The 70,507-nt window shown below is 33.6% G+C and overlaps 3 protein-coding genes and 1 long non-coding RNA gene across 4 annotated transcripts; 1 reads left to right on the top strand and 3 right to left on the bottom strand.

Annotated features, from left to right (window-relative positions):
- LOC109363055 (cytochrome P450 71A1-like) lies at window positions 4,334-6,755 on the top strand. The gene is made up of 2 exons (XM_019609226.1): window positions 4,334-5,262; window positions 6,152-6,755. The coding sequence occupies exons 1-2, from the start codon at window positions 4,378-4,380 to the stop codon at window positions 6,749-6,751; spliced, it is 1,485 nt and encodes a 494-aa protein (XP_019464771.1). The 5' UTR covers window positions 4,334-4,377; the 3' UTR covers window positions 6,752-6,755.
- On the bottom strand, window positions 21,563-22,256 carry LOC109361818. The gene is made up of 2 exons (XM_019607355.1): window positions 22,137-22,256; window positions 21,563-21,841 (listed from the first exon to the last, which is right to left on the bottom strand). Exons 1-2 carry the CDS (start codon window positions 22,254-22,256, stop codon window positions 21,563-21,565), a joined length of 399 nt encoding a protein of 132 aa, XP_019462900.1.
- Window positions 30,327-49,950, bottom strand: LOC109361621. Its single transcript, XR_002109310.1, has 3 exons — window positions 49,750-49,950; window positions 34,918-34,925; window positions 30,327-30,337 (listed from the first exon to the last, which is right to left on the bottom strand). It is a non-coding gene; the product is annotated as an uncharacterized LOC109361621 (long non-coding RNA).
- On the bottom strand, window positions 53,917-60,098 carry LOC109362669 (uncharacterized aarF domain-containing protein kinase At1g79600, chloroplastic-like). The gene is made up of 8 exons (XM_019608630.1): window positions 59,683-60,098; window positions 59,350-59,577; window positions 58,765-59,100; window positions 57,912-58,467; window positions 57,515-57,701; window positions 57,039-57,405; window positions 54,113-54,263; window positions 53,917-53,962 (listed from the first exon to the last, which is right to left on the bottom strand). Exons 1-7 carry the CDS (start codon window positions 60,040-60,042, stop codon window positions 54,144-54,146), a joined length of 2,154 nt encoding a protein of 717 aa, XP_019464175.1. The 5' UTR covers window positions 60,043-60,098; the 3' UTR covers window positions 53,917-53,962; window positions 54,113-54,143.

The following is a 70,507-nucleotide window of genomic DNA, read 5'->3' on the forward strand; positions in this document are numbered from 1 at the left end:
TACTTGAATATTATTTAGATTAAATCCTTCCATATTAGTTGAGTCGTGCTGCTACAATTAGAACTTATTAAGGTATATTCACTGTGGTGTTCATAGGGTTATCACCATTGGTGTGGCGTCATACCTTAGTTCTCATCAAGCATCCTTGTTTATGACGAACAACCTTGCTTTATCAAATACTTGTCTTTGTGGCGCCTTCATCTTGTCAATCTTTACCATCTTCTCTTTTCCTAATCAAAATACAAATCCATTTACTCAAACACAACACATTCATACACATTCTCTCTCAAACCAAAATACACTCATCACCTAATTAAGTTCATACAAATTTTAATCATTAACAATTTAAAAATACAAATAAACCTTCAATCAAGAATGATCGATAAACAATCACAACCCCTTCAAGTAGGTTCATATCACAATGGAAATGGTAAAAAGATCATTTGGGTTGTCAAGTCTTATAAAGATATCAGAGAACATTGTAAAGCAATTCATCATTACTAAGAACATTACCTAGGATAGTAATAAGATTAAAAATATGGGAGAATTGTTTTTGAATATCACTAATTTTTCATTTGGTAATATGCCAAACAATTCATATTCATGCATTAATGCTTGTATCCTTGTGTGTATCTTGAAAAGTGGCCAGCATATCCTTAACACTAACACAATTACAAACTCTAAAAAATTCATCATAAGATAATGTAGAATTAAAAATTGTTCTTAGCCTCAATATTGTTTTGCACTTTCTTTTTCACATCACTAATCCATTGAGATATAGATTAACACATAGTGACACTATCAAACAAATGTTCTAGCGCAAGAGGTCCATTCTTTGTAGATTCCCATATATAAACATCTACAACTTCATTGAAAATTTTTGTTCATGTTTTCCAATAGGCTTAACCTTCACCATTGAAGATTGATAGTCTATTAATTGAAGCACATTTGCCATTAGAGCTCACGCCTTTGGATCTTTGTTATGAATTGTGTTAATTTCTTAAGTTTAGTTGTGATGTCACTCATTAGGTAAACAAAGGTTCAACACACACATAGAATGAGGTTTTTTGTACTACCAAGGGTATGAATTAATCCCTTTCGATGTGTGTGGTTGTCCCTTCCAACAAGTGTTGCTCCAAGGATAAAAACAATCACTTTAATGCAACTTAAATGATTGATTATTGAGCAATTAACAATAGTAGTGTTCTTTTATGTTAATCAGATGAGGCCGAAATCGAGTGTCCGGTTGAGTAACAGAAGTTTGGAGCTCTGATCGAAATGTTGTTTGGATCTGTCAGGGGAAGTACCTGAAAATGTTCTCCGACAATCAACTCAATATATGGTTTTAGAGAGAGATTGAGAGTAAATAAGATAGAAGTGAGGGCAGAGTAATGAATATAAGTAATAAATAAGGAATGATATATTAATGCTACTTCATGTATAAGAGTCTCCTATTTCTAGAGTTTGGAATGGCTGACGTAGTGTCTAGCCATTGGCTATTGTAGGGGTAGGTCGGGTTGTCCTTAACCACCCTGCAGGTTTGCTACTGTCGATCTGTTGGGGCAAGTAGAACTTGCAGGTGGTGTTACAAGTGGAATGTCAGCGACATATTAATGGCGAACCAGATGAGCATTAATGGTGAGTCAGAGATGCATTAATGATGTATCAAAGATATTAATAACGCTTGTAGTAAGCTTGGCCCATCCTTGGTGAGTAAATGACGAGTATTTAATATGGTTGTGCACCCAGAACAAACCCGGATTTATCCAGGGTGGAACAAGTACCATAAAATCAATTTGATTAAGAATAATGCTTTAAACTAAAAAAGAATCTAATAATGATGATAACACTTGATAAATAGAAAGTAATCAACAATTATCCAATTTATCAAAATAAATGAGATAGTGGTTGAGAAAATTTGACACACAGATTTATCTTGGATCAAGCTAACCCACCGACATTACATAACCTTATTGTGATTTGTGAATTGTCACTCTACAAAAGCTCCATTTTTTGTATACAAGAAAACTTCAAAGATTGAATCCTAATCTTGATGCTATTAATAGCAAAATGGGATGGTCCAACCTCTTTAGATCGAGTTAGGATCCTCTCCGTTAATGGAGAGATAAATACTTCAAAAAATAAAAAAAATACAATTTTTAATGACATATTTATCATTTTAATTATAACAAATTACAATTTTGTTACTACAAACAATTGCAAAAATATGCACTTGCCTCTCCGTTAATGGAGAGGATCATCATTCCTTTATATCACGCCTCCAAGATGTCCACAAACAAAAGCAAATGCAAGCATGCACATTTACTACTTTTGACAAATTTACATACCCTTGCATCCATTTCAAAACGGTCTAATAGGTTGCCCGTTTGGATAAATAAATAATAAAAGGGTAAAAAAAAATCATAAAACTAGATAAAAACAAAAGTGAACAAAGAAAATTATTTAATTTATTTCATTACTTTGATAACACGGTATTTTATAATTTATTTTATACGCTATAATTAATTGTACGATTGTTTTTAATATAGTTTGTTTGATTTTAATATAAATTAAATTTACTCAAGAAGATATTATTTTAGTTGGTAAGTATTATTACATGTTATTCAATCACTAATTATTATTAAGCAATGTTTTGTTTTAAAATGTAAGAATAATTACCAATTTTGATCTCTTATCTTTTTTAACCTTACAAACTTAGTTCCTAATAATTTTAAATTATAAATTTAGTTATTACTAATTCCAACGTATAATCACATTAGTTCTCGTCCACATTTGTCAGTTAAACGGTTTGATTGATATGTAACGTTAACTGTTGACATAGCCAATTCATGTTAACTAGTGTAATACATTACTGGATGACATGTAATTGTTTCTAACAATTTAGTTTTAAGTTAATTATTTTTTTTAAAACTAAACCCAGATTTGGTTTCTTCTCCACCCAAATTTTCTTCTTCCTAGGTTTGATTTTCTTCTATCAATTCCCACAAAACTCACACCCAATTTTCCTTATCTCAATTATTTTTTCGTCACACAAGAGAGAGAAAAGAGCAACCTAAATGGGGAACAAATAAGACATAATAGCCTAAGAGAGAGTTCTGTTTAAATTTCTATTGCAACTGAATTTCTCTCCTTTTTTTCTTCTTCTTGTTACTTTTTAGATTAAAATATGGAACTTAGTTTTATTATGTGAGAGCGGGAATCAGAAATCTTGGTTGATTGCTAGTGCTCACCCTCTCAAGACGGGTGGAAAAATTGGAGGGCCAAAGAAGAAAGTCAAAACAATGTCATTTATGGTTTAATTTAAAACAATAAATAAATCCGACATCATTTTGAAAAATGATTTTTGTTTGAAAAAATTAATGTTATTCAGTGACGTGTCATGGATTGGCCATGTCAATAGTTAATAGTATATATAGGACAAATTATTAACATTAACGGATAAATATAGACAGAATGATTAACATGGTTCTACGCTGAAATCATTTATCACTAAATTAGTAATTTAAAATTATTATGGATTAAGTTAATAATGTTAAAAAACATGAGGGATCAAAATTAATAATTTCTAAGTGATAATTAAGCAATATTGTTGAAGTAATATATCAAGTGCATACCTTTTATTTAGTAAGGAATTCTTGTCAATTTTCTTCCATAAATTTTAAAATGAAACTATATAACATATACATATATTTTTGAATTAATATAATATAATAATTAATATATAAATAAAAATATAACATACTATAAGTAATTTATAGAAAAAAGAGTGGATAACAAAATGAATGTAGCAAGTGATATAAAAATCTTTAAAATGAATGGCTTTAAGGCTTTAATTAAGATTTGGGGATAGTGGAACAAAAATCTTCTATATCCACTTTTATATAACCTCATTTTCTTTTCACAAACAATCACCTCAGAAAATGTATATTCAGGAATTATTCTCGCAACCTATCCTCCACGTGTTCCTCCAAGTGTTAGAAAGTTGATAGGATACGTAAGAATGAAATAGAAAGGAATCGTAGAAAGAGTTTATCTTCATATTCCGGTACAATAATATTTCATTAAATAATATAAAATATTAATTCATATTATAATTTTCCCCAATTAAATAAGACATTTTGATTAGTTTGCAACAACGCAGGAAGAACAATATGCATGATGATCACCTTTTTTAATAATGTCTTATTTTCTGTCATAATTCAATCATATATTAATATGGGATAAATAAAAAATTTAAAAGCAAAAAATAATAAAATAGAACATTCTGATTGTAAATTTATATCGGGAATGGTACATATTCATCCGATTTAAATACCCAAAGCTTCTCTTTATCATCATAGTTGGTCATTGGCAACAATGGTGTCAATAGTTCTATTCCTTCTATGTCTTACACTTCCTCTACTTATATTGTTATTCTTCCACAAACACAGATCCAATAAGAACCCACCTCCTCCACCAGGTCCTAAAGGATTTCCAATTATTGGAAACCTTCTTCAGCTGAATGACCCTTCCAACCTTCATCTTCAACTATGGAAACTCTCAAAAATATATGGTCCCTTCTTTTCTCTTCAACTAGGTTTAAGACCAGCTATTGTTGTTTCCTCACCTAAACTAGCCAAAGAGATAATGAAAACCCATGACCTTGTTTTTTGTGGAAGACCTTCTTTTCTTGGCCAGAAGAAATTGTCATATAATAGAATAGAGGTTATTTTTTCACCATACAATGATTGTTGGAGAGAGATAAGAAAAATTTGTATCGTCCATATCTTTAACTCCAAGCGTGTCTCATGTTTCTCTTCTATAAGACATTATGAGGTGAAGCAAATGATAAAGAAGATATCTAGGCATGTTTCAAATTCAACAGTCACAAACTTGAGTGAGTTATTGATTTCTCTCTCAAGCACTATAATATGCAGGATTGCTTTTGGTAGAAGTTATGAAGATGAAGAAACAGAAAAGAGTAAGTTCCATGGGATGTTCAATGAAGTTCAAGAAATGTTCGCAGTTTTCTTTGTTTCAGATTATATTCCATTCATGGGTTGGATTGATAAACTTACGGGAATGCATGCACGCCTCAATCGAATTTTCAAAGAGATGGATAAGTTCTACCAAGAAGTAATTGATGAACGCCTAAAGAAGGAGAATGATGATGAGGTTATTGTTGATGTCTTACTTCAACTAAAGAAGGAGCGTTCTTTTTCAATTGATCTCACTTATGATCACATTAAAGCAATCCTCATGGTATGGTCTCTTAAAACATTCCTCATTTATCATTTAATATGTATAAGAAAATGTTTATTCTTCTTATCTATTAAGCAAGCACTGATATTTTATTAATCTTCACCTATCCATATCGGATATGTATCTAATATCAATACTCACATCCATATCCGTATTTCACAGCTCCTAATGTTTACAAAATTTTACATGTCATTTAACTTTTAATTTTGACTATAGGTAACATGATTTAGCCTTTTTTTGGTTGGACATGAATTCTCTGTCCCAGAATTTTCAATCCTCATGTTCTTATGCAATCAAACTTCATAAAATAATATTAAATTATTAATTTCTGTTTTTATTAATTTTATTTTTCATTGAATGAAACTTTTTAATTGACTTGGGACACAAAATAAGACATGAATGATAACATTTAATCCCCATTCTTTATTGCTACCCTATTTTATTGACCTTAAACCATGTTTAGTGTTAGTCATAGGATGATTGGTCCGAAATAAAATGACTTAGCCTTCTTTGATTTTCTCTTTCACTCAAATAATTATATAGATGTCAATGGAGTTATTAAAAAACTACAGACATCATTCATTTTAAAACTTTAGATAGGTAACTAGAAGTGGAGCAATATCTATATTTCAGATTCCTGTAATGTCTGACATATGAAACCAACAAAGATATATATTGGTATGCACAAGGATACTTTATATAAATGGACACACAAATACTTGATTTTACTTGTATTTTTAATGACAAAAGTATTATTCTATCATATATATAAAAGGATAAAAATGTCTTTAACATATTATATTTTCCGTTGTTTTTTATAGTACTTGTCTCTCCATGAAGGGAAAGAATTGGTATGAGTATATTTGGCATATTTCAAATATCTTGGCAGGACATTCTTGTAGCAGCAACAGACACCACTGCAGCCACATCAGTGTGGGCTATGACAGCACTAATAAAAAACCCAAGAGTGATGAAGAAAGTTCAAGAAGAAATTAGGAAATTAGGAGACAAGAAAGATTTTATAGGTGAAGATGATATTACAAAACTTCCTTATTTGAAGGCAGTGATAAAAGAGACATTGAGATTGCACCTACCAGCACCACTACTTGTGCCAAGAGAAGCAAATGAAGATTGCATTATAGATGGATACCAAATTAAAGCCAAGACAATAGTGTATGTGAATGCTTGGGCTATTCAGAGAGATCCTGGAGTTTGGAAAGACCCTGAAGAATTTTATCCCGAAAGATTCTTAGAAAGTTCTATAGATTTTAAGGGACAAGATTTCGAACTAATTCCTTTCGGATCAGGTCGCAGAATTTGCCCAGGTTTATCCATGGCAATTCCCACATTGGAACTTATTATTGCTAATCTTCTTTATTCCTTTGATTGGGAATTGCCACAAGGTGAAGATATTGATACTGAAGTGTTGCCTGGAATTACCCAACACAAGAAGAATCATCTTTGTCTTTTTGCCAAAAATCATTTCTGAATGTCAGAATAATCAAAAATGGAGAATTGAAGTATTAAGAAAACAAAAGATAATTCTATTTCATGTATGGAGCTTTCACCACTACCACATTACCATTACTATTCCCTGCCACTACTAATAAAATTATAATTAGTATTTCAATTTAAGTTTATTATAGTTTATTTAGATTGATCTGGTTTGAAATGATATGTTCATCAAGTAATGATTTATCATCTTGTACACTACATTTTGTCATATTCTTCTTAAGGTTTTATTTAGCTTGTTGAATGAAGAAAATCAATGGGTTAAGTTGTTGAAAGATTAGCAATGACATTACATTTTATCTTATCCTTCTCAAGGTTTTATTTGGCTTGTTGGATGAGAAAATCAAATAAGATCTCTTGCTTAAATATAAAAAATGACATACATTTGACTGAACCCTTGTAGAGGTTTTTTTGGCTCATTGGATGAAGGAATCCAATGAGTTCTGAAAGATCATAAATTACATGAAATTTGACTAGATCAATTCTTCTTAGTATTTTATTTATTTCGTTGGATAAAGAATTTTGATGACATTTGTTTTTATTGATGACAATATTGTCTATGATACTTTCCCTCAATTATAATTTGTATTGACCTCTGCATTACTGGAGAGGAGTTAGACTTGGAATATAGAACCTATGATTTTCACGACTGAATGAGCTTTGAGTATGATTGTATTCGAAGATATGAAAAAAATGAGTTCTTTCAAACACTCAATTACACCATTTCCTTTATACATGTAGGCTTCGATTTGAAGTTGGCACAGACAAATGGAAAAGGAGGCTGGAATTGTGTTTAAGCTTTTCTAAATTATTCCTTTTAATAAAAACTTTTTCCTAAGCAATGATACATTGAAGTTTTTTTTTTCTGACCATCATTTTGTGTGTATGATTCCATCTCTTTTGTCTACAAATAGGTTAGAGCATAAGGTTTGCATTCACAATATCCATAACGAATTTAGTTAACACCAAACACTTATCAATAAATGTATGCCAATACAATTTGAACATAAACATTGTTTAATTTCTAATAAGCATGAAATAATGCAACTGTATAAACAAGGTAAAAATATTTGTGACATAACAATATATAATAATAGCTATGTAAATTAATTCGCATGTAAAATATCACTGAATTAAACTTTGCATGTGCAGTATCTATGGATTCTAAGGTCGTTGATTTGTATTTATACAAATCAAGTGTTTATGTAAAGATTTCAAACTTATGTGAAGTAGCTTTTTCATCTTTATATTGCATTTGTACAACCAAAATAGGAAAAGGAATCGTATTGATTAATTAAGTTGGCACAAACACCAAAAGCATGTGCCAAAGAAGACATATATGATATCAATCATTGAAATTGATATTTGGACCTATATAGCCATAACTATCATTTTTCTCAATTTAGAAAAACCAACCCCCTCCGTCTTAGAATCAACTTTTATTTAAAGGGAAAATGATGTAAACGTATTGGAACATAAGCTTCAATGCATTAGCAATTGAAAAAAAGTGGAAAATAGAAAATGATAAAATGTTTCAAGTCCTACAATATGATGAAGTAGTCAAACCCAATATGTTGATTTTATTCTATGTATGTTGTATTTTGTAAATAGAATAAAGCAAGATAGTAAGGCTAATACATGGCATTTTAATTTTACAAAAAAGGTGGAACTAAAGTGAACAAAACATTGATTTTTATACCAAAAAATTTATTCATTTGACCACCGCTCTAACCCTTACAAAAATATAGTAGTTTTATTTATCTTTTTAGAAGAGGGGATGAAGTGGAGATGAGTTATGAGTAAGGGTGATAGGACCCAAATGGAGCACACTATTAGGCCTAAACGAGTTACAGCTAAACATATCTGACATAAAGATTACAAATTCTAGTAAATAATTATGGTTAAAAACATGTCAAATATATAGGATATCACCAATTGTATGGTGAAGATTCAATATACTTTAGATATTTTCATCCATATTCTCTATTTGAAGGATATATTGAGTCCTAGAATGGGCAATCAATGAGTGAATTCTCTTCAACATAATTTCGTAATCCTCTTACAATTAATTTAGCCTTAGATTCTTCTAAATATTTGTGAGCCTAACATTTGGTGCTTTCATTTCTTCTTCAATGCCTCCCAAAGCCTCTCAAAAGGATTCTGATGATTCCCTTTCCCAGCTTCTTATAGACAAACTCAAAAAAAACCAAGAACAATAGGATGCTAGACATGTTGCCATCACCACTGTCCTCCATAACATCATAGATAAGCTTATTGGTATTCACATTCTGCCCTCTATTTCCCGAGATCCTCACATATCACCCATTCACCCCTCTTCTTCCCATGTCACTCATTCTACCACACACCCTTATGTTTCTTCTACTCAACCACAACCCCCACCAACATCCCTTCCCAACACATCCATGCCAACATTCCAAACCCCACCCTCACACTCCCTACCGCCACTTTCCACCTTCCCGCAACTACCGTTTTCCCCATCCCAACCACACCCATCCAAATTACAACTCATTTTGTTTGATGGATCTGAGCCCCTTGATTGAAGTTTTCAAGTTGAACAGATTTTCAGCTTTATATGGTACCACGAGATCAACGCCTTGGCATGATTTTATTCTATATGCACAAAGAGGCCCTTAGCTAGTTCAAATGTATGTTCCATAATTGTTAGTTGACAAATTGACATTCTTTCACTATGGACATGCAGACTCGTTTTGGTCCATCTTCCTTCACTAATAACCAGGCATAGCTTTTTAAACTCAAACAACATAGTACAATTGCTGATTACCAACAACAGTTCAAGAAACTATATAATCGAATTTGGAGGCTCTATCTAGAAGTCATCCTCAACTGTTTTATCTCTAGTTTGTTACCAGAAATCCGGCAGGAGTTGGCTATTTAAGGCCCAAATCCATTTCTGAAGCATTGTGCTTAGCTAAATTAGTGGATGCTAAGGTAAAAGGCTTTAACCGTGTCCAGGCCAAAACCTCATGTTTTGGTCCCTAAAATCATTAACCCGTATTTCCCAAAACTACAACTCCAAATTTCCCTAGCCCATAACCTCCCATTCATATCCCTTCTATACCAATACGTCGCTTATTCACTGCACAACTACATGAACGATGAACCTAGGGACTTTGTTGCAACTATGATGAGAAATTTATTCATGGTCACTACTGCCAACCAAAGAAGTTTTTATTTATGCTGGATGATGAAAATACATATTCAGACACTCTCTTACATTCCCTTGAAGCTATTTCTGAGTATGTTTCTGACCCCATTATGGACCTGCATTTAGATGAACTCATTCATTTTCACATATATGACCAAGCATTGGACGGTCATTTCTCACAAATGATACTCAAGTTTTATGGCTCCATTTATGGACATCCTGTGATTGTTCTTGTTGACATAGGCAGTTCCCACAACATATTGCAACCAGGCATTGCAACTCACTTGAAACTACCAATGACACCGACCTCCCAATTTCCAGTAATGGTGGGGAATGGAGCCCATATCTATTGCAGCAGGTTTTGTGATCATACACCCATTACCCTCCAAAATCAGGAGTATTTGGTCCCTTTTTACTTATTTCCTATTAAAAGGGCAGATGTTGTCCTAGGTATTGAATGGATTCGAACCCTAAGACCGGTCACATCCAAATTTTCACTTCCATCAATCAAGTTCACAATTGGCCAGACTCTAATCACTCTCACTATGGAATTTGGTTCCACACCTCAACCCACCACCCTGCATCAATTTAACCGACTACTCCATACAAATAGTATCTATACCTTTCATTCAATTACTATATTACCATCTCACCTAATAGAACCCTCACACCACAAGTCGAACCCTCATAACCCTCACCCACAAATCCAAACAATTCTACAAACCCACGACTCAGTTTTTCGCACCCCCACTAATCTACCACCACCAAGATCCCATGACCATTTTACTACCCTCTTGCCTAACTTTGCCCTAGTGAATAGCAAGCCTTATCTTTACCCACATTCCAAGAAAGAAGTTATGAGTTCTATGTTGAATCAGATGTTGCACACTAGTATTATGATACCTAGTACCAACCCATTTTATTCGCAAGTACTCTTGGTGCGAAAAAAAGATGGAACATGGAGGTTTTGTATGGATTATCGGGCTTTAAATTCAATTACTGTTCAGGACTGGTTTCCGATACCGACAATTGACGAGCTCCTGGATGAGCTCGAAGGTGCTATGATTTTTCCAAGATTGATTTGCGATCTGGCTACCATCAGATCATGTGAATCCAGTGGATACTCACAAGACATCATTTCACACTTTTGATGGGCATTATGAATTCTTGGTCATGCCCTTTAGACTTACCAATGCACCTTCCACTTTTCAGGCGGCCATGAAAGATTTTCTTAGGTCTCATTTACAATGGTTTGTTATGGCATTCTTTGATAATATTATGGTTTATATTGACAATTTAAATGATCATTTGTTGCATCTCTTTACTATTTTGGCCCTATTATAGTTTAATAAATTGCATGCAAAGTTTTCTAAATGCACTTTGGGGTAGATTTAGTTGATTATTTGGGGCATATAGTTTCATCGGATGGCGTGAAGCCAGATCCTGATAAGATCAAGGCAAAGGTAGATTGGCCACCGTCTCAATCACTTACAACATTATGTGATTTTCTAGGACTTACCAGATTTTATCGTAAGTTCGTTAAGCACTGCGCCCCTCTCTCCCTTCTGCTCACTAATTTATTAAAACTTCATAATTTTACATGGACATCGGAGGCTCAACTGACCTTTACAATATTAAAGAATGCAATGACTAAGACATCAGTACTAAGACTACCAGATTTCTTAAAGGATTTTGATGTTGAGACAAACGCTTCCTCTGTAGAAATCAAGGTAGTGCTCTCTTAGGAAGGCAATCATCTCGCCTTCTTCAACTGAAAGATGTCCAACCACTTTCAACATGTTTCTGGCTATGTCTAGGAGATGTATGTTGTAACAAAGGCATTAAAAAATGGCATCAATACTTGATAGGTTGTTCATTCAAAATATTAACTTATCAACAAAACTTTAAACATTTGATGACACATGGCTTACAAACACTAGAACAACAAAATTGGGCTACCAATTTGATTGGGTTTTAATTTGAGATTAAATATAGAACCGGTACCTCGAATAGAATGGTCGATACCTTGTCTCATCTTCACTCTGAAGAGCACCCAATCTATGCTTCATTGTCTTCACCAGTTCAAGCCATATTGGACCAGCTGCTTGCATTTTACCTCACACCAGAAGGTAAGAGTTTCATAAAAAACAGAAACAAATCTTAACATGAAAAATAATTTCACTTCTCAAATGGCTTAGTATTCTATGATCACCGGATATACATACCATATCTAGGACAACTTCAGAAGTCTTTGAATTCCATGACTCACCCACATCTGACCATTATGGACCTAAGCCCACATTAGCTTGTTTGGAAGCCTCCTATTATTGACCTGATATCTACAAACAGCCAAAACAATACATATGTTAGTGTTCAGTTTTCTAGTATAACAAATATCTTCTGACTAAAACTAGTGGTTTACTACAACCACTTCGTATCCCAAAAAAGTATGGACATACATATCTATGGATTTTATCATAAACTTACCCATGTCCCATGGTCATTCTGTCATCTGGGTAGTGGTGGACTGTCTTTCTAAGTATGCCCACTTCATGGGGTTCCCCGCTCTATTGTCTAGGACCGTGATAAATTGTTCCTTAGTTCCTTTTGGAAGGATATTTTTTGCATCCAGGGAATAACCCTATGTTTTAGTACCGCATATCACCCATAGTCCAATGGATAGTCTGAGGTGGTCAATAGGAGTTTACAAACATACTTAAGATGCTTTGCTAACGCTCAACCACACAAATGGTAGCTTAAAGCCAAACAGAGTATGATAGCTCAATCACAATCAAGGAGGGCATATATTACATTTGAGATTAATGATTGGGTCCTTTCGAAGTTTTAGCCATATCGACAAGTTACTATGACACGATGACATCTCATAAGCTGGGACCTTTATTTTGTCCTTGTCGTGTGGTGCGTCGTATATGACTAGTGGCATACGATCTTGCACTACCACCATCAGCTAGGGTTCACACGATCTTCCACGTCTCGCTTTTCTGGAGATTCTTTGGTGACCTTGTCAGCCATTATGTTCCCTTACCATCGAGCTAGAAGGAAGACATATCAGGAGAAGAAGAGAACCCACACAACAACGAACCATCTTTTTTTAGAAGGGGAGAGATTTTGGAACATGAGATAGACATGCAGAGATTTTCTACCCCGGATAATCCGGGTGTTCTTCAACCCGCCTCGGGTAAGGGGGCGGTCCAAACCCACCGAAAGTGCCATAAATGCTTCTGACACCCCATTAATGTCTCTAGCACCCTATTATGTCTTTGGCACCTCATTAATGACTTTGGCACCCCATTAATGTCTCTAACTCCATCATCAATGCGCCGCACGCCCTAAGTACTGACCAACATTCCACCTGCTATGCAACCTGCACACCCACCTGCCCCCGACAACTCGGTAAATGATAACCTGCAAGTAGAACAGAGACAATCCAGCATATCCTGTTGTATCCAGTAGAGGAGACTTTAAAATGTCCATGTTTTATCGTAAACATTACTGAAGCTGAATATATAACAGCATGTAGTTGTTGTGCCCAAGTGTTGTGGCCTAAGCAACAATTACGATATTATAGCTTAGACTTAAGTTGCACTCCTCTAAAATGTGACAATGTTAATGCTATAAACCTCACAAGGAAACTAGTTATGCATTCTAGAACCAAAAACATAGATATAAGACATCACTTCTTTAGGGATCATATCCAAAAGAAAGATGTAACTGTGGAATTCGTTGATACTCATAACCAACTAGCAGATATTTTCACTAAACCCTTGGCTAAAAAACCTTTTTTATAAAATTAGACATTATTGATGAAGCTTACCTATTTTAACATGATTATATGATTATATATATGCTTCATTATGTTTATCTCATGCCTACTTGTACTTAAAAGTGCTTATTTATGTTTAAAACTTTCAAATTTTGGGTTAAAAATCATTTTATAGCATCAGTATGCTTAACATAAAAAATTTTGGGTCAGTAACCGATTACTCTAAAGAGTGACTGATTATAAGGTTAAACAGGGTGTTTTAGTAACTGATTACGCAAATACTGTAATCGATTACTCAAAATTGTTGTTTGAAAATTTTAAATTTTCTAATTTGAGTAACCCATTACTCAAAGCGAGTAAGAGATTACTCTATGCAATTATATATGTGATTTTTCTGCATTTTTCAATTTTTTCAAACTCATCTTCTTCCTCAACTCGGGCTTAACCCTCTCAATCCCTAAACTCTTTATTTTTTATCCATTTGGTGATTTTTGTGTCTATTCATATCATATTTTCAACTCTAAACACTTCTACACCATCATTTTCATGGTTAATGGCTTAAATCAAAAAACCCCAAATCTCCAAAATCTAAAAACTCAAAAACCTCAATCCATGGTTTCCTCTTCTAGATCAAAGAAGCAATGCACAAATGTGACTCAAAGGAACCAGGGAACTTCATCTTTGGAGTCTAACCCTCTGGATTTAACAAGAATTCTTGCTAATGATGAGCAACGTAAAGTCTTTGAGGAGAACTTTCATGGTCGAGTCATCTTTACTCCGAAATACGGTAATGTGGGGAATTTTGAGTTTGAAAATTTTCTTTTTCCTTATTTTTTACGGCAAAAAAAATCTTTTTGACTTTTGCTGTGAAACTAATGTCATTTATCCTAAACTTGTTCGAGTATTTTATTGCAACATGGACTTTTGAAAATATCGTCTTACTTCCTATGTGAAAGGAAAAGACATTGTTCTGGATTTGAAAACTTTTAGTCCGTTGTTCTATAACATACCCTATCAAGGTAGCATAACAGGTTTTGGCCTCATATGTGAATGGGATAACTATGATCGAAAGGATTTCTATCATTCTCTGCGTAGAATTTCTAAAGAGGAAATAGAAATGCGTAAGTAACAGAGCTTTGGTGAGACTATTAAAAATAGAGATATCTTATCTGTTGGGCATCTCAAACTTGAAGATTGTTTGCTTCATTATTTTCTAACCTATGTCATTATACCAAAATTTTCAAACCATTCTCAAATTAGTGACATAGAACTTCAATTGATTTAGGCTATGAAGTTTAACATCAAAATCAATTAGACTCAGATGATAATGAGACAAATGTAGAATGTTTGAGGAACTCGAAGCCCCTTGCCCTATGCAATTTTCATAACCAATATTCTTGAACGTTTCGGTGTTTCTACTAATGGTGAAACCAAGGTCGCTCTAAATCTTCGTGAAAGCATGATTGATGTGGAAGTTGTCCACAAAATGGGTTTCTCCATAGATCCTCATGACCAATGCACCTATAAACATCAATCCGTGGCTTTGGTAGATTAATTTCATTCAACATAGTACGTGTTAGTTCTTCCAACGATCTATTCTTTCTCTCTACAACACCATTTTGTTTTGATGCTCTAGGAGCATAGAAATTGTGAGTGATACCATTATCATCAGAAAATTCCTCAAACGAAGCATTTTGAAATTTACTCTCATGATCACTTTGAATAGTAGATATTTTCAAGGATTTTTCATTTTGTACTCTCTTAGCATATTTGCTAAATGTATGAAATGCCTCATTCTTGTGTACTAAGAGTAGAGTCTAAGTGTATCTTGAAAAGTCGTCTACTATCACAAGAGCATAGTAGTTACCACTAAAAGTTTTGGTCCTAGTAGGGCCAAATAAGTCCATGTGTAGTAACTGCAATGGTCTATCAGAAGAAACCATATGCTTTGGTTTGAAAGATGTCTTTGTTTGTTTACCCTTTTGACAAGTACTACATAATTTGTCTTTAACAAACTTCATTTTGGGTAAACCAACAACTAAATCCTTCTTAATTAGTTTATTCAAATGATTCAGATAAATATGAGCAATCCTTCAATGTCAAAGCCCCGCATCATGATTATTATTAGCAACTAAACATTTTATTGGTAAAGAAGAATCTAAGTCAATCATAAATATATTATTTATCCTCTTACCAATTAGTTTAGAGTTTTTAGAATCCATAATTTCGATAATTCACTTATTAGGATAGAATGCCACATGAAATCCTTTGTCACATAGTTAACTTATGCTCAACAAGTTGTGCTTGAATCCTTCAACATACAATACTCCTTCTATATGTAACATAGCCTTTGTCCCTTGGAGTATTTTTCCTTCAACATAAATAGTCTTTGTCCCTTGGAGTAAGGACATAGAACTTATCTTTGTTGTATGTCATGTGATTTGATCAACCATTGTCCAAGTACCATAGATTGTAGACGGCTCTCAAATTATCCTGCAAAATAGGTTAAGTAGTATTAGGTATCCAATTTTCCTTTGGTCCTACATGGTTAGCACCTTTCTCAACCCATCTATAGTGGCCTAAAGGCACACCATATTTTACAATCATGCAAGTATTTGGTATATGCCCATGGTTCTTACACTAAGTACATATGGGATGATGCTTATGTATCCTAGTTTTGTTGTTACTACAATTAAATGCATGATACTTTGTTTCTGAAAGTTTGTTTTCGTTGAGACATTTTATTTCTTAGAAACTTGGTTGTTAGAATAGCCAAGACCTCTTTGGTCTGTAGAATGTCTATGATCTTTAATCATTTTGTCTAAATTTTTGCTACTCTTTTTTAATTTATTAAATTCAAGACTTAATGTTGAAAATTTCTTTTCAAGAGGACTGCAATTTTGACGTGAAGAAGATGATAGTTTATTTCTGAATACTTCTAACTCAATTTTTTGTTTTAAAAACAATTTAGTGAGTTTGACATATTCATCATGTGAGTCATTAATTGCAAGTTGTAATTCAGAAGAAGAAAATAGTTTAGTTTCATTTACCTTTTCATCATCACAGTGGTGAGATGCCATTAGTGAGAGATGAGTTTGTTCTTCATTTTCTGGTTCAGAGGTAGAACTGATATCATTGTCTTTCTAAGCTATGTAGGCTCTTCGTCCAGTCCCCATTTCATTTTCCCTTTGAAGGAATTATATTTCAGGTTTTGACATTCCATCTTCATGTGACTAGGCTTACCATATTCAAAACATGTGAAGTTTTGGTTTGATGTGGAGGCATCATTAATCTTGGTGAATTTCTTCATTTGTCTAGTTTTAGCGCCTTTGTTCCTTTTAAGGAACTTGGTGAACTTCTTTACCAAAAGACTTATGTCTTCCATCTCTTCCTTTTCCGATTCATCTCCTGATAAATCATATCTATTTGCCTTTGCTTTGAGAGAGATATTTTTCTTCTCCTTTTCTTGCTCTTCATGTTGGTCAAGTTGGATGAGTTTTAATTCGTGTTCCTACAATTTACCAAATAAAGCAGTCAAGGACATTTGATAAACTTTTCTTTTCAGAAATGGCTATTACATTTGGTTTCCATGTTCTGGTGAGTGATCTCAGAACTTTTAAGTTCAAGTCACTATTTGACATTATTTTTCCAAGTGCAATAAGATGATTTGTAAGGTAAGTAAATCTCTTTTGGAGATCTAGTATTTTCTCTCTGTGTTTCATACGGAACATTTCGTATTCCTGGGAGAGAGTATTGAGTCTCGAACTTTTGACTTCCTCAGTTTCTTCGTGTGTAGTCTCTAGAGTATCCCACATTTCTTTAGCAGATTTTCAGTTTGATACTCTAAAGAATTCATCAATGCCAAGTATTGAAGTGAGGATATTCTTTGCTTTGAGATTGTATTGCACCTACTTTTTGTCTTCATCATTCCATGAGGATTTTGACTTTACTTCCCTTACACCATTAACAATGGTGAAAGGTTCATAAGGTCCTTCCTCAATCGCATTCCAAATATCCAGATCTTGATATTCTATAAAGATTATCATCCTTATTTTCCAGAAGTCATAGCATTCTCCAACTAAAACTTGAAGGGCGATTGATGTTGGAACCCTCTCCTAGAAATGATCTTGAGGCCATCTTAGATACAAGATCAGATTTGAGAATAATTTACTCAAAATAAGCTTTGGTGCCAATTGTAAGACTGAGATGGCAACTAAGAGGGGGGGTGAATTAATTGTCTTAAATCTATGATAGATTTTTCTACAAATTTCAGAGTTAGTAGTAGCGAAAAATTTATGCAAATAAATATCAAGTAAATTTAAAGAGATAAGGAAAAAGAGGGTACTCAGAGAGTTTGATACTGGTTCACCTTCTTGTCCACTGAAGGTTACATCTAGAACTCTTGCGGTATAAGAGATTTCTAAACTAGATATTAAGAGTAGCAATTACAAATTCTCACCTTGAGATTTCCTTGTAGCTTACTCACTTTCTAATACATATGTCACTCTTTGGAGAGAAAAAACCTTTCCAAGTGACTCTATCCCCTTTCTTGTCACACCCTTGTGATAGAAAGTATTTCAGTAAATTGAATGAAGAAAACATTAACAATGGCAAGGATTGCCTTTACGAGATTTGAACACTATGATTTCTTGAAATCCGGTAACTCTTTATACACTTAGTTATAATGCCTAGAAGGTTTGAAAATCTTTGAAACCACACTTAAATCAACTTCAGAAAATTTAATCTGAAAGTTAAGAACAAGTTGCAGAAAGTGCAGAAAAAGTGTTTTCAGAAAAATTCAGATTATGTATGTGAGTTATGTGTTTGAATTATGAGTTTCAATACCTTTAAATAGGCTTTCCAATCAGCCATAACACCTCTATGAAAAGGTAGGAGTCGATTGAAATGAAACCATTCGTTTGGGGTGAAAGCTGTTCAGTTTGAATCTGAAAATCTGGTGTAACAACACTCATTAATTGATTACAGCATCAACGTAATCGATTACCCAAATATTTTGTCCAATTGAGTAATCGATTACCACACAATGTAATTGGTTACTCCCATATACTGTAACCGTGTAATCGGTTACTCAAAATGAGTAATCAATTACCCTATTCTGTTTTTGTTAGGTAACTTGTTTCTCACTCATTTAACATGTTACTTAGTTCTCGTAACCTGTTGCTTAGTCACATTAACCTGTTACTTAGATCCGGTAACCTGTTACATAGTACTTTGAAAATTGTTTTCATTTTTACTTGTAGTTTTTCAATTTTCTTTTAAAAATATTTTTGAGCATTGCTACTAATTGTATATTATAGAGTATAAGCATAGATGTACCTATAGACTTAGAGTCTAAATTCCTTGAAGCTTTATCTTCATTGTCTTCATAAGTATTCTTTCTTTTTTCTTTATGTGATGTTGATGTCTTCATCAAAACCGTGTTAAAGTCAGGAGCAAGATCTTCTTCCCAAATAACCCTACACACTCTACTCTTTTGATCTTCAATGTAATGCCTAAACTCATTAATGAGTAGACCAAGTCATCCTCAAACTATCGAAACAAAAAATTATGTTATTATCAAAATAGAAAGTTATTATTTTTACCAAAAGCATTAGTAATGAATGAAACAAGTAGTATATTATTATCTAAAGTGATGAATGAGGGAATAGAAATGAAAATACATAAAGGAGAGGGAGGGTGAGAGGAGAGTTATAGGACAAAGAAGCATATAAATAAATATAAATATATTATTCAATTATTAAATATAAATACATGTACGAATTTGGCCTAGGCGAGAAAAAATATATGAAACTCGGAAGCCCCATTGCGGAGTTTCTTATAAATTCCACTCTCATTGACGATTTCTTAAAAATTACACTAGTTTGATAATTAATTTAAAAGGTGCAGCAAAACTGTAATATTTTAGTGAAGGTGCACCTGTGATGTAGATTTGTCGTGAATATCTATACTATCTTTATATTTTTGGGAATTTTTCACTTGACTCCCTGATCGTTTTTTTCATGGTTTCTCTCCCCCTTACTATTGGTCCTTTTCCCTACAGATAGGAAGAAAAAGTGGAATTCAGAAATTCACATCAAGCATAGGATTCTAGAAAGCAAAGATTTATAAACAAGAATGCATGTCGAGTATTGTGGGAACTTGGAAATTCAAATGAGGCTCGGGGTCCTAGAAAGTTATAATTAAATGCACATCAGGCTCGGGTCCTGGAAAGCAAAGATTATTAAACAAGAACGTAGTGTTGAGAATAATATTATTACAAATAATTTCTTTCAAAATACAATTAATCAAATAATTATATGGGTTCCATAAAAATTGCTTAAAGGTCTTATGAACTGCAAAATCTGCATATATAATCAACATATGAATAATTATCGATGTGAAAGGAAGTCACAACTAATATAATTCACCACTATAACAAAAGAGGCACCACCAGAATGATCATCGGTGGGAACAAAAACTATTGGTATAATCACCATCGGACATCAGAATGATCGTCGATGGGAATAGAAGTCATTACTAATATAATTCTTTAATTGGAGAAAAAATGCATCACCGGAATGTACATCGGTGGGAACAAAACACAATGGTATAATCACCATTATCAGAATGATTATCAATGAGAAAAAATCACTACTAACATGATTTGTCAATGTGAGAAAATGCATCACCTAAATGATCGTCAGTGGGAAGAGAACTCAGAGGTATAATTACCATCGAAATAATCGTCGACAAAAAAGAAATCACCACTAACATAATTCGTGAGTGGGAGAAAAAAGGACCCACCAAATGATCATTGGTGGGAAGACAACTCAGTGGTATAATCACCATTGTAATGATCTTTGATAGGAAAATAAGGTAGTGCTCATATAATTTATCACTTAGAAATAAGATATCAACAAAATAATCATCAATCGGAGGAGAAACCAATAAATATAAAATGAAGAAAATGTATTTTTGTATTGGAGCATGTTGCTATTTATTTATTTGGTGTCTTTTACTTTAAATTTGGAATTATTATATTGAAGAAAAAAATGAATAAATAATAACGAGAAAGTGATGGAACAAAGGAATATGATAAATTGAAGTTCCAAAGTTCCGACATCTCGTCAATGAGATAGTGACTGGACAAATCACAGAGGATAAAAATGCTCTAATACTATATAGGAATTTAGAATTTGTGAAGATTGGTCAAACTCAAATATAAGTGGTCCAAGTAAATTATTATACAGGCAGAAGTTATTGCAAACCACAAGATGATAAACTCAAAACAATAACTAATAGGATAAACATAAACTAAAAATAAATTCAAATAAAGTAAGACTAACTAAATCTTAAATAAAATAATTCTCTATTAATCCAAATATATCTAAAATAACTGAATACTCTTCAATCAATCATTACTTCATTTAGAGAAATTATAATGAAGATATTAGCTTCAGTAAAGGAAGATCAAATAGGAAGACGAGGCATATAATTAAATAGTTATCATGATTCTTCTTACAATAATATAAATAAAATCAAGATTGACAAAGGAAGCTAAATATATATTCTTGCTGCTAAGCACAGCCGATGTACATTAAAAACACTTAAAATAACAAAGGGTGTTTTTTGTTTTGTTTTTTATAATCACTACTCGTTACAGTCTATAAGTTTCTATAGTCAAGTGCTGTGAAAACTAAACATTTCACCCTAGAATCAGAACCCTTGTCTCCATTCATGTTTTTACTTTTCAATATTCTAAACTTCACGTCTAAGCAATTTTGCATGCTATTAAAGTAGGGTTGATACATTGTTGCTTAGTTGTGATGTGGAGGATGTGTCTTCGGTGGTGCATAGTCCAAGTTAAATTGAGGATGCTCCTCAAGAGGTTTCTTGTGTTGCACATGCATAGAAACTGTGACAAGAGATTCAGTTTTTAAAGCAACTGAAGCTTCTACCGTAGATTTCACCACCTTCTGGCTTGTGTTTCCATGATCTTTTGGTTTCTCAGAATAATCAACCAACTGAGTCTCTATCTTGCTATTACTTTCATTAAGCTGCTTTGGATAGGAATCAAATACACTTTTCTCACCACTCTGCATAAAATGAAAGCTTTATGAGACACATACATAACATAAATGGGTGTGTGCAGTCATAATATAAATTATATCTACCGTCTAAAAAACATTTACAATGGATAATCCCTTTTATTTAGGTATGACTCTTGAACATGATTTAATATAGAGTCTTATGATATCATTCGATCCATGTAACCTACCTCCTCATTTAGGGGAATGAAAGTCTAGTTGTTGTTATATAACTCTAAATATAATGAATAACTAGGGATATGAATATATTTAAACAAGTTTTGATAATTGTAGTTGGACAAACCTTGAGAGAGAAGTGGTATTTCATTTCTAGCTTCTTATCTACAGTGCTGAGAGGCCTAGCATCACATGCATGCAATGAAATGCAAAGAAAAAACAGAAGAAGGGATATGATATTTGACATGATAATAGAAAGAAAGTTGAAACTTTAGTGAAGGTAGAAAAAGTATTTGTAGTAAGAAGGAAAGAAATGTGCATTTAATGCAATGACTTAAAGAAGAGTAAGATGTTCTGTTCCAGAACATGGAGTTGTAAGGAGTGAAAGAAGTAATGAGGGAAATTGAGGATATGGTAGCCTCCTCTCTTTTGTCCCTAGCTTCCTTCTGACATTTCAAGCTGTTGGGTCCCAACTGAGAAGAAAATAGAAGCAATAACACTAATCCTTCTCTCACTATATATAAAATGATTTATGAATAGAAATCAGAAAAATTAATATGATTATTGAATCTTATTGAACAAGAACAATAACAAACATATAAGCCCCAGATTTATTATACTTCCAATTTTTGTATAAGAATTGCTCTTATTTGAGTGAGCTCCTATATATGGAACGATTCATGTGAGAACAGTTAAACAGTCAAGCAATATTAAAAGATTATACATATCATTTTTAAATGATCATAGGACAAATAATTAACTTTTAATCATATTCATCTGTGATTGATGGTAATGTTCAGTTTTATTATTCTCACTTAGACCGCTTCATCTATACATATATAGTGAGGATTTACTTACTCTTCATCTTAGCCATCAATTTTATAAACATCTAATCGTTTAGATCTATTCACTAATTTAAACCATTAAATTTCCTTTGAATTGATTGTTAGGATGAAGAGTAAGTATAAAAAACTTACTTTTGAAGTAAGTGGATCCCTCCCCGTATATATTCATATAAAAAAGTACTCTACAAAATAGATATATTTTAACCATGGTATTCCTCCCCAACAGTCAAAAGATTATCAACTTCCAAAAGTGAAAATTGTGGTAGTCCAACAAAATATTTTATTTACACAATAGAAATCATGAAAAACTAGTTTAGATCCTTGTTGGTTATAGAGATTTTACTTCTGTAAAATGTCATTAAACATATCATAGCGGATACGTAAAGTGAAACATGAACCAAAAATCAAGAGTGTCCTTGCCCCCCGAATTGGTTTGTTCAAGGAACTTTTCATTCACTGTCTTTTTCTTCAGGATTCTTGATCAATATTTTAATGGCTTGTGCCCCTTGTTTCTTGCTTTTTTGCCTTTCTTTTTTTCCTCCTTTGGACTATACGATATTATACTTGTATAAAGTAGTAACACTTTTTAGATCATTAGTCATTTAAACACTTGAACAATTTCACATTGGCTTCTTAAAACATTTGTTGCCGATCATAAGAAAGAAGAACTATGATCAAAGTCAACATTATACTCTTCTATGTACTTTTAGTATAAAGTTTTATATACAGTTTATATATTTTTTATCATTTATTTATATTATTTTTATGCATTGTCAATATAATGATAAATAATATAGTGACAATGTATTACTTTTATGCATTCATTTTTTCTCTAGTACAAAAAGGTTGTGAACATATAATTGTTAGCAAGAACTAGAAATACAGTATACTTTGGTTTAGCTTGAGAATGATAACTAATTAAGATGGGGGATCAGCTATAATTTGTGTCACCCTATCATATAATATACAATATATTAGTAAACTTAACTTCCTTTTTCTTTGATTTTGGTATAAATAATTTTTGTTAAGATTGGATTATAACTGTTTAGCTTTTAGGCACTGAATCTTGTGAGCTAGACCTTTCAGGTGATGTTAACTTTGGACATTATTTGGGATGATGACAATAGGAGGAATGATATGAAACTAAATGGCAAAACTAAATAATAAGGTTCTTGAGAGTTGCTTTAAGGAAGTGAGTGGATTAACAATGGAGTGCTAGAAATCTCTAGCTTGTAATATATAATATGTTTGTGCGTTGATTTTTAAGAGCTCTCTCAAGCTTTTTCATATTTCCTAAAGTTCTCTTTTCATTATTTCCCCTCAAAAACCAACTCATAAGAGAATGAAGGAAAATAATCATGAGATAAATTTATTTTATGGCTCCACATTTTTCTTTTCTTCCATTATCTTCTAAAAACTAACTTTCAAATCAGTTATTCTCTAACTTTTTTTCCTGATTAATTTTGGGTTAAGGAATGAATAATAAGAATTCATGACTATTTTCCTTTCATTCATTACATCAAGACTTTCTCTATTTCATCATTTTTTAAACTGTTTTTATAGATCATTTTTTATTTTTTAAACATATCCTTAGTGAGGATGGTTGTTTCTAGCCTTCAGCTATTTAATTTAATTCTTTTTACTTTATAGTGGTAAAAGGTGTCGAATAGAAAATATGAATTTGGTTATAAAAAATTGGCAAGAAAACAAAAGAAAAAGTTGGCATATTATATTATAAAAATAAGAGGTTTTTCAAAATAAATACTAGTTATTCACTTTATATAATTTGTTTTTTTATTATGTTACACGATGGATTGAATATGCTAGCTATTGAGGGTGAAATATTTGGCTTATATAAATATAAAATTTTGATAAATGATTTTGTTCATAAAGTACTAAAAGAATAAAATAATATAAAAAACTATTTAATAATAGTAGACAACATCCAAGTTAGATGTTACCTAACAACAGGAATTTTCTATTTTATTGTCTAAGACAATATTAATTATTTGTTTATCAATTATACTTTTATCCTCATTATTTTGCATAGTAAAAAATAAAAGTGTGGTTAAGTGAATAAAAGAATTGAGAAAGATATAATAGAAAAGATAATAATAATCTTATTGAAAACAAAAAATTTATTGAGTTTCTTGGTTTGCATAAAAATAAATTAAGACCGGAGTAATAAAGACATTAACCACTGTTTTTTATACTACTAATAGTATCTTCTTATAAGAAACTAATTTTTTTGAAAATGTGTGATTGTCCCTCCCAAAAATCGAACTATTATTTTTTGATTATCCTAAATATATACTTGTGTAAGATCAAAATGTTGATGGTACATTAATAACTGTTTATCACTTAAGCATATCCATAAATTATTTATTTGTATAGGATCCTGGATCCCCAATTCCCCATTTATTTAAAGTTGTTGGGAGATAAATTTTGGTAAGTGCGAAACTTGGGTAAATTAAATATAAACCCTGAGGAAATTAAGTATTGAAAGTTTTGATAAACAAGACAGATTTCATGAATCCAGGAAAGAATGTTTGATGACAATAACAATATATTTTCTTTTGCCAATAAAATCGGTCTTCCTTCAGCAACTGCAGCAGCTTTCGACCTTACCATTTTCGATAGTTACGTTCCTTCACAAACACTCTAAATGCCACGAATCTAAAATAGACGTACAGCTGAATATTAAAGAAGAATGTTTAACTAATGCAATATCTTTTCCATTCATTATTCATTAAACTTCTCTAACAATATTAAGTAAAATTTTAAAATCAAATTAGATTGAGGCCCTTGATCGTACCCCTGAAGGTGAAGGATAAAATAAGACTCTTAATAATTTTTTTGTATAATATTTATGCATTATCAATCCAAATATTTATATATGGTTATCAAATTATTTATTATTCATTTGGATTATTTTTTCTAAACATCATTGGTTATTTGAAATATAATTTGATTATTTTAAGGATTGATTTAGTTGTTCAATCATACTTGAATTGAATAAGATGGGAAGGATATGACTTAAATTCATAATCCGGCCAATCTAATTATGAACCAATCAATCTGATTCAGTTTTCGAAAAAATAAATTGTTAAAGTTTGTGATAAGAAATCAAAGTTATTTCTTTGTTTGTAATAAAAAGTTTAGTAGAGATTTACGGATAACTTAATAATCAAGGTTCATTGCAAAAACTACACTCAAACCTCTTTGCCCACTATTTCATCATATGGATGAATGAGTTAAATTTTTTATACAATTAAGTATATTTTCTGGTCTCATCCTATAGGTAAGTAATAATAAATTCATTTATAATGTATACTTATATCTTGATGATTTGACTTTATACCTAATATTGCTGCTTGAAGATCCGGACCAAATTGTTATTCATAAAACTTCCCTCAACCTTAAATGGTAGCTAGGTGAATAATCATTTTATTTCAAATGCATAATGTATTAAACTTTATCTGACCCCTTCCTTTCATTGTGGAGAAAATGTAGTAGCATATAAATAAACTTATACAAATTAAAAAATTAATATTTATACATCTTCCGTAAATTATATGATCAACTTCTCATTCACCACTCATAAATTTTATTTTATTTTACAATTAATAATAATTAACACATGAAATCAATTACATTTTACACTGTTATAAAAACTTTTACATTTTTAGTATATGTTCTTTAGTGTTCATCGGTGGAAGTACCTGAAAAGGTTCTCCAACACTCAAGTCAGTATGAGTTTAAGGAAGATTGGTGGAGAATAAATGAGAATAGATAGGAGTAAATGCTAGAAATGAATGAGAGAGTTAATATGCTTATGAGTGTGAGTGGAGTATTTATGATATAGGAGAATATGAATACTTCATATAAGGGGAGACCCGTTATTTATAGTAAATGTTATGGCGACATGACATCTATCTAGTGGTTGATGGCGACTTGGCATGTATCTAGTGGTCGGGTGGGTCACATCCTCGTCGGATGAGATGTCTGATTTGACTGGGATATAATAGTTGCCCCTAGTCTGTTCGCATGCTCGGCAATCGATCGTGTTGGCATACTCTCTTTGTCTTTGGGTGACCTTGGGTGTCATAGGGTATGGTTGATTTGAAGAAAAATAATCATCGGAAGGGAAGTATTACGTTGCCCAGTCATATTAACTTGTTTCCCTACAAGTAGTCGGTTGGCTGGGATGATGACCTGGCCTCCAACCATGCAACCAGATAGACCAGCCCATCCGGGAAAAATTAGGTGGTCGGAAGGTTGATGTGGCACTTGCCTTTCGGGTGACGTGGCAGAGTATGTCAAAGGTATGTTGATGAGATTCGAATTGTGTTGGTGATTTGGTGATAGATGGCATGTGTGGGAGTTATTGCTATGTTTTACTGGTGGTTGACACGCGGAGGCCAGAGCCACCATTTGTATGAGGAATCCGAACGTCAAAGGTCATGAGTCATGATGACTTGTTTCTCCTTTGCCACCTATCTGAGTTTTATGATTCCTAGGGTTGGGCCTTACAAGGGTCCCCAGTCCCACTCCCCTTATAAATATGGGGTTCCTCCTTCATTTTCGCTTCACTTTGTTTTCTCGGAATTTTTGAAGTTCCTTGCAATTTGCTGCTACCAGGCTACCTTCTTTGTTGAATCCTAATCTTGGATCCTTTCAGTCTTACTTACTCGGTAATTCTCTCTTTCTCCCCTTTTTCCTACTACTTTTAATATTATACTTGTATGGATCCTCGTTCCGAGCATGACTCATTTCTCTTTTGTCGTTACTAGGTAACTTGAGGAGGGGAAGGGTCGAATGAATTCACACACTTTGGACTAAGCAACTTTTCTCGAGAAGTGGTGGTCGATCCTAGATGGGATATTCAGATCAAATTCTGACAATTTCTCTCGTGATAGGTTGACAATGGTGAGAAATTTCACCGACCGAGCCGATCTGTTTACAATCCCGGAGGCATTGATCTGTCCGGATTCAGAATATTGGTGGGTGGACCGTGTGGTGTTGGAATCCTCGGTTCCTACACGGGCACGACCAAGACAAACGTGGATGTCTTAGTCAAACCGGCCAACGACATTTGTTGGTATGCCCTAGGAGCTTATGATAGAGTATGCCAAGACCTCTTGGCTGAGACGGGGAATAGATGGAGCTTCTACATGTATGAGTACATTACTCGTAGGATCGGGGTGAAGATACCCCTTGACGAATAGTATGTTGTCGTCCTGATGCATCTCCACATAGCGCCATCTCAACTACATCTGAATGCTTAGGAGTATATCCAAGCTTTCAAGATCTTCTACGACGTGATGAAGTTGCCTTGCACCATCAGTCTATTCTTTTGGATGGTCCGGGTAGCGCACAACACTAACAAGGACGAGAACCAGTATAGTCGTCGGGAGTGGACGTAACTCCAATCAGGGAACAAAAACACCCTCTTTCATCCATTTTAGGGATCGGTAAAAAAAATTGGAAGGTCGGTTTTTACCAAGTAGAGGCCCGAGGGAGCTGTCACACATGGGCCTATGGGCCAGATGGGAAAATCTCATTTCCTTTCTCTAGGACGGTGGGATCCATCATAAGCTAGCTCCCAAGTTTAGTTATGCTATTGAAGACTTGGATGTCTAGGAGGCATCTGCTGCCAAGGAGATGTTGGACTAGGTGGAGACCAATAGGACCTTAGAATGTTATGCCATGGAAAAGGGGATTTTGTTTTTGAGGGGTTGGTCGGTAAGTTTCTTGTCCAGGATACCGAGTTTAACTTAGTTTTGTATTTTTATAATGTGTGCTTGACCTGCTTTTGTCGATTTCTACAGCAGCTAAGATGGGTGAAGGATTTGACTGGAGCAAGTTGTTGAAGTGTTTGGTGCTTCCAAGCGGGCACGGACAAGCTCGTCGACTCTTTCCACTGGACACCATGGGGAAGGAACCGCCTCCCGTCGAGAACTAGAGATCGTTCTTCATTCCGAGCTTTGTTCGGGGTAGAGAGTTCAAATTGACAAACTAAGTCGTCGACCTGACGTGGCGGTCAACCCCGTCGATGCTTATTTAGTTGGGTTCTTAGTTGTGTCCATGGATGAGGAGGAAGCTACCTCAGCTCGCTCTGGAGGAATCGGATGCCAACCTGATGAATCCAGACATGAGGGTGATGATGGACAACGTGCATTTGCCCAAGTTGCTGAAGCGATTAAGGTTGACCAGGATTATGGTTGCCTCGGTTTCCAGGTACTTTGAGACCGAGGGCGTGATGGATGCCCAGATGGGGGATGAGACCCTCTCCAATATTTAGGAGCAGCATTCAGCGGAGCTCCAAGAGTTGAAAGAGCAATATGTGGAAGCCATGAAGTCCCTGGAATGTTAGACTTTGACTGCTGGGGACGAGCTTTCGAAGATGAATTCTCAATTGAAAGATGTCCGGGAGGCTGCCCATGTTGCCCTTGAAAACATGAGCATGGTTGAGCAAGAATTGACCGTCTAGACTGAGTGGCTTAAGTGGTCTAAGACCGAGAAGCTACAACTTGCTGAGTTGGTGAAATTATCGATGGTGCGGGAGGAGTCTCCTTAGGCAGAGATTGACTGTGTGGGTTGAGAGGTTACTCGCCTTCTAGAGGAGCGGAAGTAGTTGGAGGTTGGAGCTAACGATGTTGCTCATGCTGGGTGGGACAATACTTGGGCTCAGGTCGGCTATTGTATCCAGACTAGGATTAGTCTTGGACACCCTTGAATGCTCGAGTGACCAGTGATGGGGAGCTGGTTGTTGAGGAGGATGAGATCCTAGTAAATCTATTGGTGTCGGGCAAAGATGGGGAGGGGGCTTGAAGGGCCTTTTGCTTGTTATTTTTTTTTATCTTGTTGTAATTACATTTCAATGTAATAGAAGTAGGAACTGTATTTGCCATATTGGCTTTTTGAATTAATGAAAATGTCCATACTTCCTTATATCTTTGTTTGTATCGAATAGACATTTTTTTCTCTTTTAATATTTGCAAGTGATTGATAATCAGGTCATACTTCGGAAGTGTTTTGATAAGGTAAATAAGGACTCTCAAGCTAACCCAGATTTGGCGATTAACGTTAATTGGGTGCCTATCACTTGTTTGACCTAAGGCGCTTGTTGTCTCATATTGCGAAATAATTGAATCCTTATTTAAGAAACCAAGTAAAATTTGTCTAGATTTAGGTGTAGAAAGCGAATATAGTAGCTAAATGCACAATCGTGAGATGAAGTAACTAAAGACCGCCATCTAGAGTAAGCCAAGGCTTGTGGGGGTCGTTGGTTGGGCATGCCTAGGGGGAGTGGTCCACTCCTGGATGTTTATGTAATAGGCCATCGTCAAAGTAGGATGAGGTTTATGCCTTTGAGGGGCTTTTATGGATACCGCCAGGGGGAACTAGGTCCTCGTCCTGGGGTGTTTTATATGTTAGGCTGCTGTCAAAGTAGAACGAGGTCCACGCCTTTGAGGGGCTTCTATGGATATCAGCCAAGGGGAACTAGGTCTTTGCCGTGGGGTGTTTATGTGTTAGGCTGCCGTCAAAGTAGGATGAGGTCCACACCTTTGAGGGGCTTTTCTAGACACCAACCAGGGTGAACTAGGTCCTTGTCCTGGGGTGTTTATGTGTTAGGTTGCCGTCAAAATAGCACGAGGTCTATGCCTTTGAGGGGCTTTTATAGATAAAAGCTATGGGGAATTGGGTCCTCATCTTGGAGTTTTTATGTGTTAAGTTGTCGTTAGAGTAGGATGACATCCACGCCTTTAGGGGCTTTCTAGATATCGGCCAGGGGGAACAAGGTCCATGCCCTAGGGTGTTTATGTGTTAGGTCATCATCAAAGTAGGATGAGGTCCACACCTTTCTAGGGCTTTTCTGGATACCGGCCAAGGGGAACTACGTCCTCGTCCTAGAGTGTTTATGTGTTAGGCTTCCGTCAAAGTAAGACGAAGTCCACGCCTTTGAGGGACTTTTCTGGATATTGGCCAAGGGGAATTGGTCCTCATCCTAGGGTGTTTATGTGGTAGGCCGAAAGTGGTGAATTCTTTTGTTATTCAAAAAGGAGATTATGAATAATATATCATCAATATATATGAGTTTGTGTTTACATAGGATTCCCTGGCCGATTTTAGGGTCGACATTACATTTCATTGTGCTATGAATAAAAAACTCGAAAATGTGCATAATTCCATGATCGGGGTATTTCCTTTTCGTTCATTTCTGTCAGTTTGTATGCTCCTCTCTCAATTTTATCTAATATTTAGTATGGACCTCTCGAGTTTGGTTCTAGCTTTCCTTTGGCCTTTCCGATGTCGGCTCTCAGAAGAACCAAATTGTCAGGTGTGAACTCCCTCTAGACCATAGAGAAATTGTATTTATCAGCGGTTGGTCTTTTGACAATCGCTTCTCTTATTCAGGCATGGCCTCGTTTTTATTCAATCCAGTATAAGTTGTGTCGTAAAAGAGTGGAGTTGGCGGCTTCATCAAAGTGCAATTTCCACCAAGTGGGTTCCACGATTACTATCGGGATCATTGCCTCAACACCATATGTGAGATTGAATGGTGATTCTCCAGTAGTAGAGTGAGGGGTTGTTCTTTAGGCCCAAAGAACATGGTGTAGTTGATCGGGCCAAGCGCCCTTGGTCTCATCTAACCTTTTCTTGATCCCTTTTAGAATGACTTTGTTGACCGCCTCAACCTGCCTATTTGTCTGTGCATGCTCCACTAAGGTGAAATGTTGCTTGATATGTAACCTGAATAATAATTCTCCAGACTTTTGATCCGAGAATTGGGTACCATTATCAGTTATGATGGCAGTCGGGATCTCGAATCGAGTGATGATATTGCGCCATGTGAACTTTTGGATGTTAGTCGAGGTGATGGTTGACAATGCCTCAACTTCTATCCATTTGGCGAAATAGTCCACCGCAATGGTTAAGAACTTAAGTTGCCCGACTGTTGTCGGGAAGGGTCCCAGAATATCCATGTCTCGTCTACAGAATGGCCAAGGGGTCATGGTAGTAGTCAACTCTTTAGGCGGACCATTGTGAAAGTCAGCGAACAACTGACATGGTGAGCACCTTTTGGTTAACTAAGGCGTTCTTCTTGGTGGTAGGCTAATAATAACCTTCCCGCAATACCTTTTTTCCAGAGAGGCCACCCAAATGGTGGCGGCAACTTTCTTCATGGACCTATTAGAGCACATATTGCGCCCTATCGAGGCCGATGCATTTGAGTAATGCAACATAAAAACCCCCAACGATATAATAAGCCATGCATTAACATGTACCAGGAGCTATGTTAGAGGAATCTTTGCTTTTCTTTTTGGTCAGCTCAGAGATCACCATTTAACAAATACCAGATAATAGGGTCAGCCCAATCGTCTGGGATGGCTACTTTTTCAATGGTCATGATGATGGATTTCAAATCGGTCCATTGGATTACCGACCTGTTGCTCCTTGGGCTTTTGGTGTTGGTTAGTTTGGAGAGTATGTTTGCTCAGACATTATGTTCCCTTGGGACATGCTGGATGGAGGCTTCATCAAACTTAACCATTAGTTCTTTGACCTTAGCCAAGTATTTACACAACAATGTGTCCTTCATTTGGTAAGCACCAGTTATCTGTGAAACGACCAACTAGGAATTGCTACAAATAGCTACCTTTTCTGCGCCGGCATCTCTAGGCAATTGCAAACTAGTTATGAATGCTTCATACTCAGCTTGATTGTTTGAAGTGATGAAGGTGAATGTCAATGAGTGTTCAATAGTCATGTTGTGACCATTATCTAGCAAGATTCCAGCTCCACTACCTTTGGGATTGAATGACTCGTCCATATAGATTGTCCATGTTTGCCCTGAATTATCCGACTGGGTGGTAAGCTTGGCAAAAAAATCTGAAAGGACTTGACTTTTGATGGTTGTTCTAGGCTTGTACCAGATGTCAAATTGTGAAAGCTCAATGGACCAAGAGATCATCCGTCCAGCCAACTCTGGTTTGTGCAGGATATCTCGTATGGGGTGATTGGTTTTTACTACCATAGGGTGAGATTGAAAGTATTGTCGTGACCATCTTTTTGCCACCAAGAGGGTGTAAGCTACATTCTCTAATTATTTTATATTTGAGCTCTAGGCCTTGTAATGTTTTTCTAGTAAAATAGACTGGGTTTTGGCCTTCTTCGTGTTCTTGGATTAGAGCAGTTGTCATAGTCTAATTAGTTACGGCGAGGTAAATGTATAGTGTCTCGTCGGGCTCCGGTTTTGTTAGAACCGGGGGGTAGCTAGCTATTGCTTGAAAACTTGGAAGGCCTTTTCACAATCAGCTGACCATTCAAACTTTTTGCTTTCCTTGAGTAGCTGAAAAAGTGGCAAAGAATGCCTAGCAGTTGCAGGAAGAAATATGGATAGAGCTGGCAACCGCCTATTCAATTGTTGGACCTCCTTTATTGAGCGAGGACTCCACATATCTATGACGACCTGACATTTTTTAGGATTTGCTTGTATACATCAGCTGGTTAGCAAGAAGTCGAGTGATTTACTGGCCTCCACCCCAAAGGTGCATTTTTTTCGAGTTGAGCCATATGTTTTATTTGTGCAGTCGTTTGAATATATTATCAAGAATTGAGACATGATCCTACGCAAGAAGGCTTTTGGTGATCATGTCATCCATATATTTTTCATGTGTTGTCTGATCTGGTCTTTAAATTCTCTATTCATCATTCTTTAATATGTGGCCCTTGCATTCTTCAACCTAAACAGCATGACAGCGTAGCAGTAAGCTACCTTTGGTGTGATGAAGGCTGTTTTATCTTGATCTAGTGAGTACATGGGGATTTGATTGTAATCCGAATAAGCATCCATGAACGATAGATACTTGTAACATGAGGAGTTTTCTACCATATGATCAATGTTTGGAAGAGGATATGGATCCTTTGGACACACCTTGTTTAAGTTTGTGTAGTAGACACACATCCTCCACTTCCCGGATGTCTTTTTCACTAGTACCATATTTTCCAACCAAGTGGTGTAAGTTATTTCTCGAATGAAGTTGGCCTCAAGGAGTTCAGAGACCTTGTGGGTAACCTCTACTATTCTCTTAGCACCCATTTTTCTTCTTTTTTGCACGACCAGCTTGGCTCTGGGTGAGTGTTTAATCAGTAGCAGATGATTGAAGGGTCAATCTCTCGCATGTCAGCAGCGGACCAAGAAAATAGGTCCTTGTTGGCAATTAAAGATTCGACAGCCTGGACCTTTGAGCTTCAAAGAGGGTATTATCGATGTAAATCAAATTTTCTTTCTTTGGGTCGAGTTGTAGGAAAGGTTTTTCTCCTTCCAGTTGTAGCCGAAATTCCCCTTCATCTGCTTAGGCGTCTAATTCAACTAAGTGAACACCCTTTTTCCATTTGGTTGGGGGCGGTCCTTTCCTTGTGGGTTGACTAGGTCGTAGACTCAGATGGTAACAACTATTAGCACTATGTTGATCCTTTTTTACTATGCACACCCAAAAATCGGAGGATAGGAATTTCATACACATGTGTGGTGTGGAGACCACTACTTCAACTCGATTCAACATTGGTCGACCAAGAATTGTATTCTAGGCAGACTTGCAATCAATGACTAAGAACTTAGCCTGAATTGTTCATGTTGAAGATTTTTTGCTAATCATCAACCAGACATCCACGTATCCACGTGGGGTAATGTCTTGACCAGTGAAGCTTACCAAGTGGCCATTATATGGTAACAGGTCTCGGTCATTCAGCTCCATTTTTTCAAACAGATCCTGAAACATGATGTCTACTGAACTTTCAGGGTCGACGAAAAGTTTTCCGACTTTCTTCTTATTCAGTTTAGTTGTAATGACTAGGCGATCTTCATGGCCTCAGACGACACCTTCATAATCATGTTCGTCAAATGATATAGGGGTGCAACCCTATTTTCGCCTTGCTGGTGGGTATTTCTGGCACTGGCTTGCATTACTTCTCTGACATATATCTTTTGGGTCGCCCTCCGGAAATATTATTAATATCAATCGGGCTCCTCTATCACCGGTTTTGGATCGATACGTGTCTACCTGATCCTTGTTTGGAGGATGTTCCTGTTGATTACGTGGAGGGGAGCGTCTTCTAGAGAGGATGGGTCGACGTGTTGATGGTGACCGTCCTTGTTGGGTTACCATGGTGATGAAATATTGCAAATGGCCAACCTGCGTCAGGTCCTCAATTGTGTCATGGAGCTCGATAAAGTCCTTTGTTGTGTGTCCAAATAGACTGTGAAAGTCACAATGCTTAGACCGATCCTAGGGCCTCGCTTTCCTACTTGGATTGGGCTTGGACAGTTGGACGAGATGAATGGCCATGACTTCTTGCAAGATTCTGGAACGGCTGACATTAAGGGGAGTGGACGAGATGGGTGCCACTAGATTGATCAATGTTGTTTGGGTGGGTCAAGTGTTTAGGTAAGGGTGAGGACATAATTGTCTCAGTGAAGAGATGCTTGGCCAGCGAGGAATTATAGTCGGATGGATGGTTTGTTCATGTAGTTTTTGAATGTATGGGGGCTGTGAGTATAGATCGAGATTCTTCAGCAGAATCGTCATAATGCTCATCGACAACTAGCCATGAATGCCTGTTGCTGGATTCAGATTTTTGTTACGGAGTTCGACTAGTAGTTGGACTTGTTGTTGGATGATTTGGCCTTGAGTTTGGATCATTTGGAGAAGTTGTTGGGTAGTGGGTGGTTATGGGACAAGGTTGCGAGGGTGGCTTTGGGTAGCTTGTTGGGATGGTTGTATTTGTGCTAGAGGATCGATGGATGGAGTGTGGTGATTGGAAGGCATGTTTATGGTAACTGGTTCTACTTGACTGAGGGGTTGTGCTTGATTTCAGGTGGTCACCATGGTGTAGGTAAGCCACAGATGGTGCCAATGTTCTTTAGTGTTGGTCGGATATGGCCGGAATGGGGGATCCGGTTGAGTAGCTTGCTTCTAGAGACTGGCTGGGATGAGGCTTGGACCCGTTGGTGGAGGTACCTAAAAGGGTTCTCTGATGCTCAAGTTAGTATGGGTTTAAGGAAGATTGGTGGAGAATGAATGAGAGTAAATGTTAGCAATGAATGAGAGAGTTAATATGTTTATAAGTGTGAGTGAAGTATTTATGATGTAGGAGAATATGAGAATATGAATACTTCCTATTAGGGGACACCCCTTATTTATAGTAAATGCTATAGCGACGTGACATCTATCTAGTGGCTAATGGCGACTTGGCAATATGCATTGTAAAGGCTTAGCATGTCTCTCTCTGTCGCGTAGTAGGTTTGTCTCTGATTGCGTTTGTCAGAGGGGACAGGTTGGAGTTGCAAGCGGCGTGATAGAGCTCAATTTGGAAGACATTGAATGAGGTGTCAAGAGCTATGATATTTGACGTGAGGTGATGCAAGCCTCCAATTTGGACTTTTCTGGCTTAGGGAAATAGACTGACTTTTTCAGGGGGCGTGACAGAACTCAATTGTGGGATGCATTTAATGAAGTGTCAGCAGCATTTATGAAGCTTATACTAGGATGACGTAAGAATCTGGTCTATATCTACTTGTGCTTTGTTTGGTCAAGTGGGTCCCATCCTAGTCAGACGAGATGTCCCATTTGATCGGGATGAAAGAGTACATAAACTATTTTTATAATTAAAACAGAAAGTACGAGAAATGGGAATAAAATTATTTATTAGAATAAAGGTTGTAAATCTTAAGAATCCAATTTTTTGGGATTAAGATTAGGGGTGTAAAAATTTGGTTCGGTTCGGTTTTTGGTACATTTTAGTGACCGAACCGATCAAAAACATATGGTTCGGTTCCGCTCAATTAACCTCAACTTTAACTATAAGAACCGAACCGAACCGCTCTTGAATGGTTCGGTTCGGTTCGGTTCCATGGTTTTTACATTTAATTTTTATAAAAAAAATATTTCATCAATTGAAAAATCAAAATGTATTACAAGAGATATTGTTTATCATAAAAGGATAAACATTACTACTATTATTATAAAAAATTATGAATCATATATAACAATACACTTCATGATTAGTAACATATATATCAATTAGTAAAATATATAATAGTTACATTTATAACCTTACATTTCATAATTAGTAACACATGTAACAATACATGTATAACAATATATGATATATGTTGGTTTCAAACTCAATATCACAAAAGATGGAAAATATGTTCCAAATGATAAGACATTATGAAACAATTTAGTAACTAATAACATATATAATACTAACTTAATAACAATTTAGTAACATATGTAACACTACAATTCACACAAAAATTGATAATTTAAGCTAGAAAATTGGTTGAAGAATTTGAACAATAATAAAATATTATTTTTTGATCCCTAGTATATATTTCTTTAATACGCGGTTCGGTTCGGTTCTAACGGTTCCTAAATTTCTAAAACCATAAACCGAACCGAACATAAACGGTTCCTTAAAAAAATAACCGAACCGAACTGCGAAACCGAACCGAACCACATTTTGCGGTTTGGTTTGGTTCGGTTACATCGGTTTCGCGGTTTAAACCGGAACCGCTCACACTCCTAATTAAGATTATATAAAAGATAAGTATAACAAGAACCTTTTATTTATATATATATAATTCACCGGATATAAAATTGTTACATCATCCCCATTACATATTAAACTCCTTTTTAAGCATTTCGGTGTTTTAAAACACGGATTGGACCAAGTGGAACGAACTTTAAGATAGGGGACAGAAAGACATGGGAGCATGGTCTCACCGTTCCTCTATCAAGGGCACAAATGAATGTCCCAACCGTCAATACCGGCCAAAAAGGACAGGTGGCACTTTTCAATCAAAAATAGGGAAACTTTGCAGCCGCCAAATATCCAGTATTGAAGGTTGGCGGTGCATCCATCTTCTCTTCTTGCTCATTCCCCACTTTTGTTAGTCAAAATTTGGACATTTTTGTTTAAAACATTTCTAACAGATATTGGCTAACTAAGAAATTTGTATTGGAAAATAATGTCTAACTAGCATATCAAATAAGAATAGATATTCACATTCTTTTATGTTAATCAGATATACTCGAAATCAATTGTTCGGTTGAGTAATAGAAGTTAATAGTCTTGGTCGGAATGCAGTTTGGACCTGCCGGAAGAGATACCTGAAAAGGTTCTCCAACGATCAAGTTAGTATGTGACTTTAGAGAGAGTGAAAGTAAATAAGAGAGACGTGAAAGCATGGAGTAATAAACACAAGTAGTAAATTAGGTAATGGGATAGTAATTATATTTCATGTGTGAGAACCTCCTAGCTATTTATAGAGTTTAGAATGGTTGACGTGACATCTAACCATTGGTTGTTTATAATTCAACACGTATGGTAGGAGTATGGTAAGCGTATATTAGGCGTATGCTTGGCATACATCAAGATGTCTTTAACCACCATGCAGGCTTGTTACTGTCGATCTGTTGGGGTCAGGTAGAACTTGCAGATGGTATGGCAAGTGGAATGTTGACGACGCATTAATGACGAGTCAGATGCGCATTAATGATAAGTCAGTGTCATTAATGACACATATAGTAAGCTCAGCTTAGACTTAATCAATAAATGGGGAATGCTTAGTATAGTTATGTTCCGGTATGAGCATGGAATAACTCGGATTTAACCGGGGTGGAACAAGAATAAATATTCATTTTTTTATCTCTCCCAATTTTTTATTTATTAATTTGATAGATGTAAAATTAAAAAACTTAAAATGATTCTCATAAATATTGGTCAAATAATTATTTTAAATATTTTTATTGCTAATTCTTGTGACAATTTAGTCCTTGTTATAGACTATTTTGTCCAATATATTCCTGATCTTTGAGTTTTTTTATTTATTTTTTATTAATCAAATTGATGCATGTAAAAGTTTTTAAGAATCAAGACCTGTATTCACTCATGTAAAGATTAAATTTGGTTTTCTATTATTAACTTAATTTTTTAAAGTCATTTAGTTAACAAAAACTAAATGCAACTTATAGCTTTTGAGAACTGAGTATAAAATGTTATTATAAGTAGCTTTTAAGAAGAAGTTATCAATAACTTATCTAAATTTTACCTTTTAAATTTGTAGCAAACAATCTTATATACCATTAAATACTTAATTAAATATTTAAATAAAAAATAAATGAATAAAAATATATATTAATAAATATAAGATTACATGTCCATATTTAACTACATTTAGTTAGATCTCCATTTAATTTTTTCGAACAATTCTAATTAAATCACCTAGTCAATGGTAAGCTTTTAAGTACCATCTCAATTCTCAAAGATTTTAGCTACCTTCATATTTATAACCTACAAGCTAGCTAAGTATATGTTACAAGTTAGTTTTTTTTTTAACAAACCCAAATCTATATATAAAATCAGCATTAGAAATTTAGAGGATTTTGTTATCCTTAATAGATAATTAAGTTCCATAAAAAGAAACTGATACTTAATTGTTAATTGTTAACAAATATTTATTTTAATAAAAAAGTATTAAATTTATTTTTTTATTTATAATCTTACCACTTTGACTTATTATCTTGGCCAAGGTTGAGAAATAATCTTATTTATCGCTTCAACAATGGTTTTGTATACGAGGGATCTAAATTTAATGGTCAATTCTTACCATTTCCAAGGTTCAACAGTGCTGCATGTGAGGGATCTAACAAGTTCCATTTGATGTTGAAGATGAAGATGAGAGGAGGAAAAGCTAGAGAATTGTTGGAAAGGAGGAATACATTATTGGAAGTATTTTAGGACAACGGTCGTATTTATCAGGTTTGTTACCCACGATTTAGTCGTGCCTCCTAACATGGGTCATGGATCGTCGGTTATGTTGTCCTAAAATACTTTTAATATAAATATTTATGTGGAAAATATAGAGGTTGATGGAAAAGGAACATGCAACAAGATCACAATATGTGGATGAAAATTAACAAAAATTATGGTGGAAGAACTAAATTAACAAATAGTGGAAACATAGAGGATTAAATTGACTATTATGGTCGAGGATTAAATTGAGGCCTGAAAAAATAAAGAGGAATATAATGAGCCTATGCAAGAGTGTTCCTCAACCGACATTTTAATTCCTTACTAGCATCGAGAGTATCACTATGAATGTGCCTTTAACAATATGGATTTGTTTCACAAAATATGTTATTTTATGTATCACTTCATTTGATTGTTAAAAAATTATATTTAATTTAAGTATTTAATAATTAAGTGTTTTTTACCCATCACATCAAATGACACTATAATAATACACTTTATAAAATAGAAAATGCATTCTCACCTTGTTGATATCAAAAGAATATTTTAGTTGTTAAAGTAAATTGGTATGCATATTATAAATCACAATGACCCTCCAGTTATAAATATTTACTTTATCCTCCAACACATTTATGCTGTGTTTGGTTGAGGAAAGAAAATAAGAAGAGAAACATATGAGAGAGATTTTAAAGAGAAAAATGTAAGAAGATAAGTATATTTTTATATTGTTTGGTATGAGATAAATGAAGAACAAAGAGAAGATAATAGATAATGATATTATATTTTAAAAGACAAAACTATCATTAAATAATAAAGAATAAATAAGTGTTATATCTAACATTATTATATTAATAATGGTTAAAATTGTTATTTTCCACAAATTTTACTCTATTCCTTCACTTTCTTCTTATCTTTAGGGAAAATTATTTTGACATGTCCCACATCTTTTTTATCTAATCCACCTCTTCTTTCTCCTCATCCAAACGGGGAAAACCCATTTTCTCTCCTACTTCTCTCCCTCCATCTTCTTTCCTCTCTTTCTCACTCAAACCAAAGGAAGACTTAGCAGGATTTTTGAAGACCCATATCGATATTTAAACTAATATATCATAAATTTGTAATTCAATTAAACAAATCATTATCAACATGATCTAACATAATATATAGTTGAATCTCTTTAGCATGACGTCACATGTTACATTCTTAGCATGTGTATACAAAAGATTTTGTTTAGGGTAGGAATGGCAAGGAAACATGATAGACACGAGTAATGCATACTTGATTACCTATACTTATATATGTACTATTCATGAGTAGCAAGCATTTGCGGATATCCAATGGATTTTTATTTTTAATTACATCTTTATATATTTTGTGATAATTAATATATAAAAATAATTATTACTTCAATAATATAATAGGTAAATGATAATTTTATATTTATAGTTTAATCAATAAAGTTTATTATAAAATTATCTTAAAGTAGAAAAATATAATTTTAAAATAATAATAATAATAAATATATATACATATAATATTTAATTAAAATATATGTTTTTAAATATATAAGTACTCATATACCGGATATCATGATATGTATTCTCACTTTCATAATTGAAAGATTATATATTCACTTCCATAATCTCTATTGGTGACGAAAAGGTGAGGGAAAACTAAACAAGTTATATATATATATATATATATAAAAGATCCAAATCAACTCACACATTTAATTTAATCAAATAGTCTTTATGATCTTTAGAAAAAATTGAGAGAATGTACGAATAACCGCTATAACCATCTCAGCAAGAATTTATCCATTTTGGAATTATTATAGACAAATAAGATTTTATTATATATTCACGTTGAAGAAAGTAAGATAAAGGAACAAAACCGACATCATACATTAATTGTGAATCAACCACATACTTTATCTACATGGATGCATGTTTAATGGGCTCAACCCAACATATGAGGCCCAGAGTTAGAAGTCATGACCTTCCTCCTGAAAAGAAAAATTGTAGATAAAATTAATCTATTTTTCCCCTTATTTTAAGGATATCTATCCTATTTCTGATTCTCCTCCACGAAACTTTTTCCTAGATTGATGAAAATCATATATCCTTCATAATACAATGGAAAGTCTTGGTTTGATTTGCATACCTTAAACCAAACATATTGATAATAACATTTTCAAATTAATAGTTTCCTTAACTCTCTAGGCACAAATAAGAAATAAGATGATTTGAAATGAATATGGCTTGATAAAAAAAGCTGAGATTTTTGTGTTATTCACTACTAGTATTGGCAATTAGGGTTGCTCTACTCCCCATGCTTATATCCACACAACAACCGTCTAAATTATGGTGGGCATAGTCATGCCTATTTTTAAATAGGATATGAAATATCATGTTATGTCCGCACTAAACATGAGCGTGGTAGACTTACGTGTCGCCCTAAACAAAACAAAAAATATATATACAAATTTATATACACTTCATACAAAATAAATAATATATATTTTACATAAAATATACAAATATATTTATCATAATAAGTAATCATACAAATGAAACAATACATACAAAATATAAATGTAATATATAATACAAAATATGCATAGTACATAATTTACATACAAAATACAAAAAGAATAGTACATATGCATATATATAATATACAAAATACAAATGCATATACATAATAAGAAATTGATAGTATTTTCTCACATTTGAACAAATGCATATATAACAAATGCAACAAATTTTCCCACATTTAACAAAATACAGATACTTTTACATATTTGATGTTCAACACATTATCTAATAATGTCCACGGGCTACCCGTTTTTCCCGTAAAAAATGTTTGGGGGCGAATGAGGCATGTTGGACGGACATTTTAGAGCGAATGGACACATTTTTCATGCCCTATCCGCCTAATAAGTGAGGGTTGGCCCAACGCGCTTTGCCCAAATTGCCAATGAAGTTCACTACATTTAAATGATTCTAATTATAAAAAAAACTCACCTCTCTTTGTTAAGAATCAAGAGCAGAAAGAGAATATGAATTTTATTCATTGAAAGAATTGAATTAATTACATGATATTGAATTGAGTTGAGTTGATTAGAAAAGCTACAATGAAGAGCTTATATAGAAGGAATAAAATTAATCATCCTAAAATCTAAAAACTAACAAAAGTTCAATACAAAACTAATCTAAATCAAAAATTATATTTCAACACTGATAATCAATTAATCATTTTGTTAATCGACTATCCATTATAGAATTACAATTATTTTAACATTCTCGCATAAACTGGAATATATCATACATTTTAAACTTGAAATGATTGTATTGAACACGATATATACTTTGATACCTCATCTTGCTGGTGAGCGAATCTTCATCTCTTTGTCTTGAAATCATAATGTGAAGCAGCTCTCACGCTTAATGACCATAGGCAGAAACAACTTCATACAAAGCTTAACTATTTATTTTGATAGAAGCTTAACCAATCAAACCAACCATAATGGATGAAAGAGAGAAAATAAATGAATCTTAATCTTGATCCTAAAATGTTGTTTTAATGAGGAAAAATTACACACTATAGAAAATTGTTGTATGTTTAATGAGAGGGGTAAAGTGTTAGATATTTTGTGATGATTGGTGAAATATCAATCCTAGGATCTTGAATCTCAAGATTCTCACACATAATATAAAACAAGGATACAAAGTCATACATGAATTCATGTTCTCATATATACTCCTTTGATATACCTTTTGAGAGAGAATTTTGGTATGATAGTCTTTCTCAACCAAATCTTGAATTCTTTTTTGGACCTTCGTTTTCTCTCTAACGGGGAGAGGTGCAAACTATTTGTGATTTGGTGTCTTGGGGACCATAATCGTTCCTTATGCATTAACTTATAAAGTTCTCATTATCCACTATAGGCCAACTGTTTGGGTATCCACTCATTAGGCTCATATCCGTTATCTGTTTTAGAAATATACATTAGACTTCCTACTGCAGATGCATAAGGAATCTTTTGCATCTTGTATTTTTTAAGGTCATTTTTTGGCACTGTTCGAGACAAAACCTGTCTCCCTTAGCTATAGGGGTATCCATTGGTTTACTTTCTTTCATGCATAATCTATTAGGACTTTATCTATATAGATTTCTTGTGACAACCTTAGGATATCTTGAGAGTGATCTCTTAGTATATGAAAAACTAATACTTGAGGGAGAACCTCATTGTTGTCTTGTTCAAGAATTTTGTTAGGAACAATATTCTAAACATTATCTTCTATTACCGAAGTTCTTCCTTGAATGGTAATATGCACAAAAACTTGTTCACCAATAATGACAGGTTTTTCCTCAAAGACAACATTATTTATGTTCTTTTCCTCCCAAAAGAAGTTTCTCCAAGATCTTTCATTTCGAAATACTTCATTAGAAATCTCTTGGTCTCATGCAATAGTCTTATATCACTGCTCACAAGCAATATATCATCGACATATAATACCAGAAATAGGAATTTACTCTCACTGAACCTGTGGTACACGCAATCGTCAACTTTATACGCCTCAGAACCATAAGAGATAATAACTTGATGGAACTTGTGATTCCATTGACAAGAAGCTTGTTTAAGACGATAGATGGATTTCTTTATTTTGCACACCATATACTTTGAGTCAATTGATACAAAGTTTTCTGGTTGCACCATATAGATTGTTTCTTTAATGTCACCATTTAGAAGCGCGGTCTTAACATCCATTTGATATATCTCTTAATCAAAATAAGCTACTAGTACCAATATTATTCAAAACGAATACTTCGAAGATAATGAAGAGAATGTTTCTTTATAATCAATGCATTTTTTCTGAGTGTAACCTTTAGCAACTAGACGAGTTTTATATCTGTCAATATTACTCTTTGAAACCCTCTTGGTTTTATATTTCCATTTGCAACAAATAGGTTTCGCACCTTTAGATAATTCGATTAGATCTCAAATGTCATTATCATGCATAGACTTCATCTCGTCCTTCATGGCATCTATCCACTTTTGAGAGTTAGAACTTTTCATGACTTGACAAAAGTTTAATGGATCATCTTCTATTAACCCGACGTCATCCTCATATTCTTGAAAAAATACAATATAATCCTAATGAATTATATTTCTCCGCTCTCTAGTGGATCTCCTTAATGACACTTCTACTTCTTGAGATTGTTGAATTTCGTCTATAGGTACCCGAGGGAGAACCTCATTGTTGTCTTGTTCTAGAATATTGTCAGGAACAATATTCTGAACATTATCTTCTATTACCAAAGTTATTCCTTGAATGGTAATAGGTACAAGAACTTGTTCACCATTAGTGACAGATTCTTCCTCAAAAGCTACATTCCTTATGTTCTCTATCTTCCCAAAATCAACTTCCTCAAGAAATCTTGCATTTCCCGTCTTGAAATGGTTGGTATCTAAGCTAAGTCAATTTAGGATATCGGTGTGAATTCCGTTCTTCCCGGTTCAACTATATGATCCTAACTTATAAATAAAATAATAAAAAGAAAGAAATTAATTTTTATAAAAGATACAAAATAAAAATACTTCGGAATTGATCTCATCCCTTAAAAATTTTAATTTTTAATTGTTGAGTAATAACTTAATTATTCAATAGAATACTCTCTTTTATAATTATGAATACCCTCCCCCTTTTTTTCTTTCTTATATCCCTATTCATCGAGATTTAATTCATGCCATAATTCAGAAACTAATGTTTAATTATTTTTCGTAATCGAAGAAGCTGGGGGGTCACTTTTTCCTTTTTTCCTATTGTTCTTTTTTTGCAAGTAAAATAAAGGGGACTTCAAAAAATTAAAGGATTATTTCGTTCCTGATAGTCATTTATTTAATCAGTGGATAGGAGGATACTCTGGATCGGAATTGTAGGGCGTACTGTCTGATTTTTTCTACCAACTTAAAGCCCAAATTAATATTCTTTTTCGATTATGCGTAAAAGTTCTTTTTGATAATTTACGTAATCTGCGTTACAAATCATTTGTGTATCTTGGTGTTTCTAACCATCCACTCATTTTTTTTATTAACCAACCCCCTTTTTTTATCTTAATACATGTTTATCATAAAATTTATAGCCCCGAGAACGTCTTGAGTTCAGTTTTCTTTCATGCAGCCTATAAGATCGCACCTCAGTTGGACGACCCCAAATGTATATGTGTTTTAAGCTTGGTCTTTTATTAGTCCAAAGCTCATATGAGGTTTTTTAACTGTTTTACTTGGCACACTATTAAGGATGTAAATTGTGGTCTATAAAGCTTTCCCCTAAAGAGACCATGGTAAGGAAGAATGACTAATCTTTTTTCTCACCATATTCTTAAGAGTTCGGTTTCGTCGCTCAGCAACACCTTTCATGTTAAGTTTGTCTAGCATAGTGTATTGTGGAACAATTTCACATTCTCTGAGGAAAAACACAAATAGCTCTTTCACAACATCCTTATTATTCTTTCTTTTCTTATTCTGAGATGTCATAGTCAAATGAGCACTTTCAGTCTTATCTTTCTGCAGTTTCTCTTTCTCTAGCACACAATGAGATATAAACTCATTGAGAGACTATTTTTCCTTCTAAGTGTTATAGCTCACTTTGAATGATCCAAAGTATGCAGGAAGCGAGATCAAAATTAAGTGCACGAGCAAGTCATCACCAAGCTCTCACTTATGTTCCCTTTGCCTTTATACTTAATGGAGATGAATTTAGCCAAAAAGCTACTCGTCTCCTACATTTCATTTTTGGAAAAGTATGGTTCTGTTTCTTTACGGAACTTCCTTGCACTCTGACCCTCAGAAATAGAGCCTCGAAACGCTTCTAGAATAGAGTGTTTCATGATCATTATACACATTTGGTTAGAGTTTTCAAATTTCTCAATTTTAACCTCATTGAGGATTTCCATAGTAGAAATGAGTTTCTCCACCTGAAGTGTCAGATCTAAATCCACACAGCCGTGAATAATTTCTACGATTTCCTTATAGACCTTAAAGTTTGTCTCACTCAACAATAAGATGTTCTTAATATGAGAAGAAATATTTGTAGCAGTAATAAAAGAACAGAACAAATTGTAATCATTCTTGCAATTAAACTCACATTAAACTTTAATACTTAAATTCAAATAATGGTGGGGCACATCACGAGTTACCTAGCACAACATTAATATTCAGTCTTTTGACAAAAATCTTAACTTGAAAGTGGTACACTCAATATAGTAATCAAACATTGATAATGAGTCCTATCAAATAATAAGCCTTTCTTTGGAGCGACTTATTATTCACATGGAAAGCCATATGATTATCACATATTTATTGCTATAAGTATGTTTGTAATTTTAGCCAAATAGTAATATTCCTTAGGGCCGATCACTATTCGCATAAAATGTGAACATACAATTTACTTGATATTTCATATCAATCACTAATGATACTCTTATTTGTAATAGTCAAACATTGATCATAATGCATGTCAAATAATAAACTCTTCTTTGGACTGATTTATCATTCATATATGCAACTTTATAATAATCACATGTTTACCATCACATGTGTGTATAATCTGGCCAAATAATAATCTTCCTTTGAGCCAATTAATATTCACTTGGATACATATACGCACTAGCATTTGATATTTATTATGAACAATTCACAAAAAAATGTCACTTTAGTGACTTCTTGTTTAATATGTTCACTTAAAATGTGAAACAATTTTATTTTCTAAAAGAAAAACAATTTAGTTGAGTTTGATTCAAGATAACATTAATCCAAAACATATATTATTCTCATCACAAGGATTGCAGTTCGAATTCCAATGATGATTCATTTCAATTTTCCATAAAAAAAATTATTATTTTATACATGATTAAACATGGCAGGGCAAATTGTCCAAACAGAAATAATGTTTCAATAATAATAACTACTTAATAATGCAATCAGCCACCAACCAATGCAACAAGCCATAAGTGTTGCAACCATTTAAATAAACAAGTCAGATAATATATATATATAAAAAACAAGACATGTTCACATAATAAACTAATTACAAGATATCTAGCACAACATCAATTTGTAGTCTTTGGACAGAGAAATTAACTTGTAAGTGGTACTCTCAAGGTAATGATCAAATATTAACATTATTTGTGTCTAACAATAACCTTTCTTTGGACCGACTATTATTCACATGAAAAAAACTTTATAATTGTTACTTATTTATCATTACATGTATGTTATTACTTGGGCAAATTGTATCTTCCTTTGGACTGAATATAAATCGCATAAATAATCTCATACTCATGTGTGTAATCTTAATCAATTTCCACAATAGATGTTACTTTGACAACATATTATATCAATTATTTCAAAAATAATTATCAGACAAAAGGAAAATGATATAAGTCCATTATAAAAAATTATGATCATGGAATTAAAACCTTCAAATTTGATATCTTTTATGATTAACAAATCTAATCCCACAATATAATTCCAAATAGAAAAGATATATTACATATATATCAACACATATACATGGATGCAATCTTAACCAAATGCAAAGTAGATCCAAATTAAAAAAACATAAAAAATATATGCAAATCATTATCGAAATTTCAAATCGAATATGATCATATATATCTTAAAACATATATATATAACACTATATATTTACTTTAATTAGAAATTCTAGAAATCACAACAACCTCAAACTGGAAACAATTACATATGTATATATGTATATTTTAATTCACAATATATATAAGGCCATGAATTCTAGATTGTATGTGTATAAAATAAAAACACGACTTAACCCATATATACCTTATACATATACTTTAACAAATTGTAAAATTGTAACGTTACAAAAGTCAATGTCCAACGCTAAGGCATTAGTGCACATATAATATACATATTGCATAACAGAGTCATAAAAGTTAATGCAATATCCATGCATATATGTGAACATATACTTTAACAATGTTGTAAGGATTCATAATACAAATTACCTATGATTCAAATAAGCGGAAGCACATGAAAGTTGTTCGCGTTATTCATAAATACCCAATTTTCATAACCAATAGTGGAAGCATAAAAATCCTCGAATTTAAAAATTAGGATTGATAAAAAAAAATTGGGGAGAAAACAACTTTAATGGAGAATCATAAAATTCAGAACCTTAAGCTCTAATGTCACTTGTTAGATATTATTTCCTGATGATTGGTGAAATACCAATCATAGGATCTTGAATCTCATGATTCTCACACATAATATGAAACAAGGGTATAAAGTCATACACGAATTCATATTCTCAGGTCTACTCTTTTGATATACCATTTGAGAGAGTTTTGGTATGATGGTATTCCTCAACCAAATCCTGAATTTTTTTTTGGACCTTCGTTTTCTCTCTGATATGGAGAGATGAAAACTATTTGTGATTTGGTGTCTTGGAGATCATAATTGTTCCTTATGCGTTAACTTATAGAGTTCTCATTATCCCCTATAGGCTCATTGTTTGGGTATCCACTCATTAGACATATATCAGTTATCCGTTTCAGAACTCTTATAAGTTGTCAGTAATTAGATTACTTGTTTTGTAAGCCAATTGTATTAAATATATGATATCCACCTTAATTATAAATTATGAATTTCGAACATAAATAAAGTAGAGTATGACAAAATAAGGGTAATCGATAAATGATAAGAAAATAATGTGTAATTTTCGTAATAAGAAAATTCAAAGAATCTCATATGTAGTTGTGGATATCTTGGATTGTACATGAGTTTGGACTTATTTTGGTAGTTGATGAGTTTGGACTTTGGAATATGCAAATCTTATGGTCTTCACTAATTTCGTGCTCAACTTCAGTATCTGAATGAGATACCTCATAAATAAAAAGAACACCAAGTTCTTGGAAAGATGAATCTGATCGAGAAAGAAGAATAAAGGAGAGGGAGGAAACCACGTGTAATTTGTGAAATAGAAATGCTGAAGTTGCATTAATGTCTTTGGAGAAGAGCTCTACATCAATTCCTTGCTTCTTCCTTGTCTTATAGTTTGAGAGCTTTAAATTAGGCTCTGGACTAATTGGTATATGATCAATATCAACATCTTGCACTACTAAGTTGATGTTTTCTTTATTGTCCTTCATTTTGCACATTGTTGCTTTCACCATCTTCCATTGTTAAGTTATAATATTTTCAATTGGATTCTGCACTGTGGAATTATAATGATGGATCTTGTTGATTTTCTCATTCCACAGTGGCATGATAAATTCCTTTCTTGCAAGGAACTTGATTTTCTCCTCCAAACTGAGTGCAAAGAATTTTATTTGCACCATCTTCAATCCTTTCACCTTACCCAAAGCAAGAACTCAAGGATGCAAAAACTCAAGCTGTTAATTTTCTTCTCCAATACTTGAGTTCATTCATGATGATCTTGATCATGATTTAAATCCTGCAATGAGGGAGGAGCGAGGTGTGGATGGATCTTTTTAGAAAGTGCATAGAGACGGTGGAGAATGATGATTCTTTTGTTGAATCTTGGAAGAGAAGAAACATAAGCGAAAGCGATCAAGAGAAATAATTATGCTCTAATATCGTGTTACCATGTTAAGAATCAAGAGCATAAAGAGAATATGAATTTCTTTCATTGAATGAATTATATGATATTGAATTGAGTTGATTTGATTAGAAAAGCTACAATGAAGAGGTTATATAGAAGGAAGAAAACTAATCAACCTAACAACTAAAAATAAACTCATCAACTAACAAAAGTCCAATACAAAACTAACTCAAATAACAAAATATATTTCAACATTGATAATTGTTAGCTTTATAATTGGTTCTTCCATGGTTATTGATTGCCTTCTTCCCTCTTTTTGGTTTCCTGTTTATTTCTGGGTTAAGGGAAATTTAGGAATATTAGTTTCTTTTAATGGCCTTTTGGGTTTTTCCCCTTTTCAGGTTAGTTATTTCAGTTTTTCTGTTAAGTTAGTTTCCCTTGTTTTGGTTTGTATATATAGCCCTTTCTTCTCCTTCAGCAAGGCAAGAGAATAATAATAAAAGAAGTGTTACCTCTCTCCTTTTGGTTTAAGTTCTTTCTTCTTCCTCCTCTTCTTCTTCTTCATGAATTGTTGTTGCACTAAGAATAATCGATTTTGTTAATTGATTATCCATTACAAAATTACAACTATTTTAACACCCTTGTAAAAACAAAACGGATTTCATCATCAACAAATTCCTCGGTTTGTTTAATACACACATCTCTTGTACAAGTTTTTTTTAGTATAACAAAGTATTTCTCTTAAAGTTACTTGTACATGAATAATTTTTATATCAATTTAGTTACCATAAAGATAGAAAGTGTGATAAAGTATTTTTTTGACAGTTTGAAAGAGATGAATAAGATTCATGTGGTTATAAAAGCAAATAGTAAGTTGATGGTGAGATTTGCATGTCTAAACTACCGAACAAAATTTTATGATCTTGACAAAACTCCACTGCTAATTAAAAAAAATCATATAAATATTATATTTATAAAAAATAGATATATTAAATATCATTACATATATTTGATTTCTCTTTAAATATTTCATATTTCAATTTTTAATTCCAAACCTTGGTTTAGCATTAGGCCCCGTAAAGAACAGAAATCTATTGTCATAAAGTGGGACATATTTTGATTGGTAAGAAATAATAGCCTATAGTAAAGGATATGTGACAGTAGATCTCTATTGCATAAAGAGACACCATAGTTGCCACTGCACTTATTGGTTTACGTTCTTTTGACCGCAGTTAAAAACTCTATTGAAATTTTTAGGACAATTGGAGAGTGAAATTCATCCTCCACACAATGCAATCCTATTGGAAGTAGAAATATTTGAGCTTAACTCTCTTAATCGAAATATTTTCCATCCGCCAAGAAACTTCTAGTTAAAATCTTACTCAATTATAATTAGTTGAAAAAATATATTTAAATTAAAAATATAATTATTAAATATTTTTCTAGTAAATCATACTTGATTATATATAAAATGACATAAATTATGGATAAAAGATATTTATAATTGATTCCTATTAATAAATGATATATCCTAGTGAAATAAGTGTGACACATGCAAATGATATGATTTTAAAGTTTTTTCTTTCATTCTCTTTTAAAATTCAACTAGCAAATAAACCTTTAGAAAGATCAGATTCAGAACCACACATCACAAAACAAAAAATGGACCCTCAGAGAACAATAAAAACTTACGGTCAATATTGCAAAAGTTGAGCACGACATCAAACCGGATAAATCGTCTAACCGGACCCATAATTTTTCATATATAATTAATAATCATCTGTAAATATATAATTATATATAAATACAAATTATATATAAATAATAATTAAGTATAATTATTTTCAAATAATATATCTCCACTTTTTGAATCAGAGCAAAACAAAATAATAGGGAAGTATTCCATTTTTTTAATTTTAACTGAAATGGTTAACTTTTCAAATTATTTATGTTTAATCGGGTTTAAGACCATCGTAAAAAATTTCACTAGTTCAAAGTGATCTAATCACTCATTCGGTTCAGACCACAAACACAATCGTTTTTATATCTGGTCTGAGGTCGGACCATTCATACTATCTAATCTGGTTCAGTTCTCACAGTATTGCTTCCAATTGTTTATTTTAAATGAATGGCATACATTTGTTTATTTTTTACTTTCACTTATGTATATGAATTTTTATCTATCTCTATTTTATAAAAATGAAAAAACAAAAAAAAATCTAGCCTTATGTATCCATTACACGAAGCAATTTAGGAACATTCATATTATAGTGAGGCTAGTTTTTTTCATTGGGAGGGTTCATTCATGTGTAAGACTCGAATTTAAGTGCTTAAAGAAAAACAAGCATTTATCATTGCAAAAACTCATGATAAATATTTAAAATTTAATGGTCTTATTTCTTAAGATGAGTATTTAGTGTCCCACTCATAAGTTATGAACTGGGACTCTAAGATCAAGTAATCTCCTATTTGTTGGATTTCTCACTTTGTTTATGATCAACACATGTAAATTTCGCTTAGTTTGAATTTTTCACTTCGTTTATCAAATTAAATAAAAGCATATTTTAATCGATTACCTTTTCTTATATATACAACCCAAAAACGCATCAAAGTGTGGAAAGGTCATTTTTAAAAGGAAAATAAAGTTGAAAATAAAATAAAATGAGGGAATCTTATTCTAGAAGTAAGTTAAAAAATCTAATGCACTCTTAATCATTCATCTAGGAAAATTAAATGCTTTGAATTAGTGAATATATTTGTACCATTAAATTTTAATACAATGAATGATTAAAATATGAAGTGAATTTTAAATTTTTAAAACTTCCTTACTAGTAAGTTGATCCCCTCAGAAATAAAATTAGATGATGGGAAATAGCAATGGATGGCATGAGTAGCACCATCATTGATAGCAAAACCTATATAAAGTTAGACTTAATATGCTTAGAAAATGCTATCCATGAATATATGTAATAAGGTTGCTATATCCTTATTGCAATTGTTACAGACAAACAAGTATAACGAGATTTATTCAACGATTGCATTAGTGTGCAAAATTTGTATGAAACCCACAAACTTAATTATATAATTAACTTAATATTTTCAAGTTGGAATTAAACCAAATGTTAATAAAATATAAAAAAAATATGTAAAGAAAACCCGTGTGCTCTATTTGTGTTCATAAATCTTTTGCTTGACTGTATGACAAGAAAACCTCATGACATGATCTTCTCATTGTCCTCATATGGGGAAGTAAAGAAAAATATAAACTTTGCTGCACAAGTGTTCCCTCCGAATATCATGGAGAGTTTAAAATCTATGCACTGACGGTGTAAAGTTTTTTACACTGTCAGCACATCGTCTACTATTCATACGTAGTAACAGTGTATCCGTATTAAACTCTGGTTAAAGTCCCTATCTTTAAACAGATGCATAAGCAATGGCAAGAAGTGAAAGGACGATGACATCAATTTCTATTATTATATTATGATCTCATGTGATAATGAGGATGCATCATTAATGATGATGAGTAATAATAATATATACAATTTTTTTTTACCAAATTAAAGAATCCAAAACAAAGAAGAGAATCAAACAATTTTGGTAAGAATCAACTTCTTACTTTTTTTTCATGTTGTATTAGGAATGTAACTCCTACCTTCCTTGTCCATATTAACCTGTAAGAAAAATGAAGAAAGACAAAATATTAGCAGAAGAAAGAACAGTCACTGCATACTATGATGATAAAACCAGTACTAAGATCCTAAAAAACTTCAGAACCAAGAAAGTTTTTCAAACTTTAAAGGAAATATGAATTATATGCATGCCTTATCTAGCCTTTATAGTGATAAAAAATATCTATGCAGAAGTTGGTGTTGGAACGCGAAGTAGTTGCTGAAGAAATCGTGCTGCAAGACGTTGTGTGACACCACCCACAATTCGTCCCCCAAGTCTGCGTGCCTCAGGTTGCTGAAGGACCTGTTCATATTTAAAGATTAGTTTCTGTATAATTGCAAGTAAAAGCTAATTTGAATTAAAAGTTTCAATATGGCCAAGAAAAAAAGTTCCAACCCAATTAAAGTTAGTACTTCAAATAAATCAATACAGTAACACAAATTTCAAATTTTGACTTTTTTATTGTTTTTGTGTATATTAAGGGTGTCCCCTAGCTGATACCTAAAGACTAATAATCCGTTTAGAGGCATAGAGATTAGTGAAGTGTGTTTTGCCTCTTCCAACAAAAGATTTATCATGTTCCCTTTAAAAGGGTGGCCCAAATGTAAGAGGCTCCAATCTAGTGGATTCTGAGGAGGGTAAATGTATTGGTCTTATCCTCGCAAGCAAGAAAACTGTATTCAGGATTTGAACTCATTACTTCCAAGTCATAAGACAAACAACCTTACTTTTGCGCTGAGGCTCACCCTCTTTTCCCATGTTCTCCATTATCCACCAAATATACATGCTCCCTCTAAGTGGGCAAAGATTTTATTAGACTAAATGGGTCTAACTTGTGAAAATAGTTCTGCTATCTTTTCTTAATATCTTCATCATTTACCAAGACTTTTCCAACTTCAACTTTAATGCATTTACTTGGTCCAAGTCTCTTGTCTTTCTTTCCCTATCCTTAAGCTTGTAGACATTTCTTTCCCTCCGTTGATATGTTGAGATTTGCATAACCCATCATACACTTTATTTTTAGCTTCAGGCACCGCTTTCTCAGTCTGTCTTAGCTACATCGTACTTTTTCCAACTTTCAGTATTTTTATAATAATGACCATGATTTATTACATTTTGTTTTCATCTTAACTTTGTGTAGGACACTTTGGTCCAACCACCACATCCTTTGTTGTATACGCACCAATGATATTAAAGGTGTCTTCCTTTGTTCCAAACTTTAGGGCTATAATCTTATCTCATATTCTCTTAACATCCACCACATCCTTCTTTCATTCCTTATCTACATTTATACTTATCCCATTTCTCGAACTTGTCTTACTAGTGTACATGGCTTAAAACATGAAGCGTATGATTCCCTTGCCTTCCCCAATCTACTTAATTTCTTTAAGCACATAAAATTAATCATCCTCCTAATCGTTGTGTCAATTGTTTCCATTGATTTACATATAAGAGCACCTATATTCCATGCTTTGGTTCGTTCCTAGACTGGTGAACTAGCTTCTTTTCTCCACACTCGTTCACGCAAGTATGGAAACCCTTGCTTATTTCTCATTACATCTAAATGGTGATGCATTGGCCCTTGCTATTTTGGTGATGCATTGGCCCTTGCTATTTTGACGTTGTACTCAGGCGATACAACGTTTTGCTTATGGGCAACGACCTACCCGTAATATTTTCACTTTGCTAATCCATAGCATAGAGATTCAACAGTTTTATGTTAGTTGTCTACTGCCTAACATGATTTCACCTTTTATCCAGACTTAGGATCAATTATAAATAACTAGGGCTGGAAACGAGCCGAACCGAGTCAAATCAGAGCTCAACTCGGTTCAGCTCGATAAGGATTGGCTATGTTCAAAACTCGACTAAAGTTCGATACGAGTTGCTTTTTTAGCTCGAATTCGGTTCGGTTAAAGTTCGTGAACTGTTCGGTTCAGTTCGAATGGTTCATTTGGACAACTCAAATAATTAATTAAATTTTGAAAAATACTTGAAAAGGTTTTATATATATAAATGTAATCTTTTTTATATATATAATAACAATATAAAAAATAATGTATGAGTCATAATAAACATAAAAATTACTTTATATGTATATATATATATATATATATATATAAATCTATCGAGCTAGCTCATGAAACTAACGAGTCGAACTATATTCAACTCAAGTTCGGCTTGTTTATTTAACGAGCTCAATTTCCAGCTCAAGTTCAGCTAACTTAGTTCATGAACCAAGTTTATCGAGCTAAATAATGAATCGAGTTTCGAACCAATATCGAGTTGGTTCGGTTCATTGTCAGCCCCTATGAATAACATCCAGCATATGTAGACAAGTTTTCAGTCGTAACCATCCCTATTCTTAAAAAATGTACCTTATGTTGTTCACCTTTCTAGTTTCTACTAATCTTATTTCCATTTATAATTTATAAATGTGCCAAGGATTTCAATTTTGTCATAACCTTCTTTTCATTGGCGTTGTGTCTTTCAGGACCTTGCCATAAGCAAGAAGGTTGGAGTTTCTAGGGAACAAGAAGGGTTGTACTATATCTTCCGTATCACCGAATGCATGAAGATGGTTGGTCCAAGTACGAAGTTCCTAATTTCAAGTACTAAGTTTGCTGCTTCTAACATCTGACGGCAGCACAAGCATTTTGGGCACCCTCCTTTTACTAAGACAATGCTTTCCGCTTTACTTTTCGAATACTGTGTTGATTAATTGGTTCATTTCATTGTAATGCTAATGAGTTAGCTTCACGGTGAAGTTAGGCCTATAACATATCTTAGTTTCCCTCTCTGGGAAGCTATAATGCTCCATAACCTTACTGCCTATAAATTTATTATAGAATGATATTTACAAAATTCTCTAATGAAAGAATATCAAATTAACAAGAAAAGCCAATTTTGGACTTTCACAGCATTCATTCAAGTTTATTCTACATGTTCTTATACTTCCAACATGTGAAGTAATTTTTAAGTAACACAACACATATTAGCAACATAAAAGAAGACAAACATGCAGAAAAAAAAACAGTTTTTCAGAAATACAATACTAGGGAAAATGCTAGATCTTACCTGTAGTATTGGTAGCAGTATAGCAGGATCAAAATCATTGGAGGATTGCAGAAGTCTCCATACTCTAAGCACTTGATCTCTAACCTCTATCATGCTTTGCATTTCGGTTTCTGGCACCTCAAGTGGTCCATTTGCATTGCCATTGAAGACAAGGGTTCTCAAAAATTCAGGAACATACTGATATGTTTGAGAAATTGTGCTAAGAGTAAAAGCTTCAGATACACGAACGGCCTCTCTGATGACTAGATTCCTCAGATCATCGCCATCTGGACTCAATAATACCTTGAGGACAGGTTGTAAAGCCTCGTCAGCAGAGAAATCCCGGTCCTGTCTCCCCTGAACTAGCAGGTTTTCAAGTCTATTCCATCTGCACTGGACCAGATCAATGAATATTCAAGTGCACTTACTATAAATTGTTCGACATAACCGAAATCAACCAATAAAGATTTGATTTAAGATAGCAGCAGACTTCAAACCTGAACTTCCCATCCTTGAAAAGCAACTCGATAAGAGCATCTCTTAGATATGGATTTGGGTCTGTTAAGAGTCTTTTAGCAAAATATGGGTAGGAAGCAGCAAGCACCTTAAAATTGGGATCAGCGTAGAGTGCTAGGCCTTCTAAAACAGTGAGAGACCTCAATATCAATGCATAGTATGCAGGGACTGACGACAGAGAGAGAGAGAAACAGAAAAACAAAAGCCAACCGATTAGATTTTGCAGGAAAGTTAGGAATAAACAGTAAAGTTAAGTATAGTACACAAGTACATGTGTAATATTGAAAATGGAAGTTATGGAAAAAATAATAAATTGTTTAATTTCTATCAGTAACAGGTTGATGACAAGTCATTGAAAAGCATATAGCATTATCTCACCATTAAATGGATATTGATACAAAACATTTCCCAAACCATCTACCAGTGTCTTGAAGTTAAGCTCGCTCACAGTATAATTAAGTGCATCATCAAAGAAATTACGAAGTGCGGGTACAATTGGAGTTACATCAACATCAGTAGACAAGAAATCAAGAGCATAGTAGTCACGAGCCATAGCCTCATAGTCCCGGTTAACCAAGTGAACAACATGGCCGATTATGGCAAACCTTGCTTCTTCTGGAGTTTCACTCATCATCCCAAAATCAAGAAAAGCAAGTTTTCCCTCAGGTGTTGCCAAAAGATTCCCAGGATGAGGATCTGCATGGAAATATCCGTACTCAAGTAACTGTCTTAGGCTGCACTGTATGCCAGTGTTCACCAGGTCCAAGACTTTTAATCCTTGTTTCTCAATTGCTTCTTGCTCGTTAAGTTTGACTCCCTCAACCCACTCCATCGTTAGTACTTTACCACTTGTATACTCCCAAAAAATATCAGGGACAAAGATATCTTCCTTGTCAGCATACAATTTTTTGAACCTCCTAGCATTTTGTCCCTCCTGCATGAACCTGTCAAAATTAAAATTCAATCTAAAAAATAAATCTTATACAACTTACAAATACGTAGATTTATCTGTTAACATATAAGGCACACGTTTCCCTGGGGAAGATTCGATTATTAATGAAGAAGGATACAATCACTAGATGCTATCCTTTTGACTGGCACATTAGGCACAGGGTCGAATCGTCGCACATTTTTTTTTTCTTAAAAGAAAAATCAAGATGCTTAAACTAGTAATAGATGCATGCTTGGCTACAACTCAAATACAAATTTTGGCATTTACAGAAGAACTAACCTGCACATAGTTGAGCTCTTGAAAAACCCTACGCGCAAATTCATCAATAAGTGCAATAACATCAGTGGTGATTGTGTCCACATATTTATTTATGAGAAACCCTAGACCTCTAACCAAGTAAAAGTCCAATCCTATAGCTTCTTCAATTCCGGGGCGTTGCACCTTGACAGCCACAAGTTTCCCAGAGTACTTCAACTGAGCTTTATAAACTTGACCCAAACTAGCTGCTGCTACGGCCGATGGAGTTATAGAAGAATAAATAGAGTCAAGAGATTGTCCTAATTCCTTCTCAATGCATGCAAAGGCCTCCTCATCCGGAAATGTTGGCAAACCATCCTGGTAAAACACAGAAATGACCAAGACAACCTAAGTATTCATTTCCTTCATATACATCTTCATACTCCCTGGAACATGCCTTACATGACAGAATAACCTTAAGTTCTAATGCAATTAAATAATTAAGAAAATAGCGATTTCCAGAGTCTGAGGATGTTAAACGTATGCAGTCTTACCCCGCAAGCGGAGAGGCTATTTCCAGAACATTGCAATTATATAAAAAAAGAGTTCAATGGAAGAATCCAATACCTGTAGTTCAGATAGCTCCTCCAGAAATTCTGGTGGACAGATATCAGGCCTGGTGGACAATCCCTGACCCAATTTCACAAAAGTTGGTCCTAACCGAGTGAATATGTTCCTAAGCTCAACTGCACGGATTCTTCTATTCTGATAAAGCACTCCATTCCTCTGGTCCAAGAATAGCTTCAACCCAAATGAAGCAAACTCACTCACAATCTGAAGGGTCCTTCCCACCAACTAATAATCAAAATCCAAAAAAGGGGTCAAATCAATTCACAAAAAACAACCATACCCACAAAAATATAAACAAAAAGACTCAAACTTTGGAAGAAAAAGAAGGACCTTGAAGGGTTGAGACCCATATTTGGATGCAACAAGTTGAGGGCTATAGACAGTAGCATTAACAGCACGAGCCATGGCTTTGGTCTCAGCTTTAAGGTCATCAGCACGATCCCCTGGAAGTGCAAGAACCTTGACAGACCCATTTCTGGGTGCAGAGGTAGTAGTAGTTGGTGGTGGTGGCGGTGGTTTTGCTTCCACCAAAGCAGCACGTGGTTTTGGATTCAGCCATGTGAAGGTGGTTCTTCTGGTTTTGGTTTTGAATGAAGGGTTGGGCTTTGAAATTGGAATGGAACCACGATTCCATGAAGAAGAAGAACACGCGCTGGAAGAAGATATCATAGCTGCTACCCCTGTAGCCATGGCTGGTTTGATTGGTTTCCTTGGACCGATTATAAATTTTTTGGGATAATTGGAAATATGACCAATTGAAAAATAAATAATATATACGTTGAATTAAGTATAGCATATATTAATTTAGTGGTGTAAGATCGTTACAACAAAGGAAGGACTTAATCTTATGAGCGATATTTATTGAGAGGAAAATCATATATACTAAATTGTGATTAGTTTCTTATACATAGGTGGAGAGATATCTTTGGCACACCCAAAAAAAATATTGAATTTAGTGTCTGAAAGATTTTTTGGACGAGGATCACCAATCTCATAATTTTTCTGTCCTCATGTTTCGAACGAATCAAAATTCATAAAATAATATTAAAATATTAATTTCTATTTTTATAACTTTTGTTTTTAAATAAATGAAATTTTCTCATTAGTTTGATATACCAAATGAGACATGAATAGATACATAGATCTCCATCCATATTTTTTCAGATTTCAGAATTTGACACGAATCAAAATTGAAGCCTAGATCTTGCGGGAATGGAAAGATCTTCTAGACATGTTATTGTCATTGATGTTATTGTTTCATTTTTATTTTTATTTGAGAAAAAATGTTTTAAAAGATGGCGTGTGGATAGGATGGGGTAAGACCAGTTTGGATATTGTTTACTCGTCTATATAGTTACACCTATTTATAGATATAAATGGCTAGTATGTATTTATGGATATTCACTTTTAATTATTTATATAATATTTTATAACAATTAGTATAAAAATATTTTATTAATAATACATGTGTGTGACTATTCTTAATGACAAAACATCAACCTCATCGGTAAATAAACAAGGAAGAGAATTTACCGAGTATTGAGATGAAAGTTCTGGATGAAAATAAAATTCACTTGTCCGGGTTCAAGAGATGATGCAAGCTCGGCAAGAAGATTTCACAAAAAGATGATAATGAAATATGAGGAGGAAGATCCCCTATTTATAGGAGAGGGCCTGGACCCAAACCTCCCCAAAGCTCAACCCCAGGGACACATCCAACTGTACAAAATCACTTGAGAATGATCCAACGGTGACTCGAAAGCCAAAGCAGGAAATCTGAAATGAACAGACACGTCAGTTGGACACTAGAGGCCTCTAGGTGAAACGTTGCTAACCTTTCACATGTCAAGCAAGGACAGATAGCCATCATGACCTACCCCTACACCTAGAAGCTATCCGAGCCCACTAAATCGGAATGTCCCGAGTCTACCAGCCCACCCCACTTTCGGTCGCCCTGATAGACTGGGAACAACTGTTCCACCCCGGATAAATCTGAGTTTTTCTAAGATCGTCCTGGGCACATATCCCAAATTGAGCATCCTTCGTTCACCCGCCAGGGGCGGGCCAAACGCACTGCAAGTGCCATAAATGCATCTGACTCACCATTAATGTCTCTGACTCATCATTAATGCACCCCTGACCTGCCATTAATGCGCCACTGGCTCGCCATTAATGCGAGCTGAGATTCCACTTGCTATGCCGCTTGCAAATTTCACATGCCCCCGACAGATCAACAATTGTAGACGTGCAGAGCAGTTAAGGACGCTCGGACATACTCTCGTTGTACCCACCAAGTACTAACTAATGGTCAGACGCCACGTCAGCCGCTCCAAACTCTATAAATAGGAGACTCCCACGCTAGAAGTAGAATTAATATTCTTTCCTTCATTTATTGCTTACATTCATTAATGCTCTAACTTCTCTCTTATTTACTCACATTCTCTCTCTAAAAACCACATACTAACTTGATTGTCAGAGAACCTTTTCAAGTACCTCCCTCAGCTGGTCCAGACAGCACTATAATCAAGACTCCTAGTCACTTCTACTCAACTGGGCATTCGATATCAACCACACCCGACCAACATAAAAGAACAAGTGGTAAAAGATCAACCAACAAATCTCATTTCGAAGCTTAGAGCGTAAAGATCTTTGGTAGTGAAAGAATAATTTAAAATTTTAGAAACTTAAAGGTTTGGTAGTGAAATAATATTTACTTTGATAGAAGTTGAATACTTATACTATTTGATAAATTGAAATTTCTTCTAAGAAGAATAGAGACCGAATATTGCTATTAAGAGTAAACCATAATAAAATGCTTCTGTTATTTTATGTGTCGCTTATCTTTTTATTGCTTTCATTTATAATATTTGTGAGGATTTGACCTTATTATAAGTTAATATTTTGAAGTCAATTAATTCTTGTATTCATTTTATACTTGCTTGTAAAAGTTTTTTAATAATGAAATATTTTATAAAAAGTAAACAAAAATAATGCATATATTCATTCTCAACGCTTATCTTAATCCACACCACATGTCTCATGTTCACGAGTAGCTACGTTTTCATTTAATATAAAGATGACAAAAGAAAAAAATAGTTAATATATTTTACTATCCTAAATTAACCTACACAAAACTTCAAAAAATGGGACTGAAAGAGTCTACGTATTCAGAAAATCTCTTGAACTTATCTTTCTAATATTAATGTATTCCTTTTATATTCGTTAACTTGTGCACTAAACGTGTTAACAATACTTTTACTAATAACAAAAATTTAATGATCGTAATGACTTACAACTCTTCAAATTAAAAAAGGTGTGAGATTGAGAGATAAGTGAAAGAAAATAAAGTTGAAGCATCAGATATTGGAGTATTTTTAAAATTAGAATAAACTGTATAGTATGGTGCTTTGGTTTTGCTATCTTTTTTATTGTCATTAAAAAATTATAAAAATAGAATTAACTTTAAGTTACAACATATTTTCAATTTTTTAGAGTGTTATGAGAATCAGACCAGACTAGAAGGTCTGACCGCTGACCGGATTTGAAAACAATTTTGGTTTATTGTCTTAACCAAATGAGGATTGAACCGCTTTGAACCACGAAAATTTCGGTCATACCGTGTTAAACCCGGTTCAATCGCATTGACTCGGGAAGAAAACCAGATAGTTGAATTAAAAAATAAAAAAACCGAACACTACTCAAATATTTTATTTTACTCTAGTCCAAAAATTGAATATATGTTATTTTAATATAATTATACATAATTATTAATGATATAAAACTCTAGATTTATACATAATTATATATTTGTAGAAAAAATTATTAATTATGTATAAAATCAGTCGATCAGATCGGACGGTTTAATTGTTTAAACTAGTTAAACCTAATACAGTACCTCTTCCGGTTTGACGTTTCGACTCAGATTTTTTTTGAACTTTGAACTAAGATATTTTTTTTAAGAGAGTTTATATATTATGCAAGTAAATTGAGGTGAATTATATCATGTTCTTTAGAGTTTCATAAGCATGAATCTCAATTCATCATCCTATTTAATAATATAAATTGATGATGCACATTATTAAAAGAGGAATCCCTTCATCAACCTCTAAAAGATTGATTACTAATTAAAAAGGTATATGAGAGATTAATATTTATATATTATTAGATTAAATATTTATATATTTGGTATGTTATTCATTGTTCATTTAATTTGTATTATTTTATATAAAAGATAATAATAATTAATATATAAACAATATGAATAGTCAATGTGAAAGTGCAAAAAAAATATTTATACTATTAATACATACATATTAGTAGTAAAATGTGACGTGATAATATTTCCCTTGAAGAATTTTGGAGACAGGTGTCAAATTAAGTTTTGAAGAAATTGAATGAAGATCTAGATTTTATTTATAATTTTTTGGCCTTAACGTTTTCTTTACATTAATGAGAGACGTGTACAATTGTGGCCGTGATGTTGCCAAGGCTCAACATCGACGACCTCTAATAATAATTGATTAAAAATAAACTTCAATAATTTATCATTAGGATATTATAACAAATGGTTTCAAATAATTTCTTTAAAGTGTGTTTATTTGTTAAAAAATTATATTCGTTTTTATTTAGTTTAAATTATTTTATAATTTATTTTAAATTTACAAACAAGTTTATTCTTAAATCACACATGGATATTCCTAAGCAAGATTTTAGATTGTTACTTTGTTCCGATAATAAAAATGATCAAACGAATGTTATTAGGGTTTTGTTAACCTACTCTTACGACAATATTTCAAGCAATCTAAAATGTAAAGTGCATCTTAACAAATTTAAAAGTATAACTTTTAATATTAAACATATCAACTTTTAAGATAAACTTTATATTCTGGTTGAAGCTTTTAATTGTATTTTTTTAGCGTGGGACTAATTTCATTTTATTCTTTATGTTTTAGTCATTAAAATTAGTGTAATAGAACTTCACAAGTTATATACATTATAAGATAATGAGTTCATATATTATTTAAAGCAAGATGCAATTTGCCTTCTATTTGGTTGGTGCTAACATTTTGTGGGAAATAAAATCAAGGGTCTCAAATTATAAAACAATTAATTATGTGAAATTTTAGCGGAATAAAAAGGTCTATAAATTTAAAATTGCAAGAAAATTTTGACAATATTTCTCCTAAGATAGGAATTTTTCCAAACAACAAAGAAATAAATAGGTCAATGTGGGGTGAAATAAAAGAAATAAAAATGTCAAACTATAAATTTTAAATTTTGCCAAATTTTCTTCCTAAAATAGGGAATTCCCAAAAAGTACTCTTTTAGTATTTATGAGTCCACAACAATATAGTCAACAAACAAGAAACTTCATGTTACATTAGTTTAATGAGTTTTATATACTGTTAATTCATAATTTATTATTTATATTTAATTATATTTAACTATTAAAAACAAATTCAAATAAATAATAAATAATATAGTAATTTATAATAAAATTATATTAATAATATATAGACATTACGTTCAAATATAAAATGTACAAAGCCATTATAATGTTTACATGAAACCATCTCAAAAATAGATCTAATAACAAAATTGGTAAGAAAAAGTGGCCAGAGCCTATCTTTTTAGAGCGAGGAGACGCGATGTGAGTCACCACTTAAAGAGCATCAAAGAAATAATATTATAACAAATTATAAGTGAAACAGTGCAATCTCAGATATAAATAGGAGCACTCAATTGAAGTAATTTTATATTTAGGGCGAGGCCCTAAAAATTCTGGGACTTAGGCCCTTAATTTTCATGTTTTTCAGTTTTAGATTAATGAGAGTTTGTCATTAAATAAAAAATAATATTTAATTTTAATTTAATTTTATAAAAGTAATTTATTAATATTCACGTGTTCAAATTTAAGTAAGTGAGACAAGGAATGATATACAAATTTTGGAGACATGATTTGCATTCTCACATGAGACTAGACTTTAATGTACATGATTAAGAATAAGTGATTTTAAAATATTTGCTTCCCAAATTTAATGATTTGTTATAGGTCAAGGATTCACAATAACATTTTTCACTTGAAAACTAAAACTACTATAATTCTAACATTTACAATTGAACTAAGTAAAGTATGATATTTATAACACTTCAATTCAGTGTTATTAAATTCAGACTAGTTAATGACTTGGTTAGGGTGCTAAGTCAATGAGTTACTAGTTGGACTATTGAGAAAATGGTTGGACTGATTCACTCATTTTACATTAAAATTCTAAACAATCATAATATTAGTTAATATTATTTAATAACTCTATATTTCAAATTTAAAAATATTATCATACCTAATTAAATATCAACACAGAATATTTCACTACTATAAAATTTTATAAATAAGTTGAAAATGTTGCCAAACAACATGTGTATTATGCTTTAATTGCAACATAAGTGCATATAAGTTTAAATTTTAGTTAAATAAAGAAAAAAATTCATCTCAAAACGATATCATTTTGGTTATTTTCTAAAACATATTTTTTGATTGACTCAGTTGGTCCGACTATATGAGTCACCAATTTTATGCTTAAATCGATAGAATCGAATCGAGTCAACCCATTTTTGATACGAAACCGGTTGACTCAGATTTATCAGATGTCCGTTTCAGGGTTGAAACAGTCGGACCGGCCAGTTCGAGCTGAATTTTATAACACTGCTCGAATTTGTCCACTTACAAAATGTTGTTAAACTTAACTATCGAAGTTAGAAACAAGTAATATATGTCCCTATTCCATCCTGATCAATTGAGTATTCCTCATTGACTGGGCTGACATTATCCAAGTATCATACCATGGGCTAAACGCGTGAGGCCAGTTCGGGAACAACTTCCCCAACATCCCATTCGATAAGCTACTAACAACATATTGTTATGTCGCCTGTAAATCCTACCTAATTTCCTGCCAACACGACAAGGACAAACCTGCCATACAGTTTCCAGACCTACTACAAGTTACAAGTCAACACCGTATAGAGTACGAGCCTACTAAATTCTTCTGACATAGTTAAAGTAGTCCTCGACAGGCCTAGATGGTCGGCCACGTCGATAGTACCAGCCAATAAATGTATTGTCCATCCTTCCACTATAAATAGGGGAATCCTCCCACAAGGAAGTATTCATTCATTCTCTCTTATTGATATTGCTCTCTAACCTTAGCTCTATTATCTCTCATCAATGTCTAACTGACTTGATCGTCGGAGAATCTTTTTAGGTACCTCTACTGGCGAGTCCAAACTCAAGTCAAAGATCTTGAATAAGACTCCTTGTCTGACCTATCAACACTAGTCTCTAGACTCCTCCGAGAAGACACATTGTCTGGTCCCCGACCCGACCTACTACATTTGTAGTATAAAAGAACAATCCCCTTTAAATATAACCTCAAAAGTTATAAGATATTTTTTTAATATTAAGGATTTAAGTATGGCATTTTAACTAAAAAGAGATTATATTTCAATATTATTAAAAATGATTGACCATGATGAGCACTTCTAAAAATTTCCACATGATTATTTTTGATGTATAGTTTCATAAAGTTTGCACAAAATAAAAATCATAATACTAATAAAATTTAACAAAAGTTGGTTTGGTTGGTGTCAATTTGCCTTATATCGGATGAGATTGTGACTTCAAATCATATTAGTGAAGTGAAGACCTCCTAAATAAAACTTAGTAAATGATGAAATCTTAGTATAAATATATCATTTACTATTATTTATTTGTATTACTTTTTTTGAAAAGTCAATATTGATTAAATATAAATAGTGAATGATACAATGATAGTGTATAAAGTTTATACAATTTTGCTCCATACATTTTTTCCTCATTGAATAATCCCATGAAACAGTAAATTGTTATAGTATAGTTCATGATAAAGCAAGTAATAGGAATATAAAAAGAAGAAATAAAATTCGGACCAATGGACTGATCCAGCAGAACTAGCTCACTAATTTCTGGGCTGGTTTAGGTTAGGCCTAAATACTTTCGGAACATAATTCATACCTTAGATTGAATTATTGGATCCCATTGGGCTTGAGAAAAAGACGTTGTTATATAGCTTTCAAATTCTGGCATAAGGAAAATACTTCCTTCGAAAAACTAGCCCCCACTATAATGTGGATGTTTAAGGCTTGAACATGGTTGAATTTTGTGGATAGTACCCGTGGCTAGTGATAAGTGAATAAAATGTATAAAGTGAACTAATATACGGTTTGAGGAAAAAGCTACATATTAAGAGTTTACTAAATCTTAAGTTAGTTGCTGAACTCCCTACTTAGTGCATAATATTAAGCTCAAATATGATATTAACACACAAACAGAAGTGAAAGTAATTCAATACTTTATTATGCAGAATTGGCTTAGTTAAATAGCCATAAGAAGAAGATTGGGTCTTCTATACAAGATACTAACAAATAGTTATGGAAGATAAAAATAAACCATAAAAATAGAACAACTAATAGACTCCTAAAAACTAGGAGATTACTTGTAACTTAAAGACGTAATCAGACCCAATAATACCTCTCCTAAACTGAATGCAGTAGCAATTAGTTTAACATTTCACACACTCCTAGCTTATCACGCAGCTTTGTAAAAACTTCTAGCCGTAAAAGCTTGGTCATGATGTCTGCAATTTGGTCTTTTGTGCCACAATGAACAAGCTTGACAACTCCTTCCTTCGTAAGATCCCTCAGAAAATGAAACCTAATGTCAATGTGTTTACTTCGGCCATGAAGCACATGATTCTTTGACAATTTGATTGCAGAATTGTTATCACACATAATTGTAGTGCATATTGGTTGTTCCAACCCGAATTTCTCCAAGATTCTTCTCATCCAGACACACTGACATGCACATGAGGTTGCTTCAATGAATTCAGCTTTTGTTGTTGATAATGTCACAACATGTTGTTTCTTGGATGCCCATGATACAACTCCACCATTCAAAAGAAATACATACCCACTTGTGCTCCTTCTATCATCCACATCACCTGCGTAATCGTTGTCTGTGTAGGCAGTCAACTCTTCAACCATTCCCTTCCTTATAGAACAAACCAAATGACATGGTACCCTTTAGATAACGTAGCACTCTTTTTGCAGCCTACATATGCTTCTCAGTAGGATTTGTCATATACCTGCTAAGTAGACACACGACATACATTAAATCTGGCCTTGTCACTGTGATATACATTAGACTTCCTGTTGGACCAGACTGCGACCGGGGAGCCTCCAACCACCGGTGAGTTCCATTGTTACATGGATATGGGAAGAGTGAAGAGTCACAAGTGAGACACCACGTCTTGAACCAAAACCTTAAGGCATTAGTTTCATGGGCCTTTCCTTCTTATAAACTATTGCATTCCTTCCCGCATATCCAATGTGGGACTTCACACTTGAATATACCCAACACTTCCAATCAGTTGTTTGTACAATGTGGCATCCACACTAGCTCCTTCACCTTCCTTTGAAAGTTTTGTTCCTAGCACAATTGGATTTTTTTTACTGCATTGCCACTGTGCAGATTAAACCTCTTCAAAAGTTCCCCGACATACTTCTTTTGATTAATAAAAATCCCTTCAACTCTTTGCATGACTTCAACACCAAGAAAGTACTTCATTCTTCCCAAGTCGGTCATGTTGAACTCCTCTTTCATGGACGACTTGAATTTTTCAAGCATAATATTATTGTTCCCAGTAAATATTAAATCGTCTACATATAAAGAGACAATGAGAATTTTGTTACCTTGACCTGTTTTGACAAATAATGTATGCTCATACTCACACTTCAAAAATCCTTCCTTAGAGAAGTATGCCTCAGTTCTGCTATACCATGCGTGTGGCGCCTACTTTAATCCGTATAAAGCCTTGCTGAGTTTATATACTTTATTCTCCTCTCCCTTTCGAATGTATCCTTGTGGCTACTCAACATAGACATTTTCACATAGTTCACCATGTAAAAATGTGCTTTTTACATCTAGTTGGTAAACCCACCATCCTTTCTGTGCAGCCAAGGCTAGAAGCATGCGTATTGTATCCCATCTTGCCACTGGTGCGAATACTTCATTGTAGTCCACTCCTTGTTGTTGTCCATAACCTTTGGCTACAATTCGGGCTTTGTGCTTGTCTACTTCACCTTTTTCATTTAAGTTAGTCTTGTATACCCACTTGACCCTAATTTTCTTTGCCCCTGTAGGTAAATATGTAAGACACCATGTTTTATTTCTTTCTATTGCTTCCAATTCAGATTCCATTGCTTTCCTCCACTTTTCATCTCCCTCGGCCTCTTCGAATGTGGTTGGATCCTCATGACTAGCAAACATGACCAAATTGCTTGTTTCTTCTTCCTCTGAGAGTCCATCCCCAATTGCACAGTCCTCTAAATAAGAGGGTGGTTTTCGAATCCTAGTGTTTCTTTCTTGTTCTTCATCAGTATCTCTTGGTGTTTCTTGCTCTAGATCTGTTGCAACATAGTCTTTATCACATCCTTCCCAAATCAGCTGCTCATCACTTGTCTCTCCGATTGCTTTCTCCCATACCCAACCTCTTTCTTCCTCAAATACAACATCATGACTTGTCACCACTGTTTGCCTAATTAGATTAAATAGTCGATATGCTTTCGACTCATTACTTACTCCAATTAATATACAAGTAACACTTTTGTCATCCAATTTTTTCCTTCTCTGGTCTGGAACATGTACATGAGCCAAATAACCAAACACTTTGAAGTAGTCTACACTTGGTCGCACTCCACTCCACATCTTCTCTGGTGTCTTTTCTTTTATCATAGAAGTTGGGCTCTTGTTTAACACATGCACTGCCCATATAGCTTTTAGGCCAAAACCTTTTTGGAACTGCCCATATAGCATTTTGTTGTGGTGTGAATATTGCTATGAGTTGCCTACTTATGCCTGTTTCTTCACAAAATAATTTGAACTCATTTGAGGTAAATTTGTTGGAAATTCCTTATGATTGGTGAAATACCAATCCTAGGATCTTGAATTTCATGATTCTCACGCACATATATGAATCAAAGGGTGCAGTGTCATACCTGAATCCATGTTCCTAGATGTGCTCCTTTGATCTACGTTTCTGAAAGAGGTTTTGTGGTATGATGG

Source organism: Lupinus angustifolius, chromosome LG12, assembly GCF_001865875.1.
Source record: "Lupinus angustifolius cultivar Tanjil chromosome LG12, LupAngTanjil_v1.0, whole genome shotgun sequence".
In the NCBI taxonomy this organism is placed as follows: Eukaryota; Viridiplantae; Streptophyta; class Magnoliopsida; order Fabales; family Fabaceae; genus Lupinus; species Lupinus angustifolius.

Coding starts and splice junctions, on each gene's coding strand:
- LOC109362669 (XM_019608630.1), bottom strand. CDS start 60,042: ATGGCTACAGGGGTAGCAGCTATGATATCTTCTTCCAGCGCGTGTTCT. Junction 57,702..57,911: donor GTATCAATATCCATTTAATG/GTGAGATAATGC, acceptor CTCTGTCGTCAG/TCCCTGCATACTATGCATTG. Junction 54,264..57,038: donor TACTGCTACCAATACTACAG/GTAAGATCTAGC, acceptor AAATATGAACAG/GTCCTTCAGCAACCTGAGGC.
- LOC109363055 (XM_019609226.1), top strand. CDS start 4,378: ATGGTGTCAATAGTTCTATTCCTTCTATGTCTTACACTTCCTCTACTT. Junction 5,263..6,151: donor ACATTAAAGCAATCCTCATG/GTATGGTCTCTT, acceptor ATATCTTGGCAG/GACATTCTTGTAGCAGCAAC.
- LOC109361818 (XM_019607355.1), bottom strand. CDS start 22,256: ATGTCAAATATCATATCCCTTCTTCTGTTTTTTCTTTGCATTTCATTG. Junction 21,842..22,136: donor AATACCACTTCTCTCTCAAG/GTTTGTCCAACT, acceptor CATTTTATGCAG/AGTGGTGAGAAAAGTGTATT.